The sequence below is a fragment of the Microcaecilia unicolor genome, chromosome 5 (assembly GCF_901765095.1).
Source record: "Microcaecilia unicolor chromosome 5, aMicUni1.1, whole genome shotgun sequence".
Taxonomy (NCBI): domain Eukaryota; kingdom Metazoa; phylum Chordata; class Amphibia; order Gymnophiona; family Siphonopidae; genus Microcaecilia; species Microcaecilia unicolor.
This window is the reverse complement of record NC_044035.1, coordinates 39,188,559-39,260,008: the sequence shown is the minus strand read 5'-3', so window position 1 is coordinate 39,260,008 and position 71,450 is coordinate 39,188,559. Positions and strand designations below refer to the sequence as shown.

The 71,450-nt window shown below is 44.4% G+C and overlaps 3 protein-coding genes across 5 annotated transcripts; 1 reads left to right on the top strand and 2 right to left on the bottom strand.

The window, feature by feature from the left end:
- Positions 1 to 21,963: 21,963 nt before the first annotated feature.
- LOC115471092 (calcium homeostasis modulator protein 2-like) lies at positions 21,964 to 45,914 on the bottom strand. Of its 3 annotated transcripts, XM_030204770.1 has the most exons (4): positions 45,671 to 45,914; positions 43,042 to 43,141; positions 34,100 to 34,856; positions 21,964 to 22,456 (listed from the first exon to the last, which is right to left on the bottom strand). In XM_030204770.1, the coding sequence occupies exons 3-4, from the start codon at positions 34,640 to 34,642 to the stop codon at positions 22,040 to 22,042; spliced, it is 960 nt and encodes a 319-aa protein (XP_030060630.1). In that variant the 5' UTR covers positions 34,643 to 34,856; positions 43,042 to 43,141; positions 45,671 to 45,914; the 3' UTR covers positions 21,964 to 22,039. The 3 variants fall into 3 exon arrangements, with proteins under 3 accessions (XP_030060630.1, XP_030060629.1, XP_030060631.1); XM_030204769.1 differs by lacking the exon at positions 43,042 to 43,141; XM_030204771.1 differs by lacking the exons at positions 43,042 to 43,141; positions 45,671 to 45,914 and adding an exon at positions 43,236 to 43,313.
- A 3,374-nt stretch (positions 45,915 to 49,288) lies between these two features.
- Positions 49,289 to 51,096, top strand: LOC115471055 (putative nuclease HARBI1). The gene is made up of 3 exons (XM_030204723.1): positions 49,289 to 49,687; positions 50,063 to 50,414; positions 50,717 to 51,096. The coding sequence occupies exons 1-3, from the start codon at positions 49,289 to 49,291 to the stop codon at positions 51,094 to 51,096; spliced, it is 1,131 nt and encodes a 376-aa protein (XP_030060583.1).
- Positions 51,097 to 58,036: 6,940 nt separating this feature from the next.
- LOC115471054 (putative nuclease HARBI1) lies at positions 58,037 to 59,844 on the bottom strand. The gene is made up of 3 exons (XM_030204722.1): positions 59,446 to 59,844; positions 58,719 to 59,070; positions 58,037 to 58,416 (listed from the first exon to the last, which is right to left on the bottom strand). Exons 1-3 carry the CDS (start codon positions 59,842 to 59,844, stop codon positions 58,037 to 58,039), a joined length of 1,131 nt encoding a protein of 376 aa, XP_030060582.1.
- Positions 59,845 to 71,450: the final 11,606 nt, after the last annotated feature.

The following is a 71,450-nucleotide window of genomic DNA, read 5'->3' as shown; positions in this document are numbered from 1 at the left end:
ACATGAAATAGCTTAGAATGAGAAACATAAATTTGTTTCCAGTTGTGCAAATTCTGCAGATGTTGCTGCAGTAAACATTTTTCAAAATTCAGTTTTAAACGCTTTTAAAAAAATAAAGTATTCAACCAAGAACACCACTAAATTTGTATAATGAATGTACAGATATGTTTCATAAAGGAAATGACTGTACATGGAGCAAACTAGTCTTATTTATAGTGGGATGACTAATGGAATATTCCTTCTACTAAAAAGGAAGATGTTTTTCATTTAAAATATATATTTTCCAGGTCAGCACTTTAAGGACATTAGAAGCTGTGTTTACTGTGCTGGTTAAGTAGTAACAGCAGTAGTTTGAAAATTGGACATGCTCCGTATTTTCAAATCATTTTATTTGAGACTTTATGAGGTCCAGAATGTGCTGCAGCTTGGGTGGTACAGAAATGTTGTACGAACACTGCTGTACTGCATTCACTATACTGGCTTTCCATTGGTGAACAAATGAAATCTTGAAACGGGTATCCTGAGTTATTTGGGTTATGAGAGGAAATGGACCCTTGTACCTTCTGTTTCAAATCTTTTTTATTGATTATCGAGAATGTATGACATAATACAGAACCTCACAACACATTTTCATAGCAACATATGTAAGTAGATTCATATATAAGACATCGTAATTTCAAGTATATTGATTGGATATAGACATATAGGACTAAAGTCTATAAATGACACCCAAATTTGAGTATCAATAAAAAATTACTGCTAAGTGCTATTCTATAAACACCGCTCAGATTTGGACGCAGGGATCTGTGGTGTAAATTATTATTTGTGGATCTCCCTTATTCTGTAACACTGCGTGCAAATTCTGTCTAGGCCCCTTCCATGGCTACACCCCATTTTCTGATTTTACCTGCAGACCCTGGCACCTAAAAATGCACAAACAAATTTAAATTCATGTCAATCAGCACTGATGATTGATTATTTGTGCTCAATTATTGATGCTAATTAGTTCATTTATCAATTAACTTGCAAATTAGATGCACACCAAGTGCATGCAATTTTGAATCTGCCATATATAGAATTAGAATGATAATTAGTGTTTTTCCATTTCTTTATAAACTGACTGTGTATTGGTTAGTTAAATTGTAGAACTTTTTCACATTTTCTGTATAAAAGTATCCAATTCCACCCTATGTAACATTTAAGTTTGGCTATCTTTCCAATGGGTAGTGGCTAATTTCAGAGCTATTGAGATTAGGAAGTCAAATAAATGTTTGTCGGATAAGGATGATGATAATAAGCAGGTGATGTCCAAACTTAGGTGCTGTTTATAGAATAGCGTTTAGCACCGGGAACCGCGACTAGTTTTAGGAATGACCACTTACACCAATGAAACCCTGATGTAAATCCCCGCACTTAAATTAGGCTCGTGGGTGGGAAAATGTGGGATATAAATGCTATAATTAATAAAATAAATGTTTTATAATGGTGCAGATAGATTGTAACCTGGATTAGCCACTGTTGGAAACAGGATGCTTGGCTTGATGGACCTTTGGTCTGTCCCAGTATGGCAACGCTTGTGTTCTTATTTTTATCGTATACTTATGCTGAGGAGCGGAGGAGTAACCTAGAGGTAGGAGCACCAGCCTGACAACCAGGGAAGCCCAGTTCAAATCCTGCTGCTGCTCCATGTGATCTTGGGCAAGTCACTTGACCCACCATTGCCTCAGGTACAAACTTAAATGTTAAGCCCTCTGGAGATAGCGAAATATTCCTACTGTATTTATTTTTGTTACATTTGTACCCCACGCTGTCCCACTCATGACAGGCTCAATGCGGCTTACATGGGGCAATGGAGGGTTAAGTGACTTGCCCAGAGTCACAAGGAGCTGCCTGTGCCTGAAGTGGGAATTGAACTCAGTTCCTCAGGACCAAAGTCCACCACTCTAACCACTAGGCCACTCCTCCACTGTTGCTACTATTGGAGATTCTACATGGAATGTTGCTACTATTGAGATTCTGTTGCTACTATTGGAGATTCTACATGGAATGTTGCTACTATTGAGATTCTGTTGCTACTATTGGAGATTCTACATGGAATGTTGCTACTATTGGAGATTCTACATGGGATGTTGCTATTCCACTAGCAACATTCCACTTAGAAGTCGACCCTTGCAGATCACCAATGTGGCCGCGCAGGCTTCTGCTTCTGTGAGTCTGACGTCCTGCATGTACGTGCAGGATGTCAGACTCACAGAAGCAGAAGCCTGCGCAGCCTTCTACATGGAATGTTGCTAGTGGAATAGCTAGATATAAACTAAAAAATATATATCTGTAGGAAACTGGTTCAATCTAAGAAATCATCAGTCCATATAAATGCAGAACCCAGTTATTAAATATAAGGTTACTTTTTTCAAAAAAAGGGAGAATACTCTTTTCAAAAAAAGGAGGAAAAAACGCCTCAAGAAAAAGCTTTTCCCACGATTATAAATGGGACAAAAGCTATCGTTTCATCATCATGGGCGACACAAAAAAACCTCCTTAAGTTAATTATATATATTTTTTATATCTTTTTTAATTTAATTTTACTATTGCTGTCCACTTCATTCTGCCATCCAAATTGAATAAATTCTTTTACTTAACTTGGGCAGACTTTTTAAAAGATGATTAAGTTAAGATAGAATCTTTTTTGTTAACTATTCTTTTTTCTCCTTTGTTTAGAATAAGAGACCTTTGAGAAATAAGCGAGCAGCTGTGGTCCTGAAGCAGCATTATGTGAAACGGGACCCGTTGACCACAGTTCTATTTCGGTCATAAAAGGAGAAAATTTAAAGTCTGCCCAAGTTAAGTAAAAGAATTTATTCAATTTGGATGGCAGAATGAAGTGGACAGCAATAGTAAAATTAAATTAAAAAAGATATAAAAAATATATATAATTAACTTAAGGAGGTTTTTTTGTGTCGCCCATGATGATGAAACGATAGCTTTTGTCCCATTTATAATCGTGGGAAAAGCTTTTTCTTGAGGCGTTTTTTCCTCCTTTTTTTGAAAAGAGTATTCTCCCTTTTTTTGAAAAAAGTAACCTTATATTTAATAACTGGGTTCTGCATTTATATGGGCTAGTGGAATAGCAACATTCCATATAGAACCTCCAATAGTAGCAACATTCCATATAGAACCTCCAATAGTAGCAACATTCCATCTAGAATCTCCAATAGTATCTATTTTATTTTTGTTACATTTGTACCCTGCGCTTTCCCACTCATGGCAGGCTCAATGCGGCTTACATGGGGCAATGGAGGGTTAAGTGACTTGCCCAGAGTCATAAGGACCTGCCTGTGCCGGAAATCGAACTCAGTTCCTCAGGACCAAAGTCCACCACCCTAACCACTAGGCCACTCCTCCAGCTTAGTGTAACTCACCTTGCACTACAACTGAAAAGGTGTGAGTTAAATCCAAATACATAAAATATTATTTTGCTGAATTTTCATATGCATTGTGTTTTTAGGTTTTGTATACTACTTTGGGTGGTCTCTGTCCTACCACCCCCCTTCCTTTTTTATTTTTTAATTCAAGTTGTACTGAGAACTTATTCAAACAATATACATAACTACCATAGTGGGTCAGGAAATCAGTTTAAAAGAACAATAAAACATTGTACAGCTGTATGGAGGACAACATTAAGCTCAAGAGGATTCAAGATTATTCACCATGTTTCTGTTAAAAGCTTCATAAAATGTAATAATCCTGCTCACCCAATTAAAATGAACAAGAGCAATAGAACTTCAAGTAGTCCACTCTCCTGCTTCATGCACACACCCTATAGTTCATCCAAAAAGGGAAGAAACAGGTATCTGTGGCCTAGTGGTTAGGGTGGTGGACTTTGGTCCTGAGGAACTGAGTTCGATTCCCACTTCAGGCACAGGCAGCTCCTTGTGACTCTGGGCAAGTCACTTAACCCTCCATTGCCCCAAGTAAGCCGCATTGAGCCTGCCATGAGTGGGAAAGCGCAGGGTACAAATGTAACAAAAAGAAAATCTTAATTAAAAGCCACAGCCAAGATTGTCCAACACCCCTTTTATCAACACAGTGTCTCCATTATTCCCTCACCACCCAATTCTCACACTAGGCACAGAATCAATCTGTGAAAAAGAGATGGAGGCCTGGTTACACTTCTACTGGCCACTATCAGTAGGTGGGTAGCCAAAAGTGCTTTGATTTTCAAGTATATTTATATTTCTCTTGAAACCCATATCTAGTACTTCAAGTGTATGTAGCTTATTTTAAGCCCACATTTCCTGGCAAGATTAGATATGTAGTCCTTACCTTTAATGTACATAAGTATTGCCATACTGGGAAAGACCAAAGGTCCATCGAGCCCAGCATCCGGTTTCCAACAGTGGCCAATCCAGGTCACGAATACCCGGCAAGATCCCAAAAATGTACAAAACATTTTATACTGCTTATCCCAGAAATAGTGGATTTTCCCCAAGTCCATTTAATAACGGACTATGGACTTTTCCTTTAGGAAGCCATCCAAACCTTTTTTAAAGTCCGCTAAGCTAACCACCTTTACCACATTCTCTGGCAATGAATTCAAGAGTTTAATTACACGTTGAGTGAAAAATTTTCTCCAATTCGTTTTAAATTCACTACATTGTAGCTTCATCGCATGCCCCCTAGTCCTAGTATTTTTGGAAAGCATGAACAGACACTTCACATCTACCCGTTCAACTCCACTCATTATTTTATAGACCTCTATCATTTCTCCCCTCAGCCGTCTTTTCTCAAAGCTGAAGAGCCCTAGCCGCTTTAGCCTTTCCTCATAGGGAAGTCATCCCATCCCCTTTATCATTTTTGTGGCCCTTCTCTGCACCTTTTCTAATTCCACTATGTCTTGTTTGAGATGCGGCAACCAGAATTGAACACAATATTTGAGGTGCGGTTGCACCATGGAGCGATACAAAGGCATTATAACATCCTCATTTTTGTTTTCCATTCCTTTCCTAATAATACCTAACATTCTATTTGCTTTCTTAGCCGCCGCAGCACACTGAGCAGAAGGTTTCAACGTATCATCAACGACGACACCTACCAATTAATCAGGTCAGCCTGATTAATTGGTATTTTCTAAAAGACTGGAAACTCTCCTCTTTGAGAAGTTTCTGTCCATTGATGGAGTATCTTAGATTGCAACTGGCCATCAATGGTCTACATCTGATATTTTGTTTATGACTTTGTAAACCTTGTTTGTTGTTTATTTACTGTTAGCCACATTGAACTTGAGTATGTTCAGGATAATGTGGGGTATAAATGTCAAAATAAATAATATGCATGTATTATGCACAACTGCACTGTAAAATTTACACTCGTGTATTGGGTTGTTTTCTATTTTCTATCTTTCTGCCTGAAAGCAGTCCTTGTGAGGTCTGTCTTTTATTTCCACTGTACTGTAGCTACCTCTTCTCTTGGAGCACTTCTGCAGCTGAGAGGCTTCTCTAGGCACTTGTTTCATAGTAGACAGGTTAAGTGTAGCTTTAAAGCACTGGGTGAGACGCAAAGCATGGTAAATCGATCCCCTGGCCATTATCTGTTCTAATGCTGCTTTCTGTTGTCACCACTGTGCTGCTGACACCCAGCTGTTCCTGTCTTTGGTTACAGCAGTCAGAATTTTCATCTTTCCAAACTGGCCGTCTTCCCACTTTCGGAAACGGGAACTGTTCAGGGCCAAGCCTCTTTGCCTTCCTGTACCCGTGCTGATTTCGCATTGGCTACCTTCCACTGCTATATGCTGCAATACAAAGCATTGGTGTTTTGGTGCTGATCTAATACCGTTTCTTTTCTTTGCATTTTTATGTATTTACAAAATATTTTAAAACTTTTTAGTTATTTCTTGAAATATTTTTATTTACAGTACAGTCTCGATGATCCAACTTTCTCTGATCCAACCATCCGGCATATCTGACAGACCCCCCCCCCCCCCCCCCCCCCCCAGCATCTCTCTTTCTATTATCCGAACCTGGGACCCTACTTTTACTACTACTACTATAAATCACTTCTATAGCGCTACCAGTCGTACGCAGCGCTTTACAATTGAACATGAAGAAAGACAGTCCCTGCTCAAAAGAGCTTACAATCTAAATCAGGACAAACAGACAGGACCAAAAAGGATAAGGGAAGGACAGACAGACAGAAGGACACACAAGGATAAGATAAAAGTTACAAGTCAGGAGTCGAAAGCAGCATCAAACTTTTACTGCAATACAGCACGGTTGTGAGCTGGGACCCTGCCTTTACTGCCTTTGTTTCTGCATTTTTTGAGGGGGTACCATTGTTTTCTGTATTATCTGACTTTTCATTTATCCAGCAAGAGGTTGGATAATCAAGACTTTATTTATGTACTGCCTGCAAGTTACTAAAGTGGTAGAGTGGGTAGTTTTCTGTCCCTGAGTGGCTGATACAGAAAATTTAAGGCTACTTTTTCTCTGCCACTTAGGAAAAGGACCCCTTTGTTTATCAAACTCAATGCATGGTCAACGTTTTCCCCCCCCTACTATACTCTTAAGTAATAGAGGATAGAAGTCCTTGAAACTTAAAAATTGGCTAAAATTAACAGCAGCTACACAAGGGCTATATCCGTAGTACAATATGACACAGAAAAGTGTTGAACTAAATTATGTCCTGTAGTACTTGGTATGTTAATTTATTGGTATGCTATTACGAATTGGCATGTTATTAAATTATTTACCGTAACTCACTGTATCCTTGTCTCCTGATCCTGTCTTGCTCCTTCAACTGGAAAATATAACCATAGCATTGCATTATAGGAATCATTTTGCTGTGGATGCACACATCGTCACGGGAGCAGAAGCAGAATCGAATGGGTTAATATAATGCGCCAGATTTCAGTAAGCAGGCCTGCTAAAAATATGTTTTAAAATTAAAAAAAAACTGGCAGAAATGAAGAGTGGGGGTGGATTTGAAAGTTCTTGTTTTGCTAGATATGACTCATTGCCTTTGGGGGAAATGCAAGTCTTTTAAAAACCATAGCATGCAAGAATGTGAAACTCAAAGAGAAAAGCTACAGTCTGCTCCACAACCCTTTGGGATTTATATAGAGCTAGTAAAAAAGGCCCGTTTCTTAACGCAATGAAACAGGCGCTAGCAATAAATGAGTTCCTGCCATTAATGTTTCCACGGTTGTATTCTGAATATAATTGTTGTTTACATGTATAAGATTTCTTTATATACAATATTTTTTGTGTAAACTGGGTTACAATGTGGTAAAAGTTTTCCTTGTTCAGGCCCTTCAATCAGTTTAACAATCACATCAGAAGAGCTCCTTACTCATGAGAATGCAACATACAGTTGCCCATGTGAGAGACTGAGAGTGACAGTGTGTTTTACAGATAGTGTAAGAGAGAGATAGAGTGATTGAGTGTGTGTGTGTGTGATGTCTGTGTGTGTGTGATGTGTGTGAGTGACAAAGTGATTAAATGTTTGTCTTCCCTTCCGTTCTGTGCACTTGCCTCCACTGATGTTCGTACCTCCCTGTATATGATTGTTTTTTAGAGATTCAATCCACTCCACTTCCCTCCTCCAAGTTCCGTTCTGTCTGATTGATTCTTTGTTCCTGTGATGTCGTGTTTGTTTGCTTGGCAACTATGCAGCGTTCTGTTTCCTCGACGTGAGGGTGGGGACAGTGAGAGCCAATGAAACGCTGAATGACAGACTTACGAACCCTACACTGCCACAGTGCCACGGAGTCAGCTTCAGAATGTTGGAGGTGCTTTTTATTATGTAGGATTAGGTCAATTAGATGTCTTTCTCCTATTTTCTGTAAACTGGCAAACTGAACAGTAAGCTTTTAGTGATGTTGACAAAGGAAATTCTGTAAAGAAAATACAAACGAGATAGTTTCATGTCACTTGTCTGCTTTTAAGTTTACTATCCCGGAGGTGTGTGTTGTCCTGTAGGTTAAGAAAGACATCTGTGATTGACTGGGTGTGAGGAAGGGAGAGCAAGGGGTGACATCTATGCTGATGATGTGCAACTACTCATACCCATTGATTCGGATTTACCTGCCTGCCTAACCGCAGCTCAGGAATGGGCAAACAACAACAAACTCTGCCTGAACCCAAGTAAAACAGAGATTCTTTGGGTATCTAACACAAGTAGGCAAATACCTGACTTCAAAATACCTCTCCCCCTAAAATCACAGGTCAGGCATCTTGGGATACTGCTAGACTCATCACTCACTCTGATTCCACAAATTCAAATAACCTTTAAAAATTGTCTCTATCACCTACAGCAGCTACGCAATGTCTCTCCATATAATGAAAAGACGAGTCTGACCACAGTGGTCCATGCCATGATAACATCACAACTAGATTACTGCAATGCCCTATACATGGGTCAAACCAAAAAGAGTTTGCACCAGCAATGATGCAGCACGACTGATAGAAGGCTGCAAATGCCATAATCACATCACACCCTTCCTGCAAAACCTACACTAGCTACCAGTGCCTCACAGGGCTAAATTTAAAACTCTATGTTTGATTTTCAAGGCCCTCAGCCAAAATGGGCCAGAGTACTTAAAGAATAAGTTAACCCTTTACACACCTTTGAGACCTCTAAGGTCCTCTCAAGGATCATTACTATCTGTACCCTCATCAAAAGAAATTGTACGATATGATACCCACCAGTGAGCTTTCTCAGAAGTAGCCCCCACGCTCTGGAATTTACTCCCAGAGGAGCTACAGTATGTGTAGCTCAAGACTACCTCTACTTCAGGAAGCAGGTGAAAGCTTGGCTCTTCTCCCAAGTAGGGTGACTGACTATACACTCATTTTGCACCTGGACTAGCTTGCTACACATATGGTAACTTAGATCAGTTCCTTAGTTCATGCTTAACTGTACAAAGAGCTTGCCTTGAGTTTAGCCAACCATTTATATATCTGCACTTGGTCCCTCAGCTATATGGTAAGCTGTGTTGTAGAAAAGCATTAGGATTTTATCTATGTTAGTTGAATGTTCTAATCAGTGGCGTAGGCACAGGTGGGCCTGGGTGGGCTGGGGCCCACCCATTTAGGGCTCAGGCCCACCCAACAGTAGCACACGTTTAGCGGTAGCTGGTGGGGATCCCAAACTCTGCCAGCTGAAGACTTCCCCCTGATGGTAACGAAAACGCTATTGTCCATGATACTGCCATCTGCGCATGCTCTGTTTTCAGTACATGCCTGCTGCAGTCTGTCAAGGTGGAAAGAAGCATTTCCCCACCAGCTGAGGTATTGTTTTTGGCAGAGGTTGGGATGGGGGAGAACGCTTGGTGCCCACACACTTCTTGCCTAGGCCCACCCAAAATCTGTTGTCTGGCTACACCCCTGGTTCTAATGTGTGCTTATTATGTGTATCATTAGTTTTATGCTATCATTGTATTATATCTCTGGTATTTGAATTTCAATGCTGTTAAATGTGTATATTTTTGATCCTGTTTCATGGCAGTCCTATTATTAGCTTTCAATTTGCTGTTTTTAAGAGCAGAAATCCAAATGTAATTGGAGGGAGGGAAGCTGATGTGTACTAACCAGGACAGCGATTTTGGGGTGATAGTATCGATGATCCCAGGGTGGCACAGCAGTATCATAAGGCAAAGGCTAGAGTCAGAGGGACACGACTACGTAGAAAGAGGGGTAACAAGCAGAAAGGAGGCAATATTGCCACTGTATAGGCTGTGGGTGAGGCATTACTTAGAATACTGTATTCAGTTTAGGAGACCTCATCTCAGAAAGGACGAAGAGGGCCTAGAGGTAATCTGGAGAAAGGCAAGCAGAATCATGCTCATTCTACAATAGAAAACATATAAGCATCTAAATATGTATACCCTGGAGTAAGGCTTCTCAACCTAGTCCTTGGGACACACCCAACCAGTCGGGTTTCTAGGATACCCACAATGAATATGATGAGACAGATTTACCTGCAATGGAGGCAGTGCATTCAAATTTATCTCATGCATACTCATTGTGGATATCTTGAAAATCTGATTGGCTGGGTGTATCTCAAGGACTGGATTTAGAACCCCTACCCTAGAGGCGAAGAGAGGCAGGGGAAATAACGATACAAACTATTCAAATACCTGAAAAGCATCAGTGCACAAACTAATTTTGTCCAGAGCTAAATGAAGTCTTTTGTGTCTAGTCAATCCATTATGAGGCTCTGACTAATAAATGCTTGGTGATATCATAATGTGCTGTAGCATGACTGAAATGCTATCGGAGACGAATGAGCAAACTATTTGAAAAGCTTTAAAATAAACTCTCTCTCTCTCACTACACAAAATCATCTATGTTTGTGTATCTGTCATACACAGCTGTATGACTTTTTAAGGAGGTTTAGGGAGTAATTATTAACCTGCTTTAAAAGAAATATATATTTAGCTCAAAATGTGCATTAAATGGCAAGTGTGTGTTATTATAATGTAGCACATGCCAATGTAAGTTATCACTTGCTTTATAATGAGATGTAATCATGCAAATTAACTTACTGTGTAAATCAAATAATGTGGCTTGTGTTGAACCTCACAACCTGCATTATTCCAGGAAAAATAATTCCAAATTAAAGATGGATTTTCTTTTCCTGCCCAAGAGCATTGAGTCCCTTAACAAGCGTAATCTGGGGGTCCTCCTCTCTCCCATCAAAGACTCCCCTCAAAACACATTTTGTACCTTCCATCCAAGCCTCCTCACCTCCCTGTACCTTCTGGATCCCCAGTCTGTGACCCCCCCCCCCCACTCACATCCAAAGACCCCCCCATAGGCCCCCCCCAGGCCTTCCTCAACCTTTCCCTGATGCTCTGCAACTATATGCAGGCTTTGGGTCCAAAATGATGCTCATGACCCCTAGCGGTAGTCTTATGGTATTACTGCTAGGGGTCAAGGTGCTATATTATGTGGCAGCTTGACCCCTAGCGGCAGTACTGCAAGGTACTGCTAGGGGTTGTGGGTGCCTTTATAGCCCCTTATCTGTCAGCTTGACCCCTAGTGGTAGTGCCATGAGACTACCTTGCTTTTGACCCCACCTAGGTGGACTGCAATCTATCATTGGGTCTGACCTATCTTCCCCTCTCTGTGTCCTCCTCCCCATTCCCCTTTACTCTTGGGCCCAGATGCACAAAACCTAACGAGCCCACAACTTGTGTTTAGCCAGTTTAAAACGTAAGTAGTGCACCCCGGGCATGCACTAAGGGCATTTTCCCTGCCACGGTAGCAGGCAACGAAAACGGAATGCAAATGATTGAAAAGCTATTATAATGAGCTGCACTATCGTTGCAGCCCATTATAATGAGATGCACTACCGTTTTTCCGATTCCCTTACCGTAGGAACCCTAACGAGATGTCTGACCTCTTGTTAGGGCTCCTGTGAGGGAAAGGAAAAGGGCCCCCCAAAAAGGTAAAAAAGAAAAAAAAAAGCAGGGAGCGCATGTGAGGGGCGTCCTTTAAAGACGTACTCTCCCTGCGCTTCTGAGAGACGTCTTTTTTTTCGCATTTTTTTTTGCTCTGCCGGCGCTCGTGTTTTTTTCCCCCCTTCTATTTAGTCTTCGCCGCGCCACTTACCCCTCCACAGCGAAATTTTTCTATTTTCCTGGTTGCTGGAGAATCGGGACGTCCCTTTAGATTAGGTGCCTCTTCCTGGTCTCTTCAGCCAAACAGAGCGCATTTCGCTGACAACAGCCAGCTAAGCCCGCTTTGATTGGCTGAAGAGACCAGGAAGAGGAGCCTAATCTAAAGGGACGTCCCGATTCTCCGACTCAGGTACCGAAGGACTAGAGAATGCAAGTGAGCTACAACGAGTAGCTCATTTGCATTCCCTATCGTTGATGCATTCCCGTTCCCTACCGATTCGAACGGGAATTACCAATGTCTTTAATGCATCTGGGCCTGGGTCCTACTACCCTACTTAGTTGGTATGATTTTGTACGCATGATTGCTCTTTCCTGTCCAGGTTTCTAGTTCCCTTTCATTTTCTCCTTTGGTTTTAGATTGTAAACCGCCTTGATCTGCAAGATGGCAAAAGCAGTATAGCAAATCTAAATAAACTATACTTTGAAAGGGAGGGCTGCATTTGGGCCAAAATCACGTAAGTATGCAGCCCTGTCTCTGGAATCATTTTGCCCAGTCAGTAATAGAGTAAGTAACCTTTAAGAGAGCTTATCGTCCCAGATCGGGGTTTGGCTGAGCACACTCCTTTTGTACCTTACACAGTGTTTCCCAAGTCCAATCCTGGAGTACCCCTTGCCAGTCAGGTTTTCAGGCTATCCATAATGAAAGAGATTTGCATATAATGGAGGCAGTGTATGCAAATCAAGTTCATGAATATTCATTGTGGATATCCTGAAAACCTGACCGGCAAGGGGTGCTCCAGGTCTGGACTTTGGAAACACTGCTGTACACAATGCTTTGGTGTGAGTGGAATCCCTTCAATTTATGCCTTGTTCTAGTTATTATGGATTGACATTAACACGGGTGCACTTATAGACAGTGCTCTGGCTACAGTTTAACAATAAGAAAGAAATGCTGAAAATAAGAAAGGGATTTGATATGTCGCCCTTCTGTGGTAACAATCAAAGTAGTTTACAGTTTATACACAGGCACGAACTTTCGCAAACTACTGAAAACCCATCTCTTTAACAAGGCATACCACAAAGCCCAACCTATGTGAATATACACAACTCCTCCACACATACTCAGAACTGTCTTATAATATTCTGCTTGTTGTACTATTATCTTGTTTTATCCTTATCATATTGCCCAAGAAAAGATCCTTCCATAACACAAAATGTTTATTTCTAATGTTTGTCCACCTTTCATGATGTATTGTAAGCCACATTGAGCCTGCAAAGAGGTGGGAAAATGTGGGATACAAATGCAATAAAATAAATAAATAAATTTTGCACTTGGGGCAGTGGAGGGTTAAGTGATGTTCAGAGTCACAAGGAGCTGCAGTGGGAGGTGAACCTGGTTCCGCAGGATCGCAGGCTGATACACTGACCATTAGGCTACTCCTCCACTCCAAATAAAGCACAAATAAATAAAATAATAAAGCCATGAAATAGGCAGCATACCGCTGCTGCTATAAGGGCCAGGTGATAGCATTAACAGCATTAGCGTGTTCATGTTAAAGAAATCACAGTCTGTTCGTGGTTCTGCCCCACACAAAGATCAAATTTCATTCTAGGCATAGTATCTTAATTTTGAAATTCACAAAAGGTCAAGAGGGTAGCTGTGACTAAGAGAGCTCTGGTTCAGTGAGGGCAGGGGAAGGGGGTGCTGGGGGCATCAGAAGAACCAGGCGTAAGATCACATGGAGTATTATTGCCACCAGAAACCCCCCACATGGAATAGCAAAGGTCTCTCACTGTTTTCTTTTGGCCTAATTCCAGTGCATATTTTCTAGCGAAAAAGGTGCCGGTACTCAGATGCCAGGCCACCCTTCAGGAGGTGGGGTGATCACTAAGGGACCCACCCCACAATAGCCAGGCCCCCTGCAACCAGTCACAGAATCTATGACAAGGCCGAATTGGTGTGTAGAGCCTGAGCTCTTTCATTAAAACTTGGGGACCGTGGGTCAATTTTAGCAGACAATGGAAAAGGTGCCAGTACTCAGTACCCCCAAGTACCCCCTCAAAGAAAGCCCTGCCTAATTCACACACTTATATGGTATAATTAGACACACTTTGTTATGTGTAGCAGGGGCGTAGCCAGACAACAGATTTTAGGTGGGCCTAGACAAGACATGGGTGGGCACCAAGTGTTCTCCCTCCCCCGCAATCACCACCAAAAAAAATATCTCAGCTGGCGGGAAAATGCTTCTTTCTACCTTGGGAGTCTGCAGCAGGCATGCGCTGAAAACTGAGAATGCGCAGATGCTGGTAGCGTTTTCATTACCATCAGGGGGAAGTCTTCAGCTGGCCAAGCTTGGGATCCCCACCAGCTACCGCTTAACGTCTACTACTGTTGGATGGGCCTGAGCCCTAAATGGGTGGGCCCTGGCCCACCCAGGCCCACCTGTGGCTACGCCCCTGATGTGTAGCTTTGTTGACTAAACAAGCCTGAAGTGTGCTTAATGTCTTCTCTTCAGCTCCTGGAATTTGACTGGCATGGAATTGTCACAGAGGCAGCTTTGCAGTTCTCTTGTGAAGTGACAGCCAACTGCTAGCTGTTGATGGAAGGAGGTGGTGAGAAGAAAGACACTGATGGGGAGATCACTATTAGCATGTACTCCTGCTTCTGCTACTCATCTTTATGAACAGGTGGTTCCCTCTAAATTCCTGCCAAGGACAAGTCATTTCTCCTGTCCTGCTTTCCTGTGTATAATTAGAAACTACCTTGCCTGCAGTGCAAGATCCAGGCTTTCACTGCTGAGTCCTGGCACTGGTTTTGAAAGTTGATAGAGAACTGATATATGAACATTTTTATTCCAAACGCAACCTGGAAGAAAAATGCATGATAAATTAGGCCTCCTGTGGAGACACAAGAACCCTGGGCAAGTCACTTAACCCTCCATTGCCCCTGGTACAAAATAAGTACCTGAATATATGTAAAACGCTTTGAATGTAGTTGCAAAAACCTCAGAAAGGCGGTATATCAAGTTCCATTTCCCCTTCCCTATTGGAGATTCTAGATGGAATGTTGCTACTATTGGAGATTCTAGATGGAATGTTGTTTCTATTGAGATTCCATTGCTATTATTTGAGATTCTACATGGAATGTTGCTATTCCATTAGCAACATTCCATGTAGAAGCCTGCCCTTGTAGATCAGCAACGCGGCCGTGCAGGCTTCAGTTTCTGTGAGTCTGATGTCCTGCACGTATGTGCAGGACGTCAGACTCACAGAAACAGAAGCCTGTGCGGCTGCATTGCTGACCTGCAAGGGCAGGCTTCTACATGGAATGTTGCTAGTGGAGGAGTAGCCTAGTGGTTAGTGCAGTGGACTTTGATCCTGGGGAGCTGAGTTCGATTCCCACTGCAGCTCCTTGTGACTCTGGGCAAGTCACTTAACCCTCCATTGCCCCTGGTACAAAATATGTATCTGAATATATGTAAACCACTTTGAATGTAGTTGCAAAAACCTCAGAAAGGTGGTATATCAAGTCCCATTTCCCTTTCCCTACTTGAGATTCTACATGGAATGTTGCTACTATTGGAGATTCTAGATAGAATGTTGCTACTATTGAGATTCTGTTGCTACTATTTGAGATTCTTCATGGAATGATGCTGTTGCTATTCCACTAGCAACATTCCATGTAGAAGCCTGCCCTTGCAGATCAGCAATGCGGCCGCGAAGGCTTCTGTTTCTGTGAGTCTGACGTCCTGCACATAGACTCATAGAAACAGAAGCCTGCGCGGCCCTACATGGCATGTTGCTAGTGGAATAGCAACATTCCATGTAGAATCTCAAATAGTAGCAACAGAATCTCAATAGTAACAACATTCCATCTAGAATCTCCAATAGTAGCAACATTCCATGTAGAATCATATAGGGAAAGGGAAATGGGACTTGATATACCACCTTTCTGAGGTTTTTGCAACTAATTCAAAATGGTTTACATATATTCAGATACTTATTTTGTACTAGGGGCAATGGAGGGTTAAGTGACTTGCCCACAGGCACAAGGAGCTGCAGTGGGATTTGAACTCAGTTCCCCAGGATCAAAGTCCACTGCACTAACCATTAGGCAACATTCCATGTAGAAGCCTGCCCTTGCAGATCAGCAATGCAGCCGCACAGGCTTCTGTTTCTGTGAGTCTGATGTCCTGATCTATGCAACACAACAAAACTAAAGAATGTAATGGACATAACACAACTCTTCCACTGTACGATTCCTTAATGTGGTCCTACCACATGAACTTTATCTTACCACAACATCACTTTGTATTTGTTTACACCAGAGTCTGTAACCTCTTTCCAGTTCTATGTAAGCCACATTGAGCCTACAAATAGATGGGAAAATGTGGGATATAAATGTAACAAATAAATAAAACAAATTGATAAATATTCTCTATTAGCTGAGGTGTTGGTGTCAAGTTTCTGAGTAGAGATGTGCATGGGGACATAATCTGGTCCCCATCCCCTCCTGTTCCTATTCATTTGTGATCTGTCCCCAATGACTTTATTGTCCCCCACCTCCATGGATTTCTGCGAGTTTCCTGTTGTCCCCATCCCTGTGCACCCCTCTACTTACGAGTGAGGGTCATTCTAGTTATGATATGCTCAATACTAAAGTCTTGACAAAAAAATACAGGACTTAAATCATGTTATACTCAATGTGCAAAACATTCCCTTTATTAAGAACTTTTTAATTATCATCATCTATCAATGATTTATTCATCCATTCATTTATTCAATAATTGATGGTTTTTACAATTATTCATCACAAACTATTTTCAAACAATGTTTTATTTTTTGTAAATAATGTGTGATGAATAATTTGTAAAAAAAAAACCCCATCAATTATGGGATAAATGCTTAGATGGATCATTAATGGATCATGATTTAAAAAGTTATAAACAAAAAAGGGGATGATTTGTACGTTGGAAGAAATGTGATTTCAGTCCTGAATTTTTCTGAGAAGACAGTATTACATTTCCTGGGACAATATTTAGAAGTTTCTGTGTGGTTTTTTTTAAATTCACAACACTAACCTATTTGGAGACATTATACCAAGAGGCACATACTTGGAGACACACAAGCAAATGCAAAGGGGTTGGAAAGAATTCCTTGAGTCCTGCTAGCATTTTCCCCTCACTTTATTGATCTATGAAGAACTTGTAGGCAGAAATATCAAAACTGAGAAGACAATGGAGCAGTGGACAATTAGCTCCATAAGGTAGACTTGATCCCAACTAAAATAAAAAAGGACATGTTGGCAGTGGCATTCCGACCGTAGCTGACACCCAGGGCGGATCGCTGATGCGCCCCCCCCTGGGTGCAGCGCGACTCCCCCCCCCCCCCCCAGCGAAATGACACCTCTTTCCCCCCCCAGTGAAATGACCCCCCCCCCCCCGGGTGCACGCCACTGGGGTGGGGTGCCACGGCGCACGCCTGTTGCCCTGTTTTAGTCCGATTTCGCAATTCACATGTGTTCACTGCTCCCTCTGAGTCTGCCCCGGAACAGGAAGTAACCTGTTCCGGGGCAGACTCAGAGGGAGCAGTGAACACATGCGAATTGCAAAATCGGACTGAAACAGGGCAACAGGCGCGTGCCACGGCACTCCCCCAGCGGCGTGCACCCGGGGCGGACCACCCCCACCGCCCCCCCCCCCCTTGGTACGCCACTGCATGTTGGCAACATTGGAGAATGATGCCCCTTATTGGGGGGGAGGGGCTTATGCACTGTAACCTCAGAACTGATGCCTCTGACTGCCCCTCTATCACACAATGCAAAGGTTCCTTGGATAGCATTTATGCTACTAGGTCCTAGTTTTGGGGGGTATCTCCTACAGTTCCAGCTTAAGGATCGGGGATGAGTTTCCTTGTGCTGTGTGTGGGAAAAGAGAGGAAAGTCCCTTGGAGTTACATCCACATAAGAATTGAGAACAGGAGAAGAGATCTGAAATCAGGGCTGCTGAGAGACACAGCTGGACTCGGGGCAGGCCTGGACCCCCGCTCTCCTACACTCGGGCCACTGCCCCCTCACCTTTCTATCTGCTCCCTCGCTCTGTCCTCTCCTGCGCTGCTCCTGCCATGCTAGGAGTTGGGACCTGGATGAATGCATTAACGCGATATCACGTTAATGCAATCACCTGGGTCCTGAGCAGCACACAGGAGCAGGAGAGGACAGACCCAGAAGCAGGCAGGAAGAAGCTTGCTGGCACTGGGAATTTTGCTCCCCCTGCCCCCCCTCCCTCTTGGTGGCCCTGGCTGAAATGCACATGGCAGAGACGTTACTTCCAGAAGGGAGTGACATGATCTCACCATGGCAGGCCATAGCAAAGCCTCCTATGGGCCAAGTGAAGTCCATTGTTTGCAAACTACCATGGTGTAAGACCCCTTTCCACCTTACTTCTTCAAATGGAAGACTCTTCGCCAGGAAAATAAATGCATGGCGTTTATGTTTGCCATTTCTGTTCAATAAAACACATGTTCATATAAGGATAAGGCTTCAGAAGCATCTTGAAAAGTGTGGCAGTGCACATGTCTTTTAGATGAGGCCTTTATCTGTGGTCTGTTTCTGGTAGCTGTGCTCCCCAGATGCTGTTTGATTTTTCCTTACAAATGAATTGCTCTGGCAAAGACATTCAGTTCCAGGGGCTTTTAACAACCAGATGCAGGCAGTGACCTTGCACAGAGGTTAGTGTTTTTGAGAAGGCAATGCATCTAGTTAAGGCAACACAACCTTACCTATTAGAGCTTGGCTAGTTTGCCTTTATTTACTACCAGTTTAGCTTATTTTTTTTGTTACATTTGTACCCCGCGCTTTCCCACTCATGGCAGGCTCAATGCAGCTTACATGGGGCAATGGAGGGTTAAGTGACTTGCCCAGAGTCACAAGGAGCTGCCTGTGCCTGAAGTGGGAATCAAACTCAGTTCCCCAGGACCCAAGTCCACCACCCTAACCACTAGGCCACTCCTCCATTACCAGCTCCTCCAGCTCCTCCACTGTTGCTACTATTTGAGATTCTACATGGAATGTTGCTATTCCACTAGCAACATTCCATGTAGAAGTCGGCCCTTGCAGATCACCAATGTGGCCGCGCAGGCTTCTGCGAGTCTGACGTACGTGCAGGACGTCAGACTCACAGAAACAGAAGCCTGCGCAGCCTTCTACATGGAATGTTGCTAGTGGAATAGCAACATTCCATGTAGAATCTCAAATAGTATCTATTTTATTTTTGTTACATTTGTACCCCGCACTTTCCCACTCATGGCAGGCTCAATGCAGCTTACATGGGGCAATGGAGGGTTAAGTGACTTGCCCAGAGTCACAAGGAGCTGCCTGTGCCTGAAGTGGGAATCGAACTCAGTTCCTCAGTAGTTCCCCAGGACCAAAGTTCACCACCCTAACCACTAGGCCACTCCTCCACTCCATATTCTAGGAAAATTAGACCATATTCTATACAGATGATGTCATTTCTTCATTTAGGACCTGATACTCAGAAAATGCTGAGCTCCTAAATTTATGCTCTTAAGTTAGCCCCCTTACATTTGTGTCCTATTTTCAGCCAAAATTAGGAGCACAACTTTTCAGCTGAAAATTCATCTTAATTTAGGCGCTTAAAAGTTATGCTTATAAATTTAAGCCTGCCATTCGTTTGCCTATATTGATGAGTCTAGTTCTAAAAATCAGCATTAAGCTCCTAACTTCTTTTGCCCACCTAAATCTGCCCCTGTTACCACCCACTTTTCATGCTCCTAATTTTAAGAGTTTAGTGAAATTTTGAGTACAAAGTTATGCACTCAGCCGTAGTAAATTTTCAAAGAGGCCAATTTAAGAGCACAACTCTCAAAGGGGCCTTTTTACTAAGCTGTTCTAGGGCTTCGTGCAGAGAGCACTCGCCAAATCGACACTACCGCCCGGGTAGAGCAGGCACCTGGCGGTAATTTCAAAGTTGGCTCCCATGGTAGAAAATATTTTTCTATTTTCTACCGTGGGGGGTGTTCTCAGTGGTAATCGACAGCACGACCACATTGATGTGCGTTGCATGATTACCGCACGAGTAGTACGTGAGCCCTTACCGCTAGGTCGATGGGTGGCGTAGCTACGTGGGGCAGCAGGGGCGTAGCTACATGGGGCCAGGGCCCCCGTAGATTTGACCCTGGCCCCCCACCGCCAACCCCTTCGACCCCCCTCCCGCCACCAACCCTCCCCCGCTGTCGCCGTCGGGTACCTTTGCTGGTGGGGGTCTCCAACCCCCGCCAGCCGAAGTCCTGTTCTCCGGCATGGCCACGGCTCCGGCACGGCCGCGTTGCTGATCTGCAAGGCTTCTGTTTCTGTGAGTCTGACGTCCTGCAGATCAGCAACACGGCTGCGCCGGAGAAGAGGACTTCGGCTGGAGGGTTGGGGACCCCTGTCAGCAAAGGTACCCAACGGCGGTGGTGGGGGAGGATTGGCAGCGGCAGGAAGGGGGGGTTGAAAGGGTTGGCACCAGAGGGGGGGTTAAAGGTGTTGGCGGAGGCAGTGGTGGTGGGGGGTCAAAATGGCGAGGGGGGGCTAAAATGTGCCCCCTCACCTCCGGCTCTGGACCCCCCTCCTGCCGAAGTCTGGCTACGCCCCTGTCAGGCAGTAAATAGCCATGAACTACTTTTCATTTTAGTGCCCGGCCATTTACTGCCCCATTAAAAAAAGCCTTTTTTTCACAGCTGCAATAAGAAATGGCCCAGCACGCTCGTCCATACTACCACAGGCCATGTTTTACCACAGCTTAGTAAAAGGGCCCCAAAGTTTGAATATTGGGCCCTTACTTTATTTGATATAAAAGGTCAATAAATAAGGGTCAATGTAGCCTAACTTTACCATGCATGGGTTTTGTCTTTGTGGTAAAAACACAACAGCAGGCCCCCAAATGCTGGCCATGTGAAGAGTTCATTCAGCTCCCACTCAGACTAGCAAGGTATGATACGTGAACGATGCCTGACCTCCCCCATCTATACGGTCTGTGCCCTGAAGAGCACAGGTACAAATCAAAGTAGGGTATACACAAAAAGTAGCACACATGAGTTGTCTTGTTGGGCAGACTGGATGGACCTTGCAGGTCTTTTTCTGCCATCATCTACTATGTTACTATGTATGTTACTCCACTTTCCTCATAGCCTTGAAGCCAGCAGTGTGACCTGTGATATTCCCAAAGGACTAGCCCAGTTTTACAATACTACAGATGGACAATTGCACATTCAACCCATTTCTGAAACTCAAAATATATAAATACAAAAATATATAAATACAAGCTGAAGAAATTTTAAACTGTGGGAAACTTGCATGTTCAATTAACAATATGTTCTGTTTACTCTTCCCAGCACGACTCGTTTTCCAAACAGAAAAACGTCCACAAAGCGGCACAAAGCAGATAAGATGGGGTTTTTTTGTACAAAAAGGTCCAAATTGCTATTTTCAAAACACATTTTTAAGACATTTTTCTATGTAGGTCATCTGCAGTGCATCCAAATCACAAGGAGACGTGCTGGGGCAAGATTTGGGTGTTCCCAAAACTTGGATTAAAAGTTAGACGTTTTGGTCTAGACTTGTTTTAATCACAACTAAGTCACAAAAAAGTACCTTAAATAACCACTGAAGGGATTAAGGAATGATCCCCCCCCCCCCCCTGCTTCCCCCTCCCAACCCCCCAAAGATATGAGAGGAACAGTACATACCAGCCTCTATGACAGTGTCAGATGCAGGGGCGTAGCTACTATGGGTCACGGGGGCCTGGGCCCCCGTAGATTTGGCCCTGGACCCCCCCTGCCAACGACCCTCTCAACTCCCCCTCCCGCCGCCAACCCGCCGTCGCCGTCTGCTACCTTTGCTGATGGGGGACCCCACTAGTGGTGGAAGGTATGAGCCCTCCAAAACCCAACAAAAACCTACTGTACCCACATATAGGTGACACCTGCAGCCATAAGAGCTGTTGTAATGGTGTACAGTTGGGTACAGTAGGTTTTTGGTGGGTTTTGGAGGGCTCTCCATAATATAAGGGGGTAAGGTGAGAGGTGTACCTGGGATCTTTTATGTGACGTCCACTGCTGTGCCCCCTAGGGTGCTCCACTGCTCTGCTGGGATGTCTGTGTGGCCAGTCTATTATGTCCCCATGGCTTGTGTTTGTGCATTTTTCTCTCGGACTTTTTTTTTCAAAAATGGTCACAAAAGAAAATCACACTGAGCACAAAGCATCTACAAAACATCTAGGAAATGGGCATTTTTGAAACAAAAAGAAAGACATTTTTCTGTTTTGAAAAAAAGCTACGTTTGCCACTTGATTTTTGGACATTTTCAGCGAAACGTCCAAAATTGGATTTAGACATCATATCGAAAATGCCCTTTAATAAGTCTTACACAGCAAGAAGTGCCATTTCCTTCTCTTCCACGTCTGTCCCTTTCCCCATTAGTCCTTTTGCCCACTTGTGAAGGCGGCTGTAAAGTGGCACTCCTTTATTCTCTCGATAGAGATATAGACCGGTAATCTCGTTCCACTGTAGACTTGATTGGACGTCCTCCACTGGGAACTCCTTCACGAGCTCTTTATCTTCATTATTGAGGGCCACAAAACCAAAAAACTTTTTCACGTTAACAGCAGCCAGGATCTTGGCGTGGACTTCAGCAGTGTGGTTGAAGAGCTGGTTTTCTATAGAGCGATACTGGGACCAGTATTGTTCTTGGTGGTAGCCTAGCGGTGAGCAGCAGCGTTGCAAACACTTAGTCAAGAATACTGTTACTGCAACTGTTGCAATCCAGATCCATCCAAGGAGCTAAAGAAAGAATCACAGATTTTCAATTAAACACATTTTAATCATTTCATCGTGGAAAACATTTTCCTAATCATTTTGTCCAGTAGGATCGAAGTGTTTGTCTGGCTTGGCAATACTTGTTACCAGCCCAAACAGTTCTCCAGAAACACCTTCCTGAGTGTGAGGGTCCTACTGCTTTTGGACCCTTTTATTTTGTGTTCTTAACAACTGTTAACTTATCCTGGACACTAGAAGGACAAACTGCTAATGACTACGTTATAGATTCAAAATTAATGCCTTCTGAAGCAGTAGGAATCTCACTTTTGAAATGACTGCAACATTTTAGTCCCCAAATTAATGTCTGTTTAAACGAGCATTCTTACCTAACCAACAAGACGAAAAAATTTTTTCTTTATCTTTGTCATTTAAAAATCTGAAGTACAAATTCAGGTTTATGTTACACAAGTTGAAAAGTGCATGTTACAAAATATTGTATAGCCTCACTCGTTCCCTTCCTCAGCCCCAGTCAAAGTGATTCACCTCTCTTGTCCTCCTGCCTAAAATACAGACCTCCTCTTGCTCAAAACATACAGCGACCCCTATCTTTCATCTTCAGTAGCTGCTGGATAGACAAGATACCCTTGAAGCCTGATTATGGAACTGGTACTGGCTGAGCCTCTTCTTTCACAAGGTCAGGATATGTGTGTGCAGCTGTGGGAGCTGAGCAATTGGAATATGGGTACAGTCTAACCCTGCTGCGCAAAGTTGGGTTGTATGAGCTGGAGGGTGGCTGTTGGTAAGGGCTGCCTGCCGGATGCTTTCTGTGAGCCCAAGCTAACCATATGTGTGGGTGGTGCAGCCACACTGGAGAGGTGTTGATGCTCCTGCAGACACCAATGGCTGGGGTGGAGAGTGAGGCACCACTCAGAGATCTGGGGTGGTGGTGTTGATCTTTATATAACCACAAGGAAGACTGAGACACAATATTCTTGGAGCAAGCTTCCTGTATGACCCCGATGTTGCTGCAAAACACACTAGAAGGCACTACATTCAAAGTTTACCAAAAACTCAAATTACTTCTGAGAAGGCCCAGCTATTAGATAGATGTTTGCAGATCAAGGAAGACAATAAGGTTTCCCTTAAATATTTCTATCATTATTTTGGTGAGCTTCGGAAGCCTGGGGATCTGACTTGGGTAGTCTTATAGACGCGGATTTATTAAAAAGATGTGTAAGTCATATTGGTCTGGTTTCAGCGAGCATGTCCTATTGAGAGATGGAATATAAGTTCCTATTGCGATCCTATATATCTCCCTGGTGAGTGTATAAAATTAAACTAGATACTGATGGTAGCTGTCTCACAATATTATTTTTTTTCTATGGAGTGGAGGAGTGGCCTAGTGGTTAGGGTGGTGGACTTTGGTCCTGAGGAACTGAGTTCAATTCCCAGCACAGGCAGCTGCTTGTGACTCTGGGCAAGTCACTTAACCCTCCATTGCCCCATGTAAGCTGCATTCAGCCTGCCATGAGTGGGAAAGTGCGGGGTACAAAATAAAAAAAATTCAGATGCTATTTTATTGATTTTTCCCAACTCTCCCCAGCTTCCCTATCTTCATTTATGTTTGGATGCCCTAGCCGACTGGCAGTCCAGGCACACACTTGTTCTTAATTCCTCCAAAAGATCTCTTCATGGGTCATTGGGTTTCATACTTCTTCTGCTGTCATTCCAGTTCTCTTCAACAGGCCCATTTCAACTAATTATTTTCACTATCTTGGCATTTGTTTCAAAATTAACTTTTGAGCCCCAAATCAAATGTGTCATTAAACTTGGTTTTCTAACATTAAGGAGGCTTCAGTCTATCCACAGCTATCTGATCTTTCCTTCTCTTCATATCTTAATATCGCAGTTGGACTATTGTAAGGCTATCTACGGTGGCATTTCAAAATCTTCTCTTCATAGGTACAGACTCTTCAAAATTCATCGGTCCTTCTGTTATACAAGGTCCGCGGATTCGATCATGCCCCCTCCTCATAGGAGCCAACTTTTCAAAATTATTCAGGGTGCTAAACCAAACAGAAATTATTCTCATTGGACATAGTCAATGAGATTGTTCGGTATTGGGAGTGCTCAAGTACCCACAGAACTGGTTTCTCTGCCTCCCCCCTTCTGGTACAATTACACTGGCTTCTAATTTAGTTTCACTCCATGTTTAAAATCTTTTATCTCAGTCATAAGGCTGTTCACTTAGGCTCCTCCTCCTCCTATCTTTCTTCCTTGACTTCCTTTCTTCCCTATACTCCAAGACGTTCTCTTAGATCATTAAATGCCAACTGCCTTATGCTACCTTCCCCCCCGAAAGGCCCATTACGAGTCCACACGTTCTTCAGCTTTCTTCTTCATTGCTCCTAAATCTTGGAATGACCTCCCACCATCAATCAGACTCGAAACTCCTTTCTCTAAATTTAAGGCAATGTTAAAGACCCACTTCTTTTAGTTAGCCTTTGAGCCTATGGCCACATCTCCCTGATTTGTTTTCCTTACCTGTTGTCACGGGCTCAGGATCATCAGCTTCTACAGTGTCTCTCTTGTGTATGAATGACCTCTGTCCTATTGTAAAATGGAGCTCCTTTCTGTTTTAATGTTGGACGATTGGCATTTTATTGTAAACCATTATGATCGATTAACTTTGTAATGGTGATATATCAAACCTGAAATAAACTGTAAACTATAAAGCTACTTTAGCACATATGTTCTGGCACTGTCCTTTAATAAAAGATTTTTGGATATGGCGTGTGAATTTCTTAAGTTCGGTCATGAGCTATTATGTACCACTTTCTCCTGAGCATTTACTATTTCATTTAGGACACCTTTCTCCAAATGATGCAGGGGGCTCAAGGCTGTTTCTGGTTAAGGTTAGATTAGTAGTTAACAAACTTATTCTACTGTTGTGGTGCGAATCTTTGGACTAATACAATGGAAAACTCTAATGTTTGATTGGAAAGAAGTGGGGGAAAATTGACTCCACTAGGTGTAAGTCTTTTTAAGTAATATGGGACCCTAATGGATGAAGTTAACTCACAGACAACACAGCTTAGTGTTAAATACTTAAGTACGGTCTCTAAATGATCCATTGTATGTTTATTATTTGTTGCTCCAGTTGAGGTGAGGGTTTAAAGGGTGGGGATGATTGGGGTTTACATATAGGCTAGAAGATTTTGGAACTTGCTATAAACATTATACTTTTGGTGTGGTGGCTCCTTGTAGGATTATTTAGAGAGATGGGGGCATGGATAAGAGTACACTGTGCCTGGGACCTCCATCCTCCTGTGCGTTATGAACATTCAACTTCAGTTTATAGTTTTTGTTCTGGAGTGCTAGATATATTAAATTATATTCAATAATGAGCTTCACATAGCTGTAATATTTTTATTTATTTTTATTATTTATTTATTTATTTATTTTTGTACCCCGCGCTTTCCCACTCATGGCAGGCTCAATGCGGCTTACATGGGGCAATGGAGGGTTAAGTGACTTGCCCAGAGTCACAAGGAGCTGCCTGTGCCTGAAGTGGGAATCAAACTCAGTTTCTCAGGACCAAAGTCCACCACCCTAACCACTAGGCCACTCCTCCACTGTTGCTACTATTAGAGATTCTACATGGAATGTTGCTATTCCACCAATGTGGCCGCACAGGCTTCTGCTTCTGTGAGTCTGACGTCTGTGCAGGACGTCAGACTCACAGAAACAGAACCCTGTGCAGCCTTCTACTTGGAATGTTGCTAGTGGAATAGTACCATTCCATGTAGAATCTCCAATAGTAGCAACATTCCATGTAGAATCTCCAATAGTATCTATTTTATTTTTGTTACATTTGTACCCCGCACTTTCCCACTCATGGCAGGCTCAATGCAGCTTACATGGGGCAATGGAGGGTTAAGTGACTTGCCCAGAGTCACAAGGAGCTGCCTGTGCCTGAAGTGGGAATCGAACTCAGTTCCCCAGTTCCCCAGGACCAGAGTCCACCACCCTAACCACTAGGCCACTCCTGCTGTCTGTGTGAGTAATTTGTTATGTAATTGCGTATGTTCTTGAAGTTCCTAATAAAGATGATTTGGAAAAAAAAAAAACAACCAAAGCTATAGGTTAGCTTTGACAGTAGCTGCTCTTTGCCACCATTCTCCCCCTCCCCCCTCCCCCCAGAAGCTGTTACCTAATTTCCCTATTGGTTGAGCCAGATGGAATGCTCTTTGGCTGATCTGGGATGGGCTGTAAAAAAAGAGGAGGGGGGTGATCACAGTTGCCTGAAGGATGGTCTATCACGCAGGGTTGCCAACTGACTTGTTTTACGGGCCTAACCAGTTTTTAAAACAGAAGCAAGACAGAAAACCCAGCCAATGCAAGTGGCAGTTTTCTGCTGACCCCTGAACTCCAGGGTACTTCTATCATTTTATCACTAACCTTTGCCACCATCTGCTGCCGCTGTCACCTCTGACGGCTCTTCCCGGGAGGAGGGAAGAATACAGAAGGTGGATTTTGAACACTGGGAAGACAGGAGACAGAAGGAAGATGCTGGATATGGGGGGAGGGGGAATAGGAGGACACTGAATGGGAAAAAGAGAGAGATGGAAGAAAGATGGTAAGGAGGCATGAGGAAGAGAGACGCAGGATAGGTGAAATATATGTGATGGGAGCAGGAGATAAGCAGTGTGTGAGAGATGGGAAAAGCTGAGTGCTGCAAGATGAGGGATGTGCATGAGAAGAGCGGCACAAACTAGGATAATCTCACTTGGTCCATAGAACTGATACAGTAGAAGAGGACAATTGAAGGCTGATTAGGTGACAGGCTTGCCTTCAGGAGGAGGAGGAGAGTCAGCAAGCTTGGGCTCTTACTCTGTACCTAGGAAGCTGGAACCAAACAGAAGAGTCTAGAAAGAGGAATGTTTGTAGAAGATAGGGTGGGGTGGGAGGGGGTCTCAAGGACCACTAGAGGAACTGTATTATGCAGGAATGTAGGATTACCACCTTAATAAAAAGGGCCCACCCACTTAGGGCTCAGGTCCATCCAACAGTAGCACATATTCAGTGGTAGCTGGTGGGGATCCCAAGCTCTGCCAGCTGAAGGCTTCCCCCAATGGCAACGAAAACGCTACTCTCCACGATACCGGCACCTGCGCATGCTCAGTTTTCAGCGCATGCCTGCTGCAGACTGCCAAAGTGGAAAGAAGCATTTTCCTGCCAGCTGAGATTTATTTTTGGTGGTGGGGGTGGGGGAGAACACTTGGTGCCCACCTAGTTCTTACCTAGGCCCGCCCAAAATCTGTTTTCTGGCTACGCCCCTGGTGTGGAGCAAACCAAAAGTCCAAGAAGAAAGTGGAGCAAGTCAATGAAGATCGGCTGAAAACAAGAGTACCTGACACAGCTATGTATCGGCACACTATATGCCTGTCTCAGGGGTGGATAATTCTAAAAGAGGAAAATAAAATAAATATATGATAAGCTATACTAACCATAAGAAACATAAAAAACTGGAAACACATCTATAAACAGACATATTAAACCTCCAAGGATATAAACAGAAGGCAAAGATCGAGATATCTGTGTTTGTTCTTTCTTGTAAACTGACTCGGAGGGTAATAGGATAACATTTTGAGAAATATACTACAATTTATGTAATCCCACTGCTGCTATATGTGACAAAATATAGAACATTCTTATATGATTTACAAAGGGAGATGATAGACTATATATACACACATCATAAGTGCATTAAACAAAACGATAATCTGTTCAATAGAAATAGCATATACCTTGTTGAAAAATGTCAGACATTAAGAAATGAAGAGAAAAACTGGTTTTGCATTCAATAATTCCTTGTCAGCAACTTGCCCAAAACTCAGTGAGTGAAAATGCACTAAAGAATATAAAATGTCAAAAATGAAGCAGCTCAGAATGATGCAAACGAGCAACTATGCAGTGAGTAAGTATCTTATGGTAGTATAATCAACAATACAAAAATGATTTGCGAAAAAGCTACATACTTTGTAAATGACCAAGGTCTGAACACTGCCGAAAAGGCGGTAAATAAAGTGTGTGTCACCTGACTATGAAAAAGTAAAAAAGTGAAAAAAGTTGAAAAGTAATCTGATATATTTGCTATTTGGATGCCCAGTCTCCCAGTCTCTTAAGATCCTCTTGTAATTTTTCACAGTCCTCTTGGTTTGGACAGCTTCCTAAAGGAAAAGTCCATAGACCGTTATTAAATGGACTTGGGGAAACCCCACTATTTCTGGGATAAGCAGTATAAAATGTTTTGTACATTTTTGGGATCTTGCCGGGTATTTGTGACCTGGATTGGCCACTTTTGGAAACAGGATGCTGGGCTTGATGGACCTTTGGTCTTTCCCAGTATGGCAATACTTATGTAATTATGATTTAACAATTTTGAATAACTGTGTGTCCTCAGCAAATTTAATTACCTCACTAGTTACTCCCATCTCTAGGTCATTTATAAATGTTAAAAAGCAGCGGTCCCAGCACAGACCCCTGGGGAACCCCACTAACTACCCTTCTCCATTGAGAATACTGACCATTTAACCCTAATCTCTGTTTTCTATATTTTAACCAGTTTTTAATCCACAATAGGACATTGTCTCCTATCCCATGACTCTCCAATTTCCTCTGGAGTCTTTCATGAGGTACTCTGTCAAATGCCTTTTGAAAATCCAGATACACAATATCGACTGGTTCACCTTTGCCCACATGTTTGTTCACCCCTTCAAAGAAATGTAGTAGATTGGTGAAGCAAGATTTCCCTTCACTAAATCCATGTTGGCTTTGTCTCATTAATCCATGCTTTTGACTATGCTCAGTAATTTTGTTCTTTATAATAGTCTCTACCATTTTGCTTGGCACCGACGTCAGGATCACCGGTCTATAATTTCCCAGATCACCTCTGGAACCTTTTTAAAAAAATCAGCGTTACATTGATTTTAAAGTTAAATATATTGCTAACTTCTATGGGGTAATAAGCAGGTGGCCCCTAGATTCTGGGGCCACCTGCTTATTATCCCGTAGATAGGCCTGTGTTTGCTCGACCCTTTTAATAAGGGTAAGTCGTTTTCCTATAGAGGTCATAGCATTTGTAAATAACTCTCCCATTGTTGTTACCTCCTTTATTGGAATAATTTATATGCTGCTATAATAAATATTATTATATATTTTTTATAAATTCAGCCTTGTGTCAGTTACTTGTTAGTATAACTGGGCTGTGGACTTGGATCCATAAGGGAACATAAGATTGGTTGTTATAAGTACCAGAGTGCTAAATTATAATAAAGTTCTAGTTCCCAATTGCCCTGCCCACTAAGGGAGGTAGAATAATCTGTCTAGTCCTATAACAAATACCTGACAAAATCCCTAAAGAGTAAAAACAGATTTTATGTGGCTTATCTCAGGCCTAAGCAATAGATTTTCCAAAGTCCACTTTAATAGTGGCATATGGTCTTTTCTTATAGGAACATGTCCAACCTTTTTTAAACCCTGCTAAGCTAACTACTTTTACCACATTCTTTGGCAATGAATTCTAGAATTTAATTACACATTGAGAGAAGAAATATTTTATCCGATTTCTTTTAAATTTACTACATAGTAGCTTGTGTCCACTAGTCCTTGCATTTATGGGAAAGCATATGTATGCTGAGGAATTGAAGAGGGGGCTATGGCTCAATGGGGGCTAATGACTTAAACCTCTTATAAGCCCCTTGATGTGGCCTATAGAGCTGAATCCTGTGCTGCCACACTTCAGTTACTTGTTGAGGGTGAGGCAGGGCAGGGAAGGAACATGAGCAATAGTTTTAGACATGGCTGGGGCCTGTGAGAAGAACCTCACTCATTGGCCTTCAGTGGCAAATCTCCAGCTTATCTATTTATTTATTTATTTATTTAATTATTAAGCCTTGCTATACTGCCGTTTCTAGCCAGGAATTCACAGCAGTTTACAATACAAAGTAATAACATAGAACATATAGAAAAAGAGCTGCATTGGTTGATAGAAAAGAAAAGACAACCACGTATTCAAAAGAAATAACAAAAACGAGACAATAATAGATAGGAAGACAACAGGGACTAGGTTTTAGGTGTTTAGTCACAGTGAGGGAGCCGAAAACAACATCAGATTAAGCAGAAGGGAAGGCTTGTTGAAAAAGCCAGGACTTAAGGAATGACTTAAAATTGTTCAAGGATGTTTCAGCTCTAATGGAAGAGGGTAAGGAGTTCCAAGGGGCTGGTGCTGCAAAGAAGAATGTCTGATGTCTGGTTGATTGTAGGGTGACTTCTTTTGGGTTTGGGAGAACGAGACGATGATCGTTAAGAGAACGGAGTGTGCGAGAAGGACAATAAGGGATAGTGAGGGATGAGAGATAAAGTGTAAGGCCAATATGGAGGGCTTTAAAAGCAACAACAAGAACTTTAAAGGTAACACGTTGTTCCACAGGAAGCCAATGATAAGATTTAAGGAGTGGAGTTATATAGTCAGTACGACGGGCATTACAGAGGGGTCTCATGGCAGTGTTTTGTAAGATTTGGATCTTTTTTTAATAAGAAACGATTGCAGCCCAGGTAGACCATATTACAATAGCCCAGCTTGGAGGTGAATAAGGAAAGGATCAAAGCATGCAAAGAATTATTATCTAAATACCGTTGAAGAATGCCTGGCTGTCGAAGGGTAAAAAAAAACTCAAACAGATTTTGCAAAGTTGAGAAACCTGAGTTTAGAAGGATAACAATCTGAGTTCCAAATAAGTGTAGTGAGAGGGGAAAGGCCTCCAGTGAACCAGCAAGCTACTGTCTTCTGTTCATTAAGAATTCGTTTGTGATCCCTGAGCCAATTGGATACTGAGTTTAAACAATCCTGAAGCTTTGGGATGGGCCACCCTTGGCATCTCTGAGAATAAAGCCTACCAACAGAGCAGGGGCACAGCCAGACTTCGGCGGGAGGGGAGGTCCAGAGCCCGAGGTGAGGGGGCACATTTTAGCCCCCCCTGGCGCCGCCGACCCCCCCGCCATTGCTGAACCCCCCATGCCGACAACCCAATGACCCCCCTCCCGCCGCCGCCTACCTTTGCTGGCGGGGGACCCCAACCCCCGCCAGCCGAAGCCTTGCGCGGGATTGGGAAGAAGAGAACCTCTGTTCAACTGGCGGGGATTGGGGTCCCCCGCCAGCAAAGGTAGGCGGCGGTGGGAGGGGGGGTCATCGGATCGTCGTCAGGGGGTCCAGGGGCAAATCTACGGGGGCCCAGGCCCCCGTGGCCCCATACTGGCTACGCCCCTGCAACAGAGTGTGCCTCCCTGGCAGCTCCACTCTACACTGCCCTGGCTAAGGATATCTCCCAGCTGTCATATGTACAAGCTTAATTGCCTGCAGAGTATTGCTCTTTCAAAGTCAATTTTGTTGTCTTTTCTCTTTGGTGAGGTGGAAAGGTAAAGGAGAGATAGTCCAATGTACACAGGTGTACCGTGCCTTGAATGACTTATGTGGGCTGCCTATTGTGTTATAGTTTCTTGCCAGACTATTAGTGGGGTGGTTTGTCATTGCCTGCCCCATTCTTTACCCCTGGCTAAGGCTGGGTACTCATTTACTGACTGAAAGTGGGTGGATGGCTGAGTTGGCAAAAGACTGATTACCTAACAGAAATCCTGGTGTGGGATTCCAACTCAGGACGTGAACTCAGGAGTGGAGGAGTGGCCTAGTGGTTAGGGTGGTGGACTTTGGTCCTGGGGAACTGAGGAACTGAGCTCAATTCCCACTTCAGGCACAGGCAGCTCCTTGTGACTCTGGGAAAGTCACTCTGGGCAACCCTCCATTGCCCCATGTAAGCCGCATTGAGCCTGCCATGAGTGGGAAAGCGCAGGGTACAAATGTAACAAAAATAAAATAGATACTATTGGAGATTCTACATGGAATGTTGCAACTATTGGAGGTTCTGTTGCTACTATTGGAGATTCTACATGGAATGTTGCAACTATTGGAGATTCTACATGGAATGTTGCTATTCCACTAGCAACATTCCATGTAGAAGGCTGCGCAGGCTTCTGTTTCTGTGAGTCTGACGTCCTGCACGTATGTGCAGGACGTCAGGCTCACAGAAGCAGAAGCCTGCGCGACCACATTGGTGATCTGCAAGGGCCGACTTCTACACGGAATGTTCCTAGGAATAGCAACATTCCATGTAGAATCTCAAATACCACCAACAGTGGAGGAGTAGCCTAGTGTTTAGGGTGGTGGACTTTGGTCCTGAGGAACTGAGTTTGATTCCCACTTCAGGCACAGGCAGCTCCTTCTGACTCTGGGCAAGTCACTTAACCCTCCATTGCCCCATGTAAGCCGCATTGAGCCTGCCATGAGTGGGAAAGCACAGGGTACAAATGTAACAACAAAAAAAACGCAGTAGGTCAAGCAATGTACCAACTGCGCCATGAGGCACAGCACCCCAGGCCACTCACTCCTGTGTGCTTTACACAGCCTCCCAAACCACTCCTCTCTGTCCTTTTCCCAAGCATGCTTAAATTCCGTCACAATATTGATAGGTTCTACCCTATTAAACACTTGGTAACGAAGTACTTCTTCTGCTCCTTCTTCCAGTATCATATCAACATTCCTTGTGTTTAAATGTCTTTTTCTATGGAACATAACACCTTTATTTTCCCTCACTAAAGCCTGCTAAATATATGAATAGTTCCACCATAGTCCCCTTTCCCTTGTTTTCTTCACTGAATATATTTTGTCTTAGGTTTCTCTACAGGCCCTAAATTTTCTTAGTAGCTCTTCTCTGAATCACTTCATCCTCTCACCTGTTGGGTGGCATGCCACATTAATCATACATAAAAATATAATCATAGGTCAGACTGATGTTTCCAGTAGAGAACCTTTAAATACACAACAATGATCCCTACATACAGTATTTTTAAATTATCTTTTAAAAATAAGGTTTAAACAGCGGAAGTTTCCTGACAGTGAGTTTCATTTTTCTTCTCCTTTCCCTGGTTATTAGTGGACAACTAGGCAGGATGCAGTCAGTGGTGTAGCTAGGACTGATTTTCTGGTGGGGGCCTTGGGTTAACATAGGGTGGGCACAGCCTCCAGTTTGCCTTTCATTGGACTCTGCTGCTGCTGACTGGGAGGGCGTGGATCCAAACTGGAGGCATCCTGGCCCACTCAGGCCCACCCGTGCCTACGCAGCTGGATGCAGTTCTTAGCAGTGGCGTAGCCACAGGTGGGCCTGGGTGGGCCGGGGCCCATCCACTTAGGTCTCAGGCCCACCCAACAGCAGCACATATTTAGTGCTAGCTAGTGGGGATCCCAAGCTTCGCCAACTGAAGACCTCCCCCTGACGGTGCTGAAAACACTGCTTTCCACTTCAGCAGTCTAAGCTTCCTAAGCTGCTGATACTGGCCTCATCGCATTGGGGGGGGAGGAGAACACTTGGTGCCCACCCACTTCTTGACTAGGCCCACCCAAAATCTGCTGTCTGGCTACGCCCCTGGTTCTTAGTAAGAAAAGCCTGGAAAGTAAGCACTACATAAGACCGAAGCCTTCAGTATTATTTCTAATTTACTACTTGATATAGATTATTCCCAAAATATATTTTAGAAAACAAAGAACATTACCTGAGACTCATATTTCAGTCTTCTTATTACTTCTGCTTTAAAACTTAGAACTTCCACAGGTATATCTACGCAGGGAAATTTGGCCATAGTCTCAGCTCCATAGTTAGGTGGAAAGTTGTCTAAGGCCTCAGGCTTCAAGAATTCACTTAGGGCACACACATAGGCCTCACCTCGCAGCAGTGAAATGACAGACCAAGTGACAGGGGCTACCACAGCCCGGCCCATGATGGATCCAAACAACAAGAAGACGGCCGGAGTTGTACAGTTTTTTGCCCCTCTCCTACGGCATTCTGCCACGAAATTCCACGTACGATTGTTCAGAATTACTCCAATGACAAACAAGGCCAGGGCAGGGACTCCAATTGCAGCCAGTCCGTAAAGATAATTCCTCTCTGGAGAACATGGGCAGTGAAAGGCAACTACAGAGAACACCTCCTGGCTGCAGACAGTTCCCAGTGCCACCAGACCGTTGAATATCATGACATCTTTGCTTCTGAAAAACAAGGAGAGGAATTTGAAGTTCTCTGCAATTAGTGCCGCCATTTTGCCTGCTTCTTGTCGTGTTCCAAGTCCTACAGTATTTGAAACCTTTTTCCTTCAGACTGAAAAACAATAAGGCAAATCTGTGTTCCATTTATCTCATTTTTTCTGTTGCAGTTTCAATGTGACCTTCGAGTTCCGTAAAATAGATTGAATTCTTCTTTAGGTTCCTGGTGATACAGTAAACTCCCAAGACAGAGGTTTGGTAGGATGGGCTCTAGAAGGGAACAGCAAAGAAATAAGCATTCAAAAAGTGTGGATATTGTCACAAATGTTATACTACTGTACTTAATTTTATTTTAAAAAAACTTATAAGCCACATCATCTATCATTCTGAGCAAAGAAGAAAAAAATGCATAATAGGCTAGATTCTATTTATCACGCCTAAAAAAAAAATCATCGCCGAAAAAAATACACCTAGGCGTATTTTATAAACAACGCCTAAATTCAGGCACAGTTTATAGAATACGCTTAAATCTAGGCATAGTTTATAGAATACACTCAATGCCCGTTTTCTGCGATTATATTTAGTCATGGCCATTTACGCCAATGAAAACCTGTTGTAAATGCCAACGCCTAAATCATTCGTGGAATGGGCATATTCTATAACACTGCAAAAAGATTCTAGGAACGCTCACAACCCGCCCCCTTTCCAGATCCGCAATTTAGAATTTATGCGCATCACTTCATAGAATAGAAAGTTGTGTGCGTAAATTCTAATTAAAGCCAATTAATGTCAATAATTGCTTGTTAAGTGGCAATTATCAGTGCTGATTGGCTTGCTAAGCCAATTAAGTTGCATGCGCAAATCCAGAATACGACCAAATTTACGCATGCAACTTAGGATGCCCTATATAGAATTTGGGGGGATATCCTACACAAACAGCATAAAGAACTCCAGGGTCAATTAAAACTAAGCAAGAATAAAAACAGCAACTCCATCTCCCACCATCAAACACCCTCCCCCCCTTCCTCCCAAGTAGGACTATAAAGCCATCTTGCAAGAAAGTAAATCTCAGATATCTTACATACTCATCATGAGCTTCCATTTAAGATAGTTATTTGGAAATCTAATGGGTTCTGGGTTATTTCTCTAACACTCTAAGCTGAGCAGGAGTCCTGCACCTACAGTCCTGCCAGTGGGTGGTGCTGTTTCACTACCACTTTTTCATTAGTGAGAGACTCTAGGGAACCTGTGTTGTATTCTATTAGCGAATTTCTATTCTGCTTTTAACCAAAGGCTAAAAAACAGATTACAAACAAGAATAGCTTCACATTAGAAGGAATTTCCACTGTAGATCAGAATTAATATTAATTAAACAATCTGATACAATAACAGCAATATCTCTGCAATCAAATACGATCACAATTTCTCAACTCAGTTAACAATGTTACAATATTTGCTTTATAAACAGATACATTTTTAGAGCCTTTCTAAATAAGATATAAGATTTAATTTGATGAAGCTGAATCAGAATATCGTTCCAGATCTTAACACTTTGCAAAGCAAAAGAGTGCTCCCAAATAGATTTATAATTTATATTCTTCATAGAAGAAAATCCAATGATAACCTCATCCCACTTTTCAAGTGAGATCCATTACTTGGAAATGTTAAGAGCTGACCTACTGTTTCTGAATTTAATCCAAAGAAACTTTTATAAACCAGGCATGCAAGCGTAAAATGAACACGACTATCCATCTTAAGCCAATCTACCTATCCCTAGCCATTGAAAACACAGTATTGAAACACCACCCCCTACTGGCAGCAATGCAGCTGGAGGACTCCCACTCAGCTTAGAGGAAACAATACTCTCTAATGGCCAGATGTAATACATTTGATTAATTCTCTAACTGGATGCCTCTGTTTAGGTGCCATGAAGTTCCCTTATAGAATACAAATGGTATCAACGTGCCTAGCATTTAGATTCTCACACTTATGCTAGCCACAGAACTGCCTAAATGTGGCAGGGATGGGCATAACGTACACACAGTGGATCCAAAAAAGTCCTCTCACAGTTGGTGTCTTCCTAAACAAGGTCTTTATTCAAATCAATAAAAATGACCCGACACGAAACGTGTTTCAGCCGTAAAGGCCTGCGTCAGGGGTCTATAATATAAACATAACAATAATAATCAAAAAAGCATATATATAAAACATAAAAACATTGTACAAGAGTAATATAATTTACATAAAAGAAATAATACTAAAATAATATAAAACAAACACCATATATTGCAAGCAATCTTTGATGCAAAATATCTTGTAAAGCAGATGACTCACAGTCAATTATCTGTTAACAGAGATATCTAGGACAAATGGGCATACCTTACAACTTACATGCTTACATGGGAGCCCTGCCTATGTTCCACCCATGTTCTTCCCATGTGTAGGCTCCTCTTGCAAATACACACCATCCCTCGGATTCTATATAGGTCATCCAAAGCTGAGCATACAAATTTGGGTGCTGATCACAGCTCTGCATCAAATTAATTAGCTAACGAGGCATCAATAATTGATGTTAATTGGCAATTTGGAGTTCCATGCACATCATTCCTAGACACTATTATATAAAATCTGCAGCTAAATTTCATAGCTTGCAATTCCAGAGGCATGGCCATGGGAGGGACATAGGTGGATCAGGAGGCGTTCCCATAAGTTAGGCATGATGTTATGGAATACAATCGATTGCGCGTTCAACAGCCATAAATTGGTTGGCAGCATTTACATCAGCTTGTGGCAGGTGTAAATGCTGGCGCCCAGGGGCAGACTGACAGGGATCTGGGTCCCTGGGCAGTAAAGATCATTGCCCCCCCCCCCCAGCGCTGCTTGCCGCTCCTCCCACACACTATAGCCCCCTACCACCGCAGCTGCAGCCCCCCTCCCACACACTACAGTCCCCCAAGCCTCAGTGAGCCCCTCCTGATCCTTCCTTGAAGGGCCCTGATGGTCTAGTGGCTTCTTTGGGGGCGTGAAAGAACCCCACTCTTTCCTGCCCACTACCGCTATTCTGCCTGGCACTGCTGTGTTTTCAAAATGGTGGCTGAGGATCTCTTGGGTCTCGACAATTTCGTGAGACTGCTGCAAAGAGTCTTTTTAAAAACATGGCAGCTCAGCACCGGGCAAAATAGTGGCAGCAGGCAGGAAAGAGTGTTATTCTTTCCCACCCCAGCTGAGGCCACGAGACCACCAGGGCCCTTCAAGGTGGGACTGGGGAGGGCCCACTGAGGCTTGGGGAGCTATAGTGTGCAGCAGTGGGGGCAGAGCCTCTGGGCCCCCTAGAGCCCCTGAGTTCTCAAGCACTGCCCCAGTTGCCCGAATGGCCAGTCCACTCCTGCTGGTGCCCAAAGATAGGCACAAAATCTGTGCTAAGCTGGTATTCTCTAAAGGACACTCTGCGCAAAGTGCCCTTTAGAGAATACCTAACTTTGGGCACCATTTACTGAATTCCCCCCTGTGTAAGTCATGTGGGTATTTGCAGAATAGCACGTGTGCGTATGTGCACACTACCCATGTACAGTAGTATCTCGGTTTTCGCTGACGTCGGTTTTCGTCAGTTTTGGATTTCATTGATTTTGTCAACGAGAAATTTGTCTCGGTTTTCGTTAGTTGCCTCGGATTTCGTCGAAAAAGGACGTCCATCCCCCAATTTGTTTCGGGAGATGGACGTCCTTCTCCCGATTTTGGCCGTCCTCATTAATTGCCTCGGTTTACATCGGTTTCGGATTTCGCCGATTGTTTTCGGACAAATTATCAACGAAAACCAAGGTTTCACTGTATATATCATTATTTTAAACACACGTGCAATGGGCACGTAACTGTGATCACCTAGTTATAGAATTGCTCTTAAAGGGTCTAATCATCTATCTGTGGGCACACACAGAAGTGCACACGTTTTCTCTGTGTGGACTTGACTGTATTTTTGAAGCAAAAATACAGGCCTACTTCCACCTCTGATGAGTAAAGGGTTTTTGTACATCAGGGACACTACACACTTTTTACAGATGATTGGAGAGATACAGTTGAGAGATGGCCAAACTTTGTTGATGGCAACTTTGGATATCAAGTCCTTGTACAATATGATACAAGATGAAGTTCTTTTGGTTGTACAGCAGGCATTAGAAGAGAGATCGAGGTCATATGAAGTTCCCTCTGAATTTTTACATCAGTTAGCCAAATTGGCTTCATGTGAAAATTACTTCCTGTTTATGGGCTATTTCTATTTACAGACTTCTAGTGTGGCTACGGGGGCAATGTTTGCCCCTACTGTAGCCAATGTGGACATGTCTGCATTTGAGAATAAGTGGATCACGTCTTCAGCTTTTTTCAATAAAATATTCTTATGGTGTCGTTATATTGACGATGTGTTTATTTTACGGCATGGTGATGGAGCAGCTTTTCAGTCATTTCTTATAAAGTTGAATAACTGTCACTCTGCAATTCGGTTCACAGCTTCCTGTTCTTTTAAGAAGATCCACTTTTTGGATGTGGAAATTGAACAGTCTGTGACTGATCTTGTGGCCAACGTAAATGTGAAACCTACAGATGGGAATACTTTTTTGGATTACGGCAGTTGTCATCCACGTAAGCTGAAGGACAGCCTTCCATTCTCACAGGTCCTATGGTTTAGAAGAATCTATGCAGAGGAAAAAGATTTCAGGTGTCAATCTAAGAAGTTTTGCAGTCATTTAAGAGACAGAGGTTATCCTTTGAAAGTATTGCATAATGCATGCAAACGTGCAAAATACAATAAACGAGGTTTACTTTTACAAAATGAACAGTCACATTCAAAAGAAGAAGATGTGAGTACCTTTCTGATGCATTTCACGACAGTTAGGGATAGTCGTGATAGTATCTGAGGATCTGAAGGCGACGAAATAGTGTGACAAGGCGGTGGCCGTAGCCAGAAGGATGCTAGGCTGTATAGAGAAAGGTGTGACCAGCAGAAGTAAGGAGGTGTAGATGTCCCTGTACAAATCATTGGTGAGGTCCCACTTGGAGTATTGTGTTCAGTTCTGGAGGCCATATCTTGGTAAGGATGTAAAAAGAATTGAGGCGGTGCAAAGAAAAGCTACAAAAATGGTATGGGATTTGCATTACAAGACATATAAGGAGAGACTTGCTGACCCGAACATGTATAACCCGGAAGAAAGGAGAAACAGGGGTGATATGATACAGACGTTCAAATATTTGAAAGGTAATAATCTGCAAACAAATCTTTTCTGGAGATAGGAAGGCGGTAGAACTAGAGAACATGAAATGAGGTTGAAGGGGGACAGACTCAAGAAAAATGTCAAGAAGTATTTTTTTACAGAGAGAGTGGTGGATACTTGGAATGCCCTCTTGTGGGAGGTGGTGGAGATGAAAACGGTAACGGAATTCAAAAATGCGTGGGATAAACATAAAGGAATCCTGTTCAGAAGGAATGGATCCTCAGAAGCTTAGCGGAGATTGGGTGGCAGCACCGGTGGTTGGGAGGCGGGGCAAGTACTGGGCTATGGGCTATGCCCCGAAAATGGCAAGGATAAATCAAGGTCAGGTATACAGTAGCACATATGAGTTTATCTTGTTGGGCAGACTGGATGGACAGTACAGGTCTTTATCTGCCGCTGTCATCATCGTCATCTTCTATGTTACCAAGTGTGGGGGTGAGGGCTGTATGACTTGTGGGGTGACACTGGAGATCAATAAATTTGTCAATCCAGTTGATGGTAAAATTATTAAGTTAAAATTTTGTACAACTTGAGCTACTGATAATGTGGTCTATGCACTTCATTGCAGTTGCAATAAACTATACATTGGGAAGACCACTAGACCTTTGCATGTGTGGATAAATGAACATTGATCCGCTATTGCCAGGAAGAAATTAGGTGCTCCTTTGGTTCAACACTGTTCCTTGAAGTTTTATTTATTTATTACATTTGTACCCCGCGCTTTCCCACACATGGCAGGCTCAATGCGGCTTACATCAACAATACAAAGAATAACAAAGTTGTAAGGAATTAAGCGTTAGGAGGTAGGCGTAAGGAAGATGGAAAGCAATAGATAAGGGATAGTAATAGGATAATAGGAGACATGGTCAGTCGTCGGTTAGAACCATGTGGCTTTAGTTATGTTGAATCATTAGGGTAGGCTTTAATTCCACTCTTTTGGTGTGCCTTACAATTCATAGAGTAGTACTACTGACAGTGAGACGGAGTGATATAGATAAACTCCTGTTGCAATGTGAACAACAGTGGATTTTTTTGTCTGAGCTCCCTTGAACCTAAGGGTTTAGATGCAAATTTGAATTGGAGTTGCTTTATGTGAAAAACTGAGACGGACTTGACAAGCAGCTTTACTGCTTCAGGTATTTTATCGACAGCTACGGGGTGCAAATTTGAAATAATTTAAAATTGCTGTTAACACTTGACTCTTTCAGCAGGCCTATGGCACTTGTGTCCGGAATGGAGTTAGGCTGATTTGGGCGGCCATCCTGTAAAGTGCTGGCCTATCTTCTGCTGGCTAACTGCAGCCTGGAACCACGTACTAATGGACATTTGAATGTAGAAACAAGAATTATAAAATGCCGGTTCCACTCCTACTGGTTGCCACGTAAAACGTGCAGTTTCAACATGGTATATTCCCATGTTAAGACGCAGAACTACACATTTTATAGTGGTTTAATAAAAGGGTCCCTAAATTACCTGAGAAGAGGGATAGTGAGTGATATTGTAGCTAGCAGGCCACTCCAGAACCTGAATCCGTTCTCATTTAAAATGCATAAAGCCTTCACCCTTTTCCAGAGCCGCTGAGAGGGGGGGCAGGGGGGACAAAATTCCCCGGGCCCAGCACCGGGGTGCAGTCGCAGATCTCCTCTCTTCTGGCCTTCCCTCCCTGTGTCCCACCCTCACAGAAACCGGAAGTTACATCAGACAAGGGTGGGACACAGGGAGGGAAGGCCAGAAGAGAGGAGATCTGCGACTGCCGCTTCGAATGCAGGGGGGCCGGAGCCGTGGAGGAAGGCAGGTGAGACCGGGGACTGCAGCGGCGGGGGGAGCGACAGAGGGCAGCAGCAGTGGGGGGGAGCAACAGGGGGTGGCAGCGGCGAGGGGGCGGAGGCGGGGTGCCCTTGCTCTGGGCCTGGCCTAGCCTCTCTCGACGGCCCTGCCTTTTTCCAGTCACAAGATTGGATCGACCTCAGTTTTGCAGTGTTATTAAATATTCACTTCTGGGGTTTTTTTTCTTCAGAAATCATCTTGAAATTCTACTACTACTACTACTTATCATTTCTATAGCGCTACTAGATGTACACAGTGCTGTACACTGGACATAAAGAGACAATTCCTGCTCGACAGAGCTTACAATCTAATTAGGACAGACAAACAGGACAAATAAGGGATAAGGGAATTGCTAAGGTGGGAATGATAAAACATGGGTATTGAACAAGTGATTAAGGTTTAGGAGTTAAAAGCAACATCAAAAAGGTGGGCTTTTAGCCTAGATTTGAAGACGGCCAGAGGTGGAGCTTGACGTACCGGCTCAGGAAGCCTATTCCAGGCATATAGTGCAGCAAGATAAAAGGAACGGAGTCTGAAGTTAGCGGTGGAGGAGAAGGGTGCAGATAAGAGAGATTTGCCCAGTGAACAGAGTTCCTGGGGAGGAATGTAGGGAGAGAAGAGTGGAGAGGTACTGAGGAGCTACAGAGTGAATGCACTTGTAAGTCAATAAGAGGAGTTTGAACTGTATGCAGAAATGGATAGGGAGCCAATGAAGTGACTTGAGGAGAGGGCTAATATGAGCATAGCGACACTGGTAGAATATAAGTCGTGCAGCAGAATTTTGAACAGATTGAAGAGGAGAGAGATGGCTAAGTGGGAGACCTGTGAGAAGCAAGCTGCAATAGTCTAAGTGAGAGGTGATAAGAGTGTGAATAAGGGTTCTGGTAGTGTGCTCAGAAAGGAAAGGATGAATTTTGGTGATATTATAGAGAAAGAAATGACAGGCTTTAGCAGTCTGTTGAATATGTGCAAAGAAGGAGAGAGAGGAGTCGAAGATGACAGGTTACGAGCTGCTGAGACAGGGAGGATGAGAGTGTTATCCACACTGTTCCACTGTGTTGTTCCTGTATCTTCTCCATCACAGAATTAAAGGTACAAATCAAGGTAAGGTATACACAAAAAGTGGCACATATGAGTTTATCTTGTTGGGCAGACTGGATGGACCACGCAGGTCTTTTTCTGCCGTCATCTACTATGTTACTATATGTTATAGGATGTCAGTTAACTGTGATCACCAAATTACGTTCTTTGATAATATGGCCCTGAAATATAGTCCAGTTTAAAATAAAATCACATTTTTGATGAGTAGCTAAGGCTAAGTTAGAAAAAATAAAATAAAGCATTCCTTGAAGTCACGGGCCTACCTGTCTTCTACTGCTTGCCTTCCCTTCTCAGACCTGTTTGAACCTGCTCACCTCTAGGCATATTTGTAGGAAACAGCAAACGCAGAATGCTCTTACAATTCTGAAAAATGAAGCTAACAAAGATTCAGACTACAACTGATAAATTTATCACCAAACTTTCAATTATCTCACTATTCTTAATTGCCGATTTTTACCTGGCACTTCGGTAAACACTGTCTGATTGTGCAAAAAGATGCAGTAAGGCAGGGAAAGGGTTGTACTGGCACAGGCTGGTAACTCGACACTACTGAGATCCCAGCCCACAGAGTCTGAATGTGGAAGCTGTGTACAGTTTCTGTTTAACTTTTTCATTCCCTGATTACCGCATTAAAGAATATGGAAAGACACATAATAGAGTTCCTTCCCAGAGGAAGCCCCAACCTCACCACCATCCATAGTCCCTTCACTGTCCTAGGGTCTCGTCTTATAGAATTTGACGTGCTAGTTGAAAACCTAAAAATAACTTTCTTAACATGTTTTTCTTTTTAATGGTGTTCAGCTGGCTGCATCTATTGTGAGCAGGGTGATTTTTTAACTAAGATTTGAACTATATTACTTCCTTATGTCATTCAGAATTGTGTTACACTGAAATACATCAGCAATATCTATTCAAGAGTTAGATGTATTAACAGACCCACATTCTGAGAGCCTCCTATGAACCTTTTGTGAACAGTATTCACTATCTTTTTCATCATCAGAATGGGCCTTGCATGTTGCTCATAATATTTAAGACAGAGAGCGGGTCGTAAGCACAGTTTGACTGCTTAGTTTTGGGAGGCCTCCTGCCAGCTCTGTAGGTATAGTGGGTAGTGAGCGCACCCAGTACTGAGCACTGACCTTCAATATGTCCAGCGATGGACAATTTGAATTATGTTTGGCACCCCAATCAGTTTGAAATGTTGGTGTCTATAGGAAGAAAGGTCATATTGGTGATGAGGGAGACAGCTAGACTGGGAGAGGAGGTTCTCCCCTCCCCTCCCACCCCCATGCCCCTTCCAAACTACTCCTAAGAAAGGAGTTGAATTAGTACAGGTCTGAAACTATGAGCAGTAACAGCAATCACCAAGCTTCAATCTTTATTTATTTATTGCATTTGTATCCCACATTTTCGCACCTCTTTGCAGGCTCAATGTGGCTTACAATACATCGTGAATAGTGGTAATATATTAGAAAATACATATTTAGTGTTATAGGAGGGTCTTGGTCAACATGATAATGATAAAACATGATAGTAGTATTACAAGAAGATATTGTAAGACAGTCCTGAATATCTGTGGAGGAGTTGTGTGTATTCACATTGGTTGATCTTTGTGGTATGCCTTGTTAAAGAGATGGGTCTTCAGTAGTTTGCGGAAGCTCGTTAGTTCGTGGATTGTTTTTAAGTTGCGCGGCAATGCGGTCCATAACTGTGTGCTCAAGTAGGTAAAGTTTGACGCGTGCATTAGTTTGTATTTTAGACCTTTGCTGTTAGGGAAAGCAGATTGAGGAATGTGCGGGATGATCTTTTGGCATTCCTGAGTGGTAAGTCTATCAGGTCTGCCATGTAGGCTGGTGCATCTCTGTGAATGATTTTGTGAACTAGGGAGCATATTTTGAACGTGATGCGTTCTTTAAGTGGGAGCCAGTGTAGTTTTTCTCGTAGGGGTTTAGCACTTTCATATTTTGTTTTACCGAATATGAGTCTAGCTGCAGTGTTCTGGGCTGTCTGAAGTTTCTTGATTATTTGCTCTTTACAGCCGGCGTAGAGTGCGTTGCAATAGTCTAGATGACTGAGCACCATTGATTGTACCAGGTTACGGAAAACAGTCCTTGGGAAGAAAGGTCTTACTCTTTTTAATTTCCACATTGAGTGGAACATCTTCTTGGTTGTGTTTTTCACGTGGCTCTCGAGTGTTAGGTGTCGATCGATGGTAACTCCGAGAATTTTTAGGGTATCCGAAATTGGAAGGTTCAAGTTTGGTGTGTTAATGACGGTGAATTTATTCTTGTTATGTTGAGATGTGAGTATTAGGCATTGAGTTTTTTCTGCATTAAGTTTCAGCCGAAATGCATCCGCCCATGAATGCATGATCTGGAGGCTTTGGTTGCTGTATTAAATTAATTTGGTATAGTTATGATCACTGCCCGTTTGTCACTCCTGAAAACACAGACAGCAACAACGAAAAAAATGGGGACCTGCTGGTTAGTCTGCATTTTCCTGTTATGCTGGAAGCCAGAGAGGAAAAAGCTGTGTCACTCTCCCTGTTTTCAGCGAAAAAGCATTTTAATCCCGACCAGATGTTCCAATTTGGAAAACTGTGGACAGAAATCTGTAGGCTTTTTCAATGTATTTGGTAGTCTCCTTTTTAGCTGCCTGATCTCGAATGAGCTAAAATTAACATTTTCTATTGAAGTTCAAAGAATTCAAAACTAGTTTGGGAGACTCGGGCAGAACAAAACAGTTGTGCTGTAGTTGAGGTTTTCTTGGGGATGAAGGACTCTCTCTCTCTCTCTCTCTCACACACACACACACACACACACGCCCCACAAGTACCACCAAATATATGTTACAGATATGTTATGCACAGTAATTTCAAAAGAAAGCACTTACCTGAGCCCAGGGGTTTCCAAGCTTGTTCTTATTCCTGCACATCTGCTTTGAAATTCATCCTCTTTCAAAGTTTTGCTCCGTGATTGCTGTCTATTGCTCAGCAGTGCAAAGGGTGGGAACCACTGCTAGAGGTCGCTGACGTCTCCAGGAATTCCTGGTAGTGGAGCCTATGAGTAGGCAGGCAGAAAGCAAGGGGTGGCCATCCAGTGGCACGTGAAAGAAGCAACTTGGGCTGGGAAGCAGATACCAGCATACAGCTGTCTGCAAAAAAAAAGGCACCACAGCCTCTCAACTTCCTGTCATTGAGATAACATTTCCTCTACTCAGAACTTAAAATTGCACTAACTACATAAATGCGCCTGCCTTTCTGTGTTGTAAATAGTTCACACATTTCTCCTCCACCCATGCCTTCTGACCAACTGGAAAAACATATGCATGAATAAACCACCTCAATTATAGCAGCATATGTAGGACTTACGAAACAAAGCTGGGAAGGTTCAGGTACATTGGGAGACACTGGAGAAAAGCACGATTCCCTGGCATCCAATTGAAGAGCTGCTATTTCAAATAATATGAAGAAACAATTGATGATGTGTACACCAGAACTGAGTCCACGGAGGAACAGGATGGAAGATACCCTCTAGTAGGAGACACACACGACTCTCAGGCAGGGAGAATTCAAGTTGAAACTCTTTATTAGCATATACATGCTAAACCTCGTGGACCTACCCCCCAGAAACGCCACAAGATCATCCCGCAAATTTCTCAACCTGCACTTCCCCAGCTGTAAAGGACTAAAATACAAGCTGATGCATGCCACGACCTTCTCTTACATGAGCACGCAGTTATGGAACGCACTACCCACAGTCCTGAAAACAATCAACGAAATAACCATCTTTCGCAAATCTCTTCTGAAGACATACCTCTTCAACAAAGCCTACAATGAGAACCGATAACCTCACTAATCCACCTCACCAACCTACTCAGTTATGAAAGCCCACTTTCTTTAACTACCCTAATCACTCCCTTCCTTCTTCTCTCTTCCCTAAGAGGCAGATGCACTAAACGTTTTTCATCGTTAAATGAGCCCTCGGGGAAGAATTTCCGATCCTTTCCATGCACTAAAGCCTATTTTTCGACGGTAGTAGCAGCTAACGAAAACGGAATGGAGATGAGCAATTAGTGTGAAAACCCCATTGAAACGACATGCACTAACCTTTTCCGATTGCCTTTACGCAGGAAAAGGGCAGGAAAACTAACGAGAGGTCTGGACCTCTCGTTAGGACAGCTCTGTGCCAGGAAAAAGTGTTAAGTGAAAAAATAAACAAACTTTGAGCCAATCCCAGCGCATTAGCAGAGCTAAAAGCGCTGTGATTGGTCCAAGGGATGTCAGAAAACACATAAAAAAATAATTAAAAAAAAGGATCGGGAGGGGGCAAGGGCGCTCATCATAACCACGTCATAACCACGTTCATATAGCACGTGCATAACATACGCAGTTAATTTACGTGCAGCAGTTATGGCAGCCAGAGGAAGAAAGCCTAATTTTGCAGATATGGATGTCCTCTGGCTCGCTCAACTTTTCATAATAAATGAAAAGCGTCTTTTCCCCCGCGCAGGGAGAAGGAGGAATATCGGGCGGATGGACAAGGGCTGGGAGACTCTACAACGCCTGTTTAATAAGCGTTCCTCCTTTCCCAGATCTGTAAGTTGGCAGTATATAGGGCTCTACGCACAGTGTCGTACCAAGGGGGTGGGGGCGGTCATCCTATTCACAGAGGGTGTCCGTTCATGGGGGGCCGGGGGGGCACACCCTATGAACACCAGTCATTACATATAACAGATTTTTGCATGTGCATGAAAAAACAAAGGTGGTCCAGTTACTGACATCGACAGTGCATGCCTATTTCCAGTTTTTAATGTACATCTGCTTTCCCTTTTTTTGGGTTTACAGGTTGAGGAGCTAAAAAAACGTGCGCGGGCGTTGCGCAAGGACCACCCCGAATGGCTAAAGGAGGTGAAGGCAAACCTTGACAACAGCCCAGGTATTGGTTCATTTGACATGAGTCTGCCACATTACAGGTTTGATAGTGGCCTTGTGCTTTTATGTGATAGACAATGTTTGTCCGTGCAGAATTGTCATCTTCTGAGGACGAGGAGCAGGAGGAGGAGGAGGAGCAGGAGGAGGATGACGTCGTTGAAGGGTCCCTGGCTGCTGTCGCACCTCCCCGCCCTTCCGCTCCTACCCCTGGTCCCCACCTCCTGCCTTATGCCCGTTGCCGTCCCGGCCCCTCCTCAGGTCTCCAGCCCCCCCCCAAGAGATCCCGCCAGTCCATTGTCTTGCGCCTCCCTGCTCCCAGGTATGGCCCTTCCCACCTTTCCTCTCCTCCTCCCCGTCTACATTCCAGTCCCACCAGCCCTCCTGTTTCCCCCGCTTCCCCCCCTCCGCCGCATAGTCCCACCAGCCCCCCTGTTTCCCCCGCTTCCCCCCCTCCGCCGCATAGTCCCACCAGCCCCCCTGTTTCACCCGCTTCCCCCCCTCCGCCGCATAGTCCCACCAGCCCTCCTAGTACCTCCTTTCACGCTCCCCATCTGACCTCCCTCCCTCTTTCCCTAAGCCATGCCGTCCCATCCACCTCCGCAGAGGAAGTCACCCCTGTCCTTGAGATGTTCCAGATGGAGGAACAGGAGGGTGAGTTACCAAAGTCTGCGTCATGACTCATCTCTAGCCTCGTTATACTTGTTCATAATAATAATGTTGGCTATTATTGCATATCACTGTGTGTTTCTGTTTTACAGCAATTCGTGGTGATGTTTTCTGACAGTTCTTCCATTGTCTTTTGTAACAGGTGCCATTGTGGACCTCACAGGGGAGGACAACAGTGATGTCCCCTCACTACTGACCACCCCCCCACCACCCCAAACTATGAACCGCAGTGTCTCTCCCATGCCCCCTCCTCCCACTGAAACCCGTGGGACATGTACCTTCCCCACTCCCACCCGCGACCGAAGCACCTCCACCACTCTCCCCACTGTGCAAGATCGGGCCACATCTCCCCATATGCCTCTCCCCCTAATTAACCTTCCCCCAGATGAGCTCCAGGACATGGCCCAGACCCTGCGCATGGGAGGACAGGCACTGGCGGACCTTGCTGAAGTTATCCAGTACCTGTCCTCCAGCGTACAGCGCCCTTGAAAAAAAGTTGCCCCAAATAAATTTATTTTACAACTGTAAGTTGTCGCACATAAAAAAAAAAAAAGTTATGTTACAACTGTATAAAAGTTGAAAAAAAAAAAAAAACAGTTATGTTACAACTTTATAAGTTGCACAGAAAAAAAAAAAACAAAAAAAAGAGTTATCTTACAACGTTATAAGTTGACCAGAAAAAAAAAACCAAAAAAAAAGTTATATATATCTTTTTTCGGCTTTAGAAATAAATACTTTCAAAGCCTGCGGCCGTACACGAGCGACAATATGTTACGTTTATTTTATGCGCCACCATGGAGCACCGTCTGATTGGCTGCTCGTTTGGCGCTTAAATATGACGTACATTTTGCGCTCTATAGAGAAGCGTTCGTCCTCGTGTTTCCCCGGCTCGCGAATAGAAAAAAGAAGTCATGGATGGTGGGTTTTTCCTTGCACAGTTGGACTTTTTCCCTGCCATGGATTATGACCACATGCAGGAAGAGGAGGTAACAGAAACCATTGTACACCACCCTGTCCACGTTCGCCCACGCAGGCTCCCCCGCCCACGTGTGTTTCGTCAACGGCTGGTTCTGGAACACATGTCAGACAGAAAAATCGTGGATGACTACCGCTTGACCAGAACAGCTATACATCAACTGTACCATGAAATTAGAGATGATATTGACCCAACCACACATAGATCTCACGCAGTGCCTGGCCTTGCTAAGCTGCTTACTGTTCTGCAGTTCTTAGCCACAGGCACATTCCAGCATGTGTTAGGGGGTAACAGCGGCGTGGACCAGGCAACTGTTTCAAGACATCTTTCGCAGGTAATACTACGCTTTTTGCCCTGTCATCCAAGAGTTATTTTAAAAAGTAAAAACTTCAGATCCAGCATCACTGGTCTGTTTTTGATAGGGTTACCATACGGCTCCAGAAAGAGGACACATTGATCCACTGTGGGTTTTGCTTCCATTGAAAGCTATGGAAGTAAAACCCAGACTGGCGCAATCTGTTCTCCTTTTTCTGGAGCCATATGGTAACCCGTTTTTGAAGAGCGTGATCCAGTTCCCACTCCTGTTTTTTGCGGCGTGCATTTCGCTACACCCTATCCTCATCCCACCCCTCCTCCATCGTTGTGCGACCCTCCTTCTGCAATGTATAAAACATGGATAACCAATCCCAAAATTTGCACTGTGTTTCAGGTCCTGCACGCACTGAAAAAATGCGTTCGCCAGCACATAGCATTTCCCACAGGGGAAGAAGAACAGAGGAGGGTCAAGCAGGACTTCTACAAGATTGCGCGGTTACCCAATGTCCTAGGAGCTATAGACTGCACACATGTTGCCTTGACCCCGCCTGCGGATCGAGAACTGCAGTATCGAAACCGCAAGATGGGACACTCGCTGAATGTGCAAGTGGTTTGTGATGCTAACCTTAGGATCCGTGATGTTGTTACACGTTTTCCAGGGAGCTGCCATGACTCTTACATATTGTCTAACAGTGCACTGGGAAGGAAGTTTGCAGAGGGGCAGAATCAAAACGGATGGCTTCTTGGTGAGTTGCTTACATTTGCTTTACTGGTGTGGTTGATACTACAACATACTACTAATTAACAATGATGTATAGAACAACACACATGGAAATTCCTAACTGCCATTTCTTTATAGTGCCCTGGTGGCCTACTGACCACTTCCGTCTTCCTGGTGAAAGGCGGAAAAGGTCACTATACCAACGGGCTACTTATAGGTAAATGTGTGTTAGGTGGCTGTGACTTAGGACATGAAAAGTTCATTACGGATATTTTGCGACCCTTTAATATTATGTTCTCACACTTATGAACTGTTGTGTTCCTGCAGGGGATGCTGGATATGGGTCGAAAACATGGCTACTGACCCCGCTTGCAGTGCCCCGGTCTGATGCAGAGAAGCGTTACAACGAGGCACACATTGCAACAAGATGCACAATAGAGCGCACGTTTGGGGTATTGAAGAGCAGGTTTCGCTGCTTGCACATCTCTGGTGGCTCCCTGCAATACTCCCCTGAAAAGGTAGCTGACATAGTGCTTGTATGCTGCATGCTTCATAACATTGCACTGAAGCATCACCTTGACATCGACATTGTAGTCCCTCCAGAAGTGGACATTGCCTCCTCGGACAGAGGGACAGATGCAAGCAAGGGAAATGCTGTGCGCCGGAAGGTTATCCATGATTTCTTTTCTGAACCTCGCCATCCTTAGTAGCCTAGTACCACTTGTATGACCTGTCTGTCAGATTCCTGGTCAAGGAGGGATATAGGCAAGTCCCACATAGCGTGTGTGTGTCAGTTAAGAACTTACAGACCAAAATCCTATATCCCTTCTGGAATGGGGAACATGTCAGCACAGAACTTGCATATGAACGGTGTGTCATTAGCTGGTGTCAACAGATAATGCTATGGGGTTAACATTGCAGCAATACTATGATTAGCAAATCACTATTTGTCACAACCTACGTCCTCATATAAACTTATAAAACAACATCGAAACAGTTCAGAACAAATACTTTTATTAATTAAACAGGAGAAAAAAAAGGAAATGTTTGATAAAGCTGGAAAAGACAGCATAGCGAGATGTGTTTCTAGCTCCGTCGGACCATGTTCCGATGTTCCACAGCACCTTCAAAACAACCAAAAAAACAATTACAATTTGCATTTTACTGTTTTGGTTTGGGGGGTGATACCAAACAGTTTCAAAGTTTGAAATATACCTGTTAACAAACATTTCGGACAACCCTTTCACATGGCGACAAAACAACAGTGCACAAATGTCAATAAAAACTATCAATGCATTTCACAAAAATATCCCCTGTTATGTAACCACAATTGGAAAACCTCTTTTCAGGCTCAAAAAAAAGGGCTTGCACTCCCCTCCCACAGCCCCACCGGTTTCAGTCAGCGGGTAACAAATGAAACTTACTATCCAATGACTGGCTGTTACAAAGCCGGGGTATGTGTGGGTATTCCGTTGTTCTGTCGTCATCGCCGTGTTCTGCTGCTCTGTTGCTGCAATGAAACAACATAACATTAAACTTCATATGTTGCAAACTGTGTACCAAGTTTACGTTTACAAAGGTTGGAGGCTAACGTGACAATTATAGAAAAATAAAGGCGAATAAATGATCAAACGAACTTTTTCTTTGTATGTGTCGCACCCATACTTACTATTGAGAAACAGGCTGCCACACAGGGTGCGCAGTGGAGGGTGTTAGGTTGTTCTGTGCTCCCGGCTGCGGGTTACAGCGATCGTGCCTGCAATTAGATGAAAAAGGAAGCAGGAAAATGTAAATAAGCCTGTCTAAAGTAAAGTACAGAGACAGATCGACGGGCCACTCAATCAACCGACATACTTACTCAGAAAGGGAGGCCCTTGCGACCACGTTTTGGCCTGCAGACCCTACACCTAGCCAAAAAAAAAAGGGCGTGTTACGGTATGCACAGTGTGCCAAACAGTAAAAACAAGGAATTAACAATTAAAAACATGTACAGAAAAGAAGAGGCCACAGACATTACCTATAGGAGGCTGAGAAAAAGAATAAACACGATGGCCGATGGGAGACAATGAAGGGAGCGTGGGAGGTACACCTGTCTCGAAGCCTGGGGAAAAAAAAAAATCAGGCTACAGTACATACATCTGGATCGTTTAACAAAGAACTGAGTACAGAACCAGTTATTAGAATACTATACTTACTTGCAACTGCACCGTTGGTCGTCCGATGCTGCAATGGACTCCAGGCTGTAAAATTTTTTTTTGAAAAGAACACACACATTAGACGAACTCTTTAGAACAGAGGGGATATATAATATGTGTTTGTGGATAAAGAAAATATACCATTTGCACTGCGATAACCCCAGCCGGAGTCATCGCGCAGTACAGCATGCTGCATCCCCCTGATCTCCTGTTGGAGATCCATAAACATCTGCCGTTGCTGCTGGGAATGCGCTCTGGTAAGATTGCACAGTTCGCGCAAAAGAGCGTTGTTCTGGTCCAATAAGGCGTTTGTTTTATCAGCTCGCGCATTGGCGTTGTCCTCCGCCTTGTCCTCCGCATTCTGCATTTGTGCACAAATGGCAGTTGTGGAATGACGGACACGTTCTGCCACATTTTCAAGCAGAACGTTTATACCCTCATTCCACTTGCCCTGCCTGTCCCACAACTTGCGTCGTGCCTGCCATTCGTCCGCCGGGGTCCGACAAGGAGGGCCCATGGGCGATTCAATAGAAGAGGATGGGGGGGTGTTTGGGACACCAACGAGGTCTAGTGTCACAGTTTCAGTTTCCCCCCCATCCTCTACTCCCACTGTAGGGGTCATCAACAGTACACCTAACAAATACAAAGGAAGAAACCATTACACGGAACATCGAAGACACACAGTCAACGGGAGGGAGGGAGGCTTGGTGCTGGGTGCTGCTGGGTGGGAGGGAGGCCTGGTGTTGGGTGTCGCTAGGTGGGAAAGAGGGAGGGGGGCCTAATGCTGGGTGGGTGGGTGTTTGGGAGGGAGGGCGGCCTGGTGCTGGGTGAGAGGGAGGGCAGGGGGGAGAGGAGGGTGGCTGTATTTTCAGACGTGTCGTCACCAGTGCATAGTCCAACCACCTGTTCACGACCAAGGGTGGCCAACACTGCCTCCTCCAGGGGAGTCATCTGCACGGCACATGGAGGGCCACCACCTGTCCCCTTTCCATGGTTCCACTTGTTCCGAGCCTTGACTTTCACCATACCCCTGAAGTCCTGCCAACGGTGCTTGCACTGCTCTAAAGTGCGTTGCCGCACACCAAGAGCATTCACCTCGTCCACAATCCTCCCCCATATCCTGTTCTTCTGTCCAAGCGTCAACCGGGACTTTTTAAACAGTTGTCCAAATTCGTCACATACACCGCGAATCAATACTTCAAGCTCTTCCTCCGCAAATTTTGTAGCACGCTTACGCTTGCCATTGACATTAGGGCCCTCAATTGTCTCCTCATCCTCCTCTCGCCACGACACATTTTCCTGCATTGCTTCATGAACAGAAAAAAATGTAGACATGAACACACAACTAGCAGAAAACTCTAATTAAACCACATTCATAGGCTGTTTGAAAGGCCATACCTACCTATGCACACTCTGTATATGAACGAATTAACGGTGGAACAACGCAGAACACACCTTGAAAAGAAAAAAATATTGACGTGAAACAACAAATATCAGCAAATATCAGCAAATCGCAATCAATGCATATCAGTAATTCATGTGTGCCTCTTACCTATAACGATTTTTGGGAAAACAAAAAGGATGAAACCACATGTGGCACACACCTTACAAAAGGGAAAAATATTTGATTAACGGCAAATGCTGTGAAATCACGGTTTACAACATCAGACGTCTTACCCACCTTTTTAAAAAAAAAATACAACGTTGCACAAAGGGAGGAGAAAAGCGCGAAACACGAAGAAAACCGAAGCAGGGCAGTCGCCTAAGCTGCAGCGACGTGATTCCTACACGCTGTGGATGCACGCTCTGGACGCATGTTAATGACGTCAAGATGGGTCGCATATTATCCACGTCGATACCGTGTGCTTTACGAATGTGCAACAGCGCATGCGTTTTCTGCTCCGCTACGAAACTGTCATGCATCCGACTTTTGAATTACGAATCGGAGTTTGCAGGTGGGGTTTCTTGGTGCATTCTTCGTATTTTTGAAATCGGTAAGTACTTTAACGATTTAGATTTTTTTACGTTTGGTTGCTGCATCTGCCTCTAAGAGTTTCGTAGCGGAGCAGAAAACGCATGCGCTGTTGCACATTCGTAAAGCACACGGTATCGACGTGGATAATATGCGACCCATCTTGACGTCATTAACATGCGTCCAGAGCGTGCATCCACAGCGTGTAGGAATCACGTCGCTGCAGCTTAGGCGACTGCCCTGCTTCGGTTTTCTTCGTGTTTCGCGCTTTTCTCCTCCCTTTGTGCAACGTTGTATTTTTTTTTTAAAAAGGTGGGTAAGACGTCTGATGTTGTAAACCGTGATTTCACAGCATTTGCCGTTAATCAAATATTTTTCCCTTTTGTAAGGTGTGTGCCACATGTGGTTTCATCCTTTTTGTTTTCCCAAAAATCGTTATAGGTAAGAGGCACACATGAATTACTGATATGCATTGATTGCGATTTGCTGATATTTGCTGATATTTGTTGTTTCACGTCAATATTTTTTTCTTTTCAAGGTGTGTTCTGCGTTGTTCCACCGTTAATTCGTTCATATACAGAGTGTGCATAGGTAGGTATGGCCTTTCAAACAGCCTATGAATGTGGTTTAATTAGAGTTTTCTGCTAGTTGTGTGTTCATGTCTACATTTTTTTCTGTTCATGAAGCAATGCAGGAAAATGTGTCGTGGCGAGAGGAGGATGAGGAGACAATTGAGGGCCCTAATGTCAATGGCAAGCGTAAGCGTGCTACAAAATTTGCGGAGGAAGAGCTTGAAGTATTGATTCGCGGTGTATGTGACGAATTTGGACAACTGTTTAAAAAGTCCCGGTTGACGCTTGGACAGAAGAACAGGATATGGGGGAGGATTGTGGACGAGGTGAATGCTCTTGGTGTGCGGCAACGCACTTTAGAGCAGTGCAAGCACCGTTGGCAGGACTTCAGGGGTATGGTGAAAGTCAAGGCTCGGAACAAGTGGAACCATGGAAAGGGGACAGGTGGTGGCCCTCCATGTGCCGTGCAGATGACTCCCCTGGAGGAGGCAGTGTTGGCCACCCTTGGTCGTGAACAGGTGGTTGGACTATGCACTGGTGACGACACGTCTGAAAATACAGCCACCCTCCTCTCCCCCCTGCCCTCCCTCTCACCCAGCACCAGGCCGCCCTCCCTCCCAAACACCCACCCACCCAGCATTAGGCCCCCCTCCCTCTTTCCCACCTAGCGACACCCAACACCAGGCCTCCCTCCCACCCAGCAGCACCCAGCACCAAGCCTCCCTCCCTCCCGTTGACTGTGTGTCTTCGATGTTCCGTGTAATGGTTTCTTCCTTTGTATTTGTTAGGTGTACTGTTGATGACCCCTACAGTGGGAGTAGAGGATGGGGGGGAAACTGAAACTGTGACACTAGACCTCGTTGGTGTCCCAAACACCCCCCCATCCTCTTCTATTGAATCGCCCATGGGCCCTCCTTGTCGGACCCCGGCGGACGAATGGCAGGCACGACGCAAGTTGTGGGACAGGCAGGGCAAGTGGAATGAGGGTATAAACGTTCTGCTTGAAAATGTGGCAGAACGTGTCCGTCATTCCACAACTGCCATTTGTGCACAAATGCAGAATGCGGAGGACAAGGCGGAGGACAACGCCAATGCGCGAGCTGATAAAACAAACGCCTTATTGGACCAGAACAACGCTCTTTTGCGCGAACTGTGCAATCTTACCAGAGCGCATTCCCAGCAGCAACGGCAGATGTTTATGGATCTCCAACAGGAGATCAGGGGGATGCAGCATGCTGTACTGCGCGATGACTCCGGCTGGGGTTATCGCAGTGCAAATGGTATATTTTCTTTATCCACAAACACATATTATATATCCCCTCTGTTCTAAAGAGTTCGTCTAATGTGTGTGTTCTTTTCAAAAAAAAATTTTACAGCCTGGAGTCCATTGCAGCATCGGACGACCAACGGTGCAGTTGCAAGTAAGTATAGTATTCTAATAACTGGTTCTGTACTCAGTTCTTTGTTAAACGATCCAGATGTATGTACTGTAGCCTGATTTTTTTTTTTCCCCAGGCTTCGAGACAGGTGTACCTCCCACGCTCCCTTCATTGTCTCCCATCGGCCATCGTGTTTATTCTTTTTCTCAGCCTCCTATAGGTAATGTCTGTGGCCTCTTCTTTTCTGTACATGTTTTTAATTGTTAATTCCTTGTTTTTACTGTTTGGCACACTGTGCATACCGTAACACGCCCTTTTTTTTTTGGCTAGGTGTAGGGTCTGCAGGCCAAAACGTGGTCGCAAGGGCCTCCCTTTCTGAGTAAGTATGTCGGTTGATTGAGTGGCCCGTCGATCTGTCTCTGTACTTTACTTTAGACAGGCTTATTTACATTTTCCTGCTTCCTTTTTCATCTAATTGCAGGCACGATCGCTGTAACCCGCAGCCGGGAGCACAGAACAACCTAACACCCTCCACTGCGCACCCTGTGTGGCAGCCTGTTTCTCAATAGTAAGTATGGGTGCGACACATACAAAGAAAAAGTTCGTTTGATCATTTATTCGCCTTTATTTTTCTATAATTGTCACGTTAGCCTCCAACCTTTGTAAACGTAAACTTGGTACACAGTTTGCAACATATGAAGTTTAATGTTATGTTGTTTCATTGCAGCAACAGAGCAGCAGAACACGGCGATGACGACAGAACAACGGAATACCCACACATACCCCGGCTTTGTAACAGCCAGTCATTGGATAGTAAGTTTCATTTGTTACCCGCTGACTGAAACCGGTGGGGCTGTGGGAGGGGAGTGCAAGCCCTTTTTTTTGAGCCTGAAAAGAGGTTTTCCAATTGTGGTTACATAACAGGGGATATTTTGTGAAATGCATTGATAGTTTTTATTGACATTTGTGCACTGTTGTTTTGTCGCCATGTGAAAGGGTTGTCCGAAATGTTTGTTAACAGGTATATTTCAAACTTTGAAACTGTTTGGTATCACCCCCCAAACCAAAACAGTAAAATGCAAATTGTAATTGTTTTTTTGGTTGTTTTGAAGGTGCTGTGGAACATCGGAACATGGTCCGACGGAGCTAGAAACACATCTCGCTATGCTGTCTTTTCCAGCTTTATCAAACATTTCCTTTTTTTTCTCCTGTTTAATTAATAAAAGTATTTGTTCTGAACTGTTTCGATGTTGTTTTATAAGTTTATATGAGGACGTAGGTTGTGACAAATAGTGATTTGCTAATCATAGTATTGCTGCAATGTTAACCCCATAGCATTATCTGTTGACACCAGCTAATGACACACCGTTCATATGCAAGTTCTGTGCTGACATGTTCCCCATTCCAGAAGGGATATAGGATTTTGGTCTGTAAGTTCTTAACTGACACACACACGCTATGTGGGACTTGCCTATATCCCTCCTTGACCAGGAATCTGACAGACAGGTCATACAAGTGGTACTAGGCTACTAAGGATGGCGAGGTTCAGAAAAGAAATCATGGATAACCTTCCGGCGCACAGCATTTCCCTTGCTTGCATCTGTCCCTCTGTCCGAGGAGGCAATGTCCACTTCTGGAGGGACTACAATGTCGATGTCAAGGTGATGCTTCAGTGCAATGTTATGAAGCATGCAGCATACAAGCACTATGTCAGCTACCTTTTCAGGGGAGTATTGCAGGGAGCCACCAGAGATGTGCAAGCAGCGAAACCTGCTCTTCAATACCCCAAACGTGCGCTCTATTGTGCATCTTGTTGCAATGTGTGCCTCGTTGTAACGCTTCTCTGCATCAGACCGGGGCACTGCAAGCGGGGTCAGTAGCCATGTTTTCGACCCATATCCAGCATCCCCTGCAGGAACACAACAGTTCATAAGTGTGAGAACATAATATTAAAGGGTCGCAAAATATCCGTAATGAACTTTTCATGTCCTAAGTCACAGCCACCTAACACACATTTACCTATAAGTAGCCCGTTGGTATAGTGACCTTTTCCGCCTTTCACCAGGAAGACGGAAGTGGTCAGTAGGCCACCAGGGCACTATAAAGAAATGGCAGTTAGGAATTTCCATGTGTGTTGTTCTATACATCATTGTTAATTAGTAGTATGTTGTAGTATCAACCACACCAGTAAAGCAAATGTAAGCAACTCACCAAGAAGCCATCCGTTTTGATTCTGCCCCTCTGCAAACTTCCTTCCCAGTGCACTGTTAGACAATATGTAAGAGTCATGGCAGCTCCCTGGAAAACGTGTAACAACATCACGGATCCTAAGGTTAGCATCACAAACCACTTGCACATTCAGCGAGTGTCCCATCTTGCGGTTTCGATACTGCAGTTCTCGATCCGCAGGCGGGGTCAAGGCAACATGTGTGCAGTCTATAGCTCCTAGGACATTGGGTAACCGCGCAATCTTGTAGAAGTCCTGCTTGACCCTCCTCTGTTCTTCTTCCCCTGTGGGAAATGCTATGTGCTGGCGAACGCATTTTTTCAGTGCGTGCAGGACCTGAAACACAGTGCAAATTTTGGGATTGGTTATCCATGTTTTATACATTGCAGAAGGAGGGTCGCACAACGATGGAGGAGGGGTGGGATGAGGATAGGGTGTAGCGAAATGCACGCCGCAAAAAACAGGAGTGGGAACTGGATCACGCTCTTCAAAAACGGGTTACCATATGGCTCCAGAAAAAGGAGAACAGATTGCGCCAGTCTGGGTTTTACTTCCATAGCTTTCAATGGAAGCAAAACCCACAGTGGATCAATGTGTCCTCTTTCTGGAGCCGTATGGTAACCCTATCAAAAACAGACCAGTGATGCTGGATCTGAAGTTTTTACTTTTTAAAATAACTCTTGGATGACAGGGCAAAAAGCGTAGTATTACCTGCGAAAGATGTCTTGAAACAGTTGCCTGGTCCACGCCGCTGTTACCCCCTAACACATGCTGGAATGTGCCTGTGGCTAAGAACTGCAGAACAGTAAGCAGCTTAGCAAGGCCAGGCACTGCGTGAGATCTATGTGTGGTTGGGTCAATATCATCTCTAATTTCATGGTACAGTTGATGTATAGCTGTTCTGGTCAAGCGGTAGTCATCCACGATTTTTCTGTCTGACATGTGTTCCAGAACCAGCCGTTGACGAAACACACGTGGGCGGGGGAGCCTGCGTGGGCGAACGTGGACAGGGTGGTGTACAATGGTTTCTGTTACCTCCTCTTCCTGCATGTGGTCATAATCCATGGCAGGGAAAAAGTCCAACTGTGCAAGGAAAAACCCACCATCCATGACTTCTTTTTTCTATTCGCGAGCCGGGGAAACACGAGGACGAACGCTTCTCTATAGAGCGCAAAATGTACGTCATATTTAAGCGCCAAACGAGCAGCCAATCAGACGGTGCTCCATGGTGGCGCATAAAATAAACGTAACATATTGTCGCTCGTGTACGGCCGCAGGCTTTGAAAGTATTTATTTCTAAAGCCGAAAAAAGATATATATAACTTTTTTTTTTGTTTTTTTTTTTCTGGTCAACTTATAACGTTGTAAGATAACTCTTTTTTTTGTTTTTTTTTTTTCTGTGCAACTTATAAAGTTGTAACATAACTGTTTTTTTTTTTTTTCAACTTTTATACAGTTGTAACATAACTTTTTTTTTTTTTATGTGCGACAACTTACAGTTGTAAAATAAATTTATTTGGGGCAACTTTTTTTCAAGGGCGCTGTACGCTGGAGGACAGGTACTGGATAACTTCAGCAAGGTCCGCCAGTGCCTGTCCTCCCATGCGCAGGGTCTGGGCCATGTCCTGGAGCTCATCTGGGGGAAGGTTAATTAGGGGGAGAGGCATATGGGGAGATGTGGCCCGATCTTGCACAGTGGGGAGAGTGGTGGAGGTGCTTCGGTCGCGGGTGGGAGTGGGGAAGGTACATGTCCCACGGGTTTCAGTGGGAGGAGGGGGCATGGGAGAGACACTGCGGTTCATAGTTTGGGGTGGTGGGGGGGTGGTCAGTAGTGAGGGGACATCACTGTTGTCCTCCCCTGTGAGGTCCACAATGGCACCTGTTACAAAAGACAATGGAAGAACTGTCAGAAAACATCACCACGAATTGCTGTAAAACAGAAACACACAGTGATATGCAATAATAGCCAACATTATTATTATGAACAAGTATAACGAGGCTAGAGATGAGTCATGACGCAGACTTTGGTAACTCACCCTCCTGTTCCTCCATCTGGAACATCTCAAGGACAGGGGTGACTTCCTCTGCGGAGGTGGATGGGACGGCATGGCTTAGGGAAAGAGGGAGGGAGGTCAGATGGGGAGCGTGAAAGGAGGTACTAGGAGGGCTGGTGGGACTATGCGGCGGAGGGGGGGAAGCGGGTGAAACAGGGGGGCTGGTGGGACTATGCGGCGGAGGGGGGGAAGCGGGGGAAACAGGGGGGCTGGTGGGACTATGCGGCGGAGGGGGGGAAGCGGGGGAAACAGGAGGGCTGGTGGGACTGGAATGTAGACGGGGAGGAGGAGAGGAAAGGTGGGAAGGGCCATACCTGGGAGCAGGGAGGCGCAAGACAATGGACTGGCGGGATCTCTTGGGGGGGGGCTGGAGACCTGAGGAGGGGCCGGGACGGCAACGGGCATAAGGCAGGAGGTGGGGACCAGGGGTAGGAGCGGAAGGGCGGGGAGGTGCGACAGCAGCCAGGGACCCTTCAACGACGTCATCCTCCTCCTGCTCCTCCTCCTCCTCCTGCTCCTCGTCCTCAGAAGATGACAATTCTGCACGGACAAACATTGTCTATCACATAAAAGCACAAGGCCACTATCAAACCTGTAATGTGGCAGACTCATGTCAAATGAACCAATACCTGGGCTGTTGTCAAGGTTTGCCTTCACCTCCTTTAGCCATTCGGGGTGGTCCTTGCGCAACGCCCGCGCACGTTTTTTTAGCTCCTCAACCTGTAAACCCAAAAAAAGGGAAAGCAGATGTACATTAAAAACTGGAAATAGGCATGCACTGTCGATGTCAGTAACTGGACCACCTTTGTTTTTTCATGCACATGCAAAAATCTGTTATATGTAATGACTGGTGTTCATAGGGTGTGCCCCCCCGGCCCCCCATGAACGGACACCCTCTGTGAATAGGATGACCGCCCCCACCCCCTTGGTACGACACTGTGCGTAGAGCCCTATATACTGCCAACTTACAGATCTGGGAAAGGAGGAACGCTTATTAAACAGGCGTTGTAGAGTCTCCCAGCCCTTGTCCATCCGCCCGATATTCCTCCTTCTCCCTGCGCGGGGGAAAAGACGCTTTTCATTTATTATGAAAAGTTGAGCGAGCCAGAGGACATCCATATCTGCAAAATTAGGCTTTCTTCCTCTGGCTGCCATAACTGCTGCACGTAAATTAACTGCGTATGTTATGCACGTGCTATATGAACGTGGTTATGACGTGGTTATGATGAGCGCCCTTGCCCCCTCCCGATCCTTTTTTTTTATTATTTTTTTATGTGTTTTCTGACATCCCTTGGACCAATCACAGCGCTTTTAGCTCTGCTAATGCGCTGGGATTGGCTCAAAGTTTGTTTATTTTTTCACTTAACACTTTTTCCTGGCACAGAGCTGTCCTAACGAGAGGTCCAGACCTCTCGTTAGTTTTCCTGCCCTTTTCCTGCGTAAAGGCAATCGGAAAAGGTTAGTGCATGTCGTTTCAATGGGGTTTTCACACTAATTGCTCATCTCCATTCCGTTTTCGTTAGCTGCTACTACCGTCGAAAAATAGGCTTTAGTGCATGGAAAGGATCGGAAATTCTTCCCCGAGGGCTCATTTAACGATGAAAAACGTTTAGTGCATCTGCCTCTTAGTCTCTGCACTGTATCTGATATCCTGGAACGACAATGTTAATAAAACTATGTAAGCCACATTGAGCCTGCAAATAGGTGGGAAAATGTGGGCTACAAATGCAATAAAATAAATAAAAATAAATAAATAAATTATTAGGCACCAAAGCTGAAGACCCGAAATGGGCCGGCGTTTCGGTGAAAAACATTGCCTGCATCAGGGGTCACAGGACTGCACATAAAAATATATAATCATAAAAACAGAAAACTTATATGACATAAAAAAAACTTGCATATATGAACAAATGGGCGTATATAAACTATGAATAAAATGTTCATGTAGAGATTCAGGAGACAACCATGTTTCAGTCAAGTACAATTCGTTTTAGACTGTTCTTATGGTTGTCTCCTGAATCTCTACATGAAAATTTTATACATAGTTTATATATTTATTCATTCATTCATTCATTCATTTCCTTAGAAGTTTTTGGTGACATGAAGAGAAGTGTATTTTTATGCGCAGTCCTGTGATCCCTGATGCAGGCGGTTTTTCTGCCAAAACACTGGCCCGTGTCCGGTCTTCAGCTTTGATGCCTAATAAAGAGTTTCAACTTGAATTCTCCCTGCCTCAGAGTCGTGTCTCCTTCTACGTTCTTTTAATCTTCACCCTGGAATTGAAACATCTACATCAGTACCTGTACAATTCTGGTAGTATTTTAGACCAGGATCTGCCTGATGTAGAGCCTGTTCTAAAATTACTTCAAAACGAACAACCCTAATTGCAGATATTTCACGTATATTACACAATAGACTGACTGCAATTATATATATTGACACATGTGTTGAGAGATTCACTTAATTATGGAGGAAAAAGGTCTCAAAATGCCAGCTTGCCCATATACATGAATAGTAACATAGTAACATAGTAGATGACGGCAGAACAAGACCTGCATGGTCCATCCAGTCTGCCCAAGACAAACATATGTGTATACCTTACCTTGAATTTGTACCTGTCCTTTTCAGGGCACAGACCATATAAGTCTGCCCAGCAGTATTTCCCGCCTCCCAACCACCAGTCTCGCCTCCCATCACCGACTCTGGTACAGACCGTATAAGTCTGCTCTCCCCTATCCTCGCCTCCCAACCACCACCCCCTCTTCCCCCCACCTGCTCCGCCACCCAATTTCAGCTAAGCTTCCGAGGATCCCTTCCTTCTGCACAGGATTCCTCTATGCATATCCCACGCATGTTTGAACTCTGTTACCGTTTTCATCTCCACCACCTCCCGCGGGAGAGCATTCCAAGCGTTCACCACCCTCTCCGTGAAAAAATACTTCCTGACATCTTTCCTGAGTCTGCCCCCCTTCAATCTCATTTCATGTCCTCTCGTTCTACCGCCTTCCCATCTCCGGAAAAGATTCGTTTGCGGATTAATACCATTCAAATATTTGAACGTCTGTATCATATCACCCCTGTTCCTCCTTTCCTCCAGGGTGTACATGTTCAGGTCAGCAAGCCTCTCTTCATACGTCTTGGAACGTAAATCCCATACCATCATAAGGCATATCTCAGGCTAAAATCATCATCGACCTAAAAAAAACCTCCTTCAAATTTTATTCAGGTAACTTTTCACAAAAAGAAATTTCCTTTGACTCAGCTTTAAACGCTGGATGGTCTCACGTCTTTACTCTTGTCTCCCGACAGGGACCCGTTTCGCTCCACCACTTTCTCAAGGGAGGGATATAGACGTGCTAGTATGTCTCTCTCTGTACAGCAAGACCACTAGTACAGAGAGAGACACACTAGCACGTCTATATCCCTCCCTTGAGAAAGCGGTGGAGCGAAGCAGGTCCCCGTCGGGAGACAAGAGTAAAGACGTGAGACCATCCAGCAGGAACAAAATAAGCAGGCAGGGTTACACTTTCAAGGAGGACCCATTTTAGAAAAAAAAAAAAAAAGTGCCAAAAATGCACATAAAGGCAGGGGTAACTAGACAGCGGTGTGGCCACACCTATACATGTTGTAAAATGGCAGCCTACAGGGGTGACAGCTCCTGCACATGTAGGATTGCCATTTAGCAAACCTTTACTTGTCAGTATTGGGACCACGCAAAGGGGTAGCCCTTTTCCAGCACCTTACTGTCTACCTCCTGATCACAAACCCCTCTCCATTAAACACAATCCTTCTCTCTCGCGGAAGTTACATCAGACGAGGGCGGGACACAGGGAGGGAAGGACCGAAGGGAGGCGAATCCGATCTGCTGCTGCTGCGCTTTCAGTCACGGAGGTGACAGGTGAGGGAGGCGCTGGGATGATTTCAATGCGGGGGGCCCGGCCCGGTGGCGGACGGTCAACGGAGCCGAGGGCGGGTGAGATCGGAGACTGCGGCGCAGGGCCCCCCTTGGAGGCCCGGGCCCGGGGAATTTTGTCCTTCTGCCCCCCTCCCCCCCCCTTGGCGGCCCTGAGTAGATTCAAGAAAGAATGCCAAAATTTAGACATAGGGATGATGTGCATGACGTACAAGTACTATAGCATAATTTTGCAGTTTAGCACCTGTCTTTAGGCATCAGCATTACACCAGGCCAAGGGCTAGTTTAAGTGCTCACGCCTAACTGTTGACAGTTAAGTGCAAAACTCCTGCTAGTCAATATTCAGCCAGCAGAGGTCAGTATTTTTTAAAAGCTGACCATTGCCAGGTAGATTGGCCCCAGATATTCAATGCTGGGCCATGCCCGGGCACTGACACTGAAAACTGGGGGCTAAATCTGGTGAGGCTGGCTGCCGGAGCTTATATGGGTCCCAGCTGATATTCAGCCACAGCCTGCATTAGACAGTTATACGGACCCCAGCTGAATATCGTCTGGGACCTACATTAAAAAAAGTGCATTTCCCTCAAATCCCCCCTCCAACCCACTCCCAACAAGGTCCATAGGCCCTCCTATTAACACCCCTGACGTCCTGCATAGCCCCCCTCACCTTCCCCAAGAGGTCAAAACCCCTCCCATCTCCAACCCCCCATCTCTCAATCAGGATAGGTCCCTCCTTGGCCTCCCTGACCTCCCTGGTGGTACAGTGGGGCAATGGAGGCAGAAGCGAAACCTCTTTGCTCCGGCCTCTAGCGAAAGCTTCCTGAAAATAGCTGCCGTGACTTCTCATGGCAACTTCGAAGTAGTGCTGATGACCTGTGTGGGGGGTTGGGGGTGGGAGACGGGCCTATGGACCTCGTTGAGGAGGGGTGGAGGGGGGATTGGAGGGAAATGCTACTTTTTAAAAAAATGCAAGTTCCAGCCAATATTCAGTGCCAGGGCCCTCATAGCTAAGTGGGTGAATTTAGGACAGCTTAAGCCCCAGAACCTCCCCAGTGTCACCCCCAGTGCCACCCCTAACATGCCCATTTTTTTTGTTGGGTGACATTCAGTGGCACTGTCCAGTTAATTGCCACTGAGTATTATTATTATTATTTGTTACATTTGTGTCCCACATTTTCCCACCTATTTGCAGGCTCAATGTGGCTTACATAGTACCGTAATGGCGTTAGCCAGTTCCGGTATGAGCAATTACAAGGTGATATTGTGGTAGAATGAGGTTCATGTATGGTAAATACATTAGGGGAACTTAGAGAGGAAAAGGAAGAGTTAGGATATGTCTATTACAGTCTTTGGTTATGTTATGTCGCAGGTAACCAGGTTTTTTATGTTGGGTCGGTAGGGTATGCCTTACTGAACAGGTTTGTTTTTAGTGCTTTCCGGAAATTTAGGTGGTCGAGCGTAGTTTTTACTGCTTTCGGCAGTGTGTTCCATAGTTGTGCGCTTAAGTAGGAAAAGCTGGATGCATAAGTAGATTTGTATTTGAGTTCTTTGCTGCTTGGGTAGTGGAGGTTTAGGTATGATCGTGCTGATTTTGAAGTGTTTCTGGTTGGCAGGTTGATGAGGTCTGTCATGTATCCCGGGGCTTCGCCATGCATAATTTCATTAACTATCGTGCAGATTTTGAAAGCAATACGTTCTTTGATTGGAAGCCAGTGCAGTTTTTCTCAGAGGGGTTTGGCGCTGTCAAAGCGCGTTTTTCCAAATATGAGCCTGGCTGCTGTGTTTTGGGCGGTCTGAAGTTTCTTTATGATTTGTTCTTTGCATCCCGCATAAATTCCGTTGCAATAGTCTGCGTGGCTTAGTACCATTGATTGTATCAGGTTGAGAAATATTTCCCTTGGGAAGAATGGTTTCACGCGTTTGAGTTTCCACATTGAGACAAACATTTTCTTTATGGTGGATTTCGCTTGGGTCTCTAGTGAGAGGTTTCGGTTGATTGTTACTCTGAGAATTTTCAGGCTGTCTGAGATGGGGAGGGTGTGACCTGGGGTGTTAATGTTCGTGGATTTGTATATATTGTATTGGGTTGAAATGATGAGACAATGTGTCTTTTCTGTGTTGAGTTTTAACTGGAATGCACTTGCCCATGAGTTCATGATGTTTAAGCTGAGCTTGATTTCATTGGTGATTTCTGCCAGGTCGTGTTTGTAGGGGATGTATATTGTAACGTCATCAGCGTAGATGAATGGGTTAAGGCCTTGGATGGATAAGGCCTTGGCTAGTGGGGTCATCATGAGGTTGAAAAGGATCGGTGATAATGGTGATCCTTGCGGTACTCCGCAGTCTGGTTTCCAAGGTGATGATATGTTTGTGCTCGATTTCAGTTGATATGTTCTGGTGGTTAGAAAACCCTTGATCCATTTGAGAGTGTTTCCATCGATTCCGAAGTAATCTAGGAGTCTTAGCAGTATATTCTGGTTGACCATGTCGAACGCACAGGATATGTCAAATTGGAGGAGAAGAATGCTTTTACCTATTGCTATTTCCTGTTTGAATCTAGTTAGGAGAGTAAGTAGTACTATTTCGGTGCTGGGTAGGGGGCGAAATCCTGATTGTGACTCGTGTAGTATTGTGAATTTGTTTATGTAATCATTAAGTTGTTTGGTTACCAATCCTTCCATTAGTTTGACTACTAATGGGATAGATGCTACTGGGCGGTAGTTGGTGATGTCATTTATTTTTTTCTTGGTGTCTTTTGGTATTGGGGTGAGTAGGATGTTGCCTTTTTCTTTAGGGAAGATACCTTGTTGAAGCATGAAGTTTAAGTGGGATGTGAGATCTGTTATGAAGCGGTGAGGGGCGGATTTTATTAGGTAGCTGGGGCAGGTGTCCAATTGACAGTGGCTGTTGGAGTATCTTTTAATCTCCTGGGTAACTGTATCGGCGGTGAGGGGAGTGAAATTTGACCAGATTCAGTCCACTGGGTATTCACCAGAGGTTGGGTCTAGACCATTGATGAAGTTTTCTATGTCCGTGTTGTGCTGAGGTAGAGTTTTGCATAGGTTTGCTTTTCACTGAAGTATTTAGCAAGGTTGTCTGCAGATGGGATGTCAGTGTTGGTTGTGGTGACTAGTGTTGTGTCTAGTAGTTTGTTCACGAGATGGTATAGTTTCTTCGTGTTTTTGTAATTCGGCCCAATTTTAGTTTTGTAGTATGATCTTTTGGTCTGTCGTATTGCGTATTTGTATTTCCTTTGTATTTGTTTCCATGCGTCGAGTGTGTGTTTGTCTTTTATTTTTTTCCTTGCGCATTCCAGTTTCCTGGATTGTGTTTTTCATTTTTTCAATTCTGCATTGAACCACGGTATGGAATTGTGTTTGCGTGAAGTTCTTGCTCTTGTTGTTAATGTCTCCTAATACTAGTATATTGGAGTTGGATACACATGTATTTGAAATGAAGTCCATGAAGTCTGACTGGCTTTTGTTCCAGTTGCATGGTGGTCTGCAAAACAGGACACAATTTAGGTGGTCAAGTAGGGTTTTATGGTGGATTCTGATTGAGGCTATTTTGAGGTGGGTTGTTATAGATTCGGCAGTGGTTTTGATGGTGAGATGAGATCGGTATATAAGGGCTATGCCCCCTCCTCTCTTTTCTTTTCTGGTCCAGTGAATGATTTTATATCCTGGGGGACATAGGTTTAAGATGATAGGGTCCTTCTGATCATGGATCCAGGTTTCAGTAATGAAGAGTAGATCAAAGTTTCACTGACGTGATCCAGTCTGTTACTATTGTTGTTTTGTTTACTCTTAGGTGGCAGTAAGTGATTTAACCGGGCAGGAGAGGTGGCTGCCTGCTTAAATTACTCTGAACATCCGCCGGCTTGTATTCTATAACCTGCAAGCCTAACTCCTGGACACGCCCCTTACCCGCCAATGCTCCTCCCACATCCACGCCCCTAGAAGTTGCTCACAATGGAATCAATGTGCACAACTTCTAGAATAGTGATGACTAAGCAGTTGCATGCACAAATGCTAAATAGTGCCAATTAGCGCCAATTTAAGCCAATAATTGGATGTTAATTCCAATTCACAGTCAATTATTGAATTAAGTTGCCGCACAGCTGCCCTTATTCTAGAACTTGCTCATGGAAATTTTATAGAAATCCGGGGGACAGTACATATGTGCATGTGTTGACATGCTATTCCATACATAAATATCGTTGGCATTGGGAAAGTTGTAGCAGTGCACAGGGTTTTAATGCACAAATCTTATGTGCATGTGCCGGAATGCTATTTCACGCATAAACATCAATATTGTTCTGTACAGGAATATTATTTTACTGCATTATAATGTCAGCAGAGTCCACAAACACAAAGAAGAGGCGTGAAAAGTCTGCAGTAAATAGAATGTGCAGGAACAAAGCAGAGACAGTCCAGAAGAATCTTATCCAAAAGGACCTAAAACGATCTTTATTCAAAAGACTGCTGTCTGCATCTACCGACTGCTGTCTTGGACTCTTTATGACCAGGGGAAGTACTGTATATATCCCTGGCTTGTGTTTGATTATACCCCTGATGCAGCCAATATTGGTGAAACGTGGCCATGTGGGGTCATTTTGAATATAGACCGTTTAGGTCCTTTTGGATAAGATTCTCCCCCGCAATAATAAAAACGTATTATAAAGGCGTATTTGGCATGCGCAGAGCAGCCAGCATAACGCTTTGCTGCTCTGCGCATGCTTGACCAGCCGAGTCTCCGACTGTTTTAAGAAGGAATAGAGAATGCAAGTGAGCTACAATGAGTAGCTCATTTGCATTCCCTTTCCTTGATGCATAGCCGTTCCCTACCGATTCGCTATGGAATTCGGTACGGAATGGCTCTAACGACAACTTTAGTGCATCCCCCCCCCCCCCTCTGTGTCTGCTTTGTTCCTGAACATTATAATGTCAGCAGTCCAGCGCTGTATTCTTTGTTCCAGCATCCACCCCTCAGCTCCTGATCCCTGTCATTTTTTTTTGAGGCACCCCTTCAACAAAGCTCACCTCCCCCATCCCCAGAAACAATTCTAACATATCAGTTGTCCCCTCTGCAGCCTGTTAAGGTGTGTGCAATTGATGGTTTCTAAGTTAAGTACTATACCCTTTCTATTTTTATATTCCTATTTTTTGGAAAAACTGTTTTTTGATGCACCTACATATGGAGTTATAAAGCTTTCATGGTTTGGGACTAATGATTGTACTGCAGGAAAATTGTTAAGGGAATAAGATTGTATTTCCCTCATGCCAGCTGTGAGGGGACATATATGTCCTCTTTACGTATATGTGTGCTATATTGTTGTACTACAATTTTTATTTAAGAAATATTTTTTATCACTTGATGATGCAAATGCTGGAGAGGTTGTACTTTGCAAATATTTTTTACATTTATACTGACCTTGTAGCATCATATTTCATTTATTATATGAATCTTCTATTGCTCTGTTTTGATATATACATTACTGGCATTGTATTAGATTGTTATTACTGTTCTTCGTGTTTGCATTATTTTTATTTTTATTTGTAGCTACAGCATGTAAACCAAAGTTGGCAGTAACTTCCTGTTGGAATTTATAATCTCTGTTCTCATATGTCAAATTTTGCCTGTAAGCCTTTTTCTCCAGTGACTGGGAGACATCCCTGCAGAGCAGAGGGGCAGCCTAGTGGTCAGTGCAGTGGACTTTAAACAACAGGACCCAGTACAAACCCCACCTTAATTCCTTTATATGTTACTAGCCGTTAAGCCCGTAAAAACGGGCAAGTATTGCAGCCCTCCTCTCTCCCCTGGCCTCATCCCATCCACCGATCCTCCCCCCATATCCAGCAACCCTCCTCTTTCCCTTGGCCTTCTCCCTCCCCCTCGTCCAGCAACCCTCCTCTCTGCCCTGCTCTCACCCCATGTCCAGCAACCATGCCCTCTCCCCCCTGCCCTCCCCCCATGTCCAGCTACCCTCCTCGCCGCCGCTCCCTCCCCCCTCCATGCCGGGCCCCCTGCACTGACCTGACAGCGCCTCTCACCTCCATGTGAAAGCGCTGCAGGCAGCAGCAGATCGCTCTGCTGCTGCCTGCAGCGCTTCCACACGGAGGTGAGTGGCGCTGTCAGGTCAGTGCAGGGGGCCCGATATGGAGGGGGACGGGAGCGGCGGCGGGGATGGGGGGTGGAGGTTGGTTGGCGCGATGTTCGTTTCCAGGTGGCGTGCAACAGTCCGACTCTGTTTCCCTCTCTGTTCCACCCTCTGACGTCATGACATCTTGACGCGAGGGCGGGACAGAGAGGGAAGTCTGTACTGCGCATTTGCAGGTGAGTCGGTCACTTGCCGTTTATATGTTTGATTGTGAGCCCTCCAGGAACAGATAAAAACCTACTGTACCTACAGGAACACCACTACGGTAGCCATCACACTTTTAGGTACAGTCAGTGGCGTAGGAAGGGGGGCGGGGGGGCGGTCCGCCCTGGGTGCACGCCGCTGGGGGGGGGTGTTGGTTCCGCTGGTTCCCTGCTCTCTCTGCCCCGGAACAGGTTACTTCTTGTTCCGGGGCAGAGAGAGCAGGGAACTAGCGGAGCCGACGCAGCTCCCAGCGACGTGCACTCGGGGCAGACCGGCCCTTTCCTACTTTAGTGGTAAGAATGCGCTCTGGGGAGGGGGTGCGCCACGGCGAACCGCCCCAGGTGTCAGCCGCCCTCGCTACGGTACTGGGTAAAGTAGGTATTTC

What these genes read in the sequence shown, in the direction of transcription:
- LOC115471092 (XM_030204770.1), bottom strand. Translation starts at nt 34,642, where the DNA reads ATGGCGGCACTAATTGCAGAGAACTTCAAATTCCTCTCCTTGTTTTTC. An exon ending in GACTGAAATATGAGTCTCAG is followed by an intron (nt 22,457 to 34,099) that starts GTAATGTTCTTT and finishes TTCTTTCTTTAG; the next exon opens with CTCCTTGGATGGATCTGGAT.
- LOC115471055 (XM_030204723.1), top strand. Translation starts at nt 49,289, where the DNA reads ATGGATGGTGGGTTTTTCCTTGCACAGTTGGACTTTTTCCCTGCCATG. An exon ending in TTTCAAGACATCTTTCGCAG is followed by an intron (nt 49,688 to 50,062) that starts GTAATACTACGC and finishes ACTGTGTTTCAG; the next exon opens with GTCCTGCACGCACTGAAAAA. An exon ending in TCAAAACGGATGGCTTCTTG is followed by an intron (nt 50,415 to 50,716) that starts GTGAGTTGCTTA and finishes GTGTTCCTGCAG; the next exon opens with GGGATGCTGGATATGGGTCG.
- LOC115471054 (XM_030204722.1), bottom strand. Translation starts at nt 59,844, where the DNA reads ATGGATGGTGGGTTTTTCCTTGCACAGTTGGACTTTTTCCCTGCCATG. An exon ending in TTTCAAGACATCTTTCGCAG is followed by an intron (nt 59,071 to 59,445) that starts GTAATACTACGC and finishes ACTGTGTTTCAG; the next exon opens with GTCCTGCACGCACTGAAAAA. An exon ending in TCAAAACGGATGGCTTCTTG is followed by an intron (nt 58,417 to 58,718) that starts GTGAGTTGCTTA and finishes GTGTTCCTGCAG; the next exon opens with GGGATGCTGGATATGGGTCG.